This window comes from Pelophylax lessonae (genome assembly GCF_965119305.1).
Source record: "Pelophylax lessonae genome assembly, chromosome: 4".
Taxonomy (NCBI): domain Eukaryota; kingdom Metazoa; phylum Chordata; class Amphibia; order Anura; family Ranidae; genus Pelophylax; species Pelophylax lessonae.
Window position 1 is genome coordinate 664,402,155 of NC_138771.1, and position 72,089 is coordinate 664,474,243.

The window sequence follows — 72,089 nt, forward strand, 5'->3', positions numbered from 1 at the left end:
GGGCCCCTGGAACTGGACTGTGCCACAGTGCCTAATTGGAGGTATTGGTGTTAAAGGTCTTTAGTTATATATCCGGATATATATATAGATACATATATATATACACTGTTCTTCTCAGATATATGTACATTCTTTCTGTTATTGCTTTGGCTGTATGTAACGCCATCACTTTATCATATATAAAGTTACACTTGTATCTGCATTTTTCAATATTCAATAAACAATTTTAAAGTTTAAAAAAAAAAGAAGTTACACTAAACACATGCTTGTATGTCTGCATATATTTACTCTTAGAAATCTATGCTGGGTGTACTAGTACTATTGCTGTCAGTTATTTTGGGTAAGTTACTAGTTATCAGTGCCGGGGAAGGTCATCTGGTGCCCAGGGCGAAGATGGCAAACTGTGCCCCCGACCCCCGGGGTATGAAGAAAAAGTCAGTGTAATTTCAAAACCAATATTTCCCATAGAGGCCAATGTTAAAAACAAGGAGCAGTGCCATGTCAAGCTGACCAAGATTTCCTATAGATGCCAATGTTAGACAGGGAGAAATGCCATGCCAAGCTGTCCAAGATTTCCCATAGACGCCAATGTTAGACAGGGAGCAGTGCTATGTCAAGCTGACTGAGATTTCCCATAGACGCCAATGTTAAAAACCGGTAGCAGTGCTATGTCAAGTTGACTAAGATTTCCTATAGACGCCAATGTTAAAAACCGGGAGTAATGCCATGCCAAGCCGACCAAGCTGTGTCCGTACTCTTGAGCAGTGCCGTTCCTAGCAAGCAAGAGGGTCATCGAGGCGGGCGGGGAGAGAGAAGGTGGGCAGAGAATTCGGAGAACTGAAGGCAGCCTGACAGGAATCTTCACAATGCCGGACGTTGATCCGGTACTGACTTCATCCCCAGGAGCCTCTCATGGGGCCCCCCACTGGTCCCGGGCACTCAGTCAGATGGGTCAGTCCGCCCCTGGTATGAACTAACACACCAGGCGGGCGGGTGAGCGGCCGCAAATGGCTGCCTGTAACGAAGTGAGCCCTTCACTTCCCTGTCAGTGGAGATACCTGCCTGACAGGGAAGTGAAGGTCTCACTTCGTTACAGCTATTAGCGGCCGCTCACCTGTGGTGTGTTAGTAGTCACACTCACAAACACTTCACCTGTGCTGCGCTGCGCCCCCCTTCCTCTACTAAATGGTGCCGCCCAGGTCACCCGCCCCTTCCGCCCCCTTGTATCGGCTCTGCTAATTATTGTCCTAGAAAGGGATCACCTCTACATAAGCTGGAGCCCTGTTCTAGGTGGAGGCACTGCCAATTATTTATTCATACTCCACTCTCCCTTTAGCGAAGGCTCTGGCTCATTTGGTTACCTGCAGGTTAGCGCCATAGCCGGTGTGGAGAGAGCAACTTCATATGACCCCCCTATAACAGGGCTACACTAAAATTGAGATTTAGGGGGAATCTCTCCAGTTGGACATCAATAACTAAAACTGATGGATTATAATAACCTACCCTAACCATATTGAAAAAAACATAAGAACTGTGTTTTTTACTCTAATATCTATCTTAAATCGCTTTGCTAAATGCATATTGTTCCTGTTTGTAGCCTAAATACTGAAATTTTCACTTACATCTTTAATGTTGTAAGTTTTGGAAAAGCCAGTAAACATTTGGCTGTGCCAGTAGATTTTGGGTGTTGTGTCAGTGGATTTCAATCTGGCGGGTTGGAAACACTGAACTGAAGTATTGAAGTGCTCAAAGGCCTTGTTACCTTTGGCAAGGTAACCCCCCATGTTAGGAGCATGTGGAATGGTATGTCTCAAGAAGGAGGGCGACATACTAGTTTGCATGCAGATCACCCTAGATAACACCCACATGCAATGCTGATCCTCCATGGTTGAAAGGACTGAAATCCAATGAATGAATTGTGGTAGATCAGGGACAGTCAGGCTAGGGAAGAAAGCTCTAGATGACACAGGACCTCCTCCATCCAGGAAATGAAGCAGAATCTATCTAACTCTTTGTAGCTTCTAATGCACATTGTGAGAAACTCAGTGTGTGGTGAAATATAGGAGCCTATACAACTGTGCAAGACTAAAGACAAGGCTGGAGTTCAGCTTGAAAACTGCAGATTGGACACTTTAATATCCTACCATTCTAGAAAAAAACAACAAGTCCCAGCATAACCTGTTGGATTATTTAATACGGTGATAGATTCTATATGGCCAAAGTATGATGGAGAAGGAGAAAAGGAAAATAGAGATATCAGGTGTTCTTTGGTGTTCCTCAGTCCATATCACAAGATTTTCTTCTCACAAACGTACTGCATTCTGTCAGAACAGTGAAAATCATTCCAGTCCCCTTCGGGCCTTAATCCAGCACAGTCTTCCCCTCCTCCGTAACCATGACCTGTATAATCATCAGGCTGACCCGTCCCCCAGAACCTGAAGGACAGAAGAGACAATAGTGATTAGACCAAGACAGGAACTGAGCAGAACCGGGACCTCAGAAAGGCTATAAAACAAGATCTTCAAAGTATCAGCCCAACAATCGTGATGGACTGCAAGAGAGCTAACCACATGCTACAATGTGATTGTACAATCAACTGAGGTTAGATCAGTGGTGACCAACCCCATACATAAATAGCCCCTATTAGCGATGTGATGAGTTCTTCCTCCCACCTCTTTTTTGATTGAATATGTGAGGAGTTCTCTCCTCCAGGTCATTCCCCATGTGATGAGTTCTTCCCCTTCACTGCTTTACCCAACTGACTATGTGAGGAGTTCTTTCCCTCATCTCTTTCTCTAATTGGCTATGTGAGGAGTAGGGATGAACCAATGGTTTGGCCTGGGCCTAGGCTGTGAGGGTATTTGAAAGAATGCCCAAACTTTTGCACGTTTGGCCCTCTGATCGGGGGGAGGTGAGCATCATCTATAGAAGTGGTATTTCTACTGCTTCTATATATAACAGCTTCCTTCTATCAATGGCTCCTAAAGAAGTAGAAATTGCTTGCACCCGCTGCATCCCTAGCAACCACCTCTGTCACATGGCTCACATGGGTGGGAATCTCTTGCTACATAAGCAAAGGGATGGGGATAGCAGCAACTTTCAATGGCCGTATTTGGGCAACGACTTTGACCAAATATGGCCATGGCCAGATTCGGTCAAGGATTTCAATACTTTCCCATCCCCTTCTCTTATATAGCTAATGACAGCTTGATGAGCTTTCATTCGGCAAGCTGTATCAAAAATGGCCATGTGCACCGGGTCAACCACGTTTTTAATTCTGACAAACCGGGAGGAGTAGGGTATCATGATTGATGATTGATTTACAATGAGGAACTCTTTTGGGTGTCTTTATTTCTGGGTTACACAGTTACTATGTACTGTACTTCTTACTTTCATTTTAATCATTTCTGGGTGAAAAGGTATTTTAAATCTTTGGGTGGAGTGAATTAATGCCTCATTAATGTACTTCAGCTCAAGGATCCATCAGTGTGCCACCTTTTTAGATCATTTTGCCAGATCACAGTGTTGGGGATATGTGGGGAGAATTTTGATATTTGGGGTTTTGGTGTCTTACTTTGGAGTTATGTCATAAGGCGTTCCATCCACCCATCTCCAGGTTCCATCCGCATCCGTTAGACCGATCCACACGTATTTGCCTTTTCCAATCCTAAGCAGAAAATTCTTAGGAAAGACAGAAGTCATTAGAAGTTCAATTATTGTACACATTTGGCTGATTAGATAACATGACAGTTGGGCTACCAGTATATTTTTGGGTTAGATAGGAAACTGGGGCACCGGGGGCAAATCCATAAAAAAACGGTGTGAACATACCACACCCCAACACAAATATATATATATATCCCCCCCACAGACATGGTATGACCCTTCTCCAGGATCAAGATACCCTGAGCTCAGCATTAGAAAAGGACAACAAGCTGAAGGTTGAAAAAAGGAGAAAGGAAATTTATTGTAGAAAAACAACATTTTTTCAACCTTGAGCTTGTTGTCCTTTTCTTCACAGTGTGTGGTGATCCAAATAACATTATAACATTTAGAACTGAGGATTATGTCTAGAAACCAATTTATTCTAAAAAAAAAAAAGGAAAAATGTTTACACTGAGAATTTTGTAAAGTGAAATTGCCATACACAGGGGGTGCCACTGCTGACCTCTTACTAAATATACTAGATTGATTGCTGCTACATTAGCCCACTGGTATCCTTAGATGAATCCTTATCCCGGGGTGGTGAATCAAAACACCAAAGGCAGAGATTCAGCATGAGAGCCTGAAAACTCACAATTTTATAGGGAGATGTCAAAAATAGCTAACACTAATGGCTCGTTTCCACTGAGCTTTCTGGTACAGTTCTGTTCGGTACGGTACGCTATTTATGCCGTTTCCATTGTGGATGGTACCCTAATTCCGAACCGTACCGTACCACTTTTTTGGTACCCTTTCGTTGGGGTACCAAGCACATTAGGCCCGTACCAACAGGGTGGGGCTACACTCTGCAGAACTTTGATTGGTTGACAGAGAATCGTCTATCACAGCTTTCCTGCTACACCACGCCTATCATGAAAGGGTATTATTGGCAGTGGAAACGCAATGTGTACTGTACCGTACTGAACCGAACCGTACCATACCGTACCGTACGCTCTAATGTGTGCTATTCTACCAGTAGTGTAGGTAAAACCATTTGTCTGGCTCTAGGATAAGAAACCTGAGTCCCTGAATCTGGGTCTAGGTTACTGGCTGGATGACTTATTCTAGCAGCTTTCTGGTGCCCCCTTCTGTTTTCTGGTACATTGAAGAATGTTCTAGACCTAGTGGGCAGAGGTTAGGAGGGGCTGCTATGAATATTTATGGGACCTCAGCCAATCCCCAGAAGTGAAATTCCCATAAATAGACATGGGCCATGCCAGCAAATGAGTCAGGTGGAAGATGGAGAAGCATTGCTGAGGAGAGGCTGACGTCAGGCCTTGTGAAAGCCCTGCCATGGAGGGGTTCTACCTCGGCCTGGAGCTCGGGAAATCTGGCCTGGAAGCATCCCACCATAGGAGGCAACTGGGTGGATTAATGCTGGAAGAGGCAGCGGGAGATAGCAAGCAGAGACACTGAGTAATATCCGCACAGTGCAGGGATAACACAAGGGCGGGAGACTGTCAAAATTGCTCTCTGAAGACAGCATTGTGCCAAGTCTTCATCCTTGCCCTGTGGAATCTCCATGGAAATGTGCCAGCCAGGAAGGACTGGGGGAGTGTGGGCCAGTCAGGAAGGACTGGGGAAGCAAGCAGCCCAGTGGGCTGGTATCTTCTGCAGCAGTAGAACTAGGCTCAGGATCTACAGGAAGGCAGAAAGAGATGCTGTTCACTTCACAGTGCGCTACTTTTAATACTGTAAAGTTTGGGGGATTGTGGCTCCACAGGACTGAGTCCAAAAACCGTTAAAAACTGGTTCAGCCGGAAGCCATATTTTTGTTTTGCTTGCTGAATAAAAGCCTGTTTGTTTAAAGTTTAACCATTTTTGCACTCAGTCGTGTGGAGCCACAGTCCCCCAAACATTACAACTGGTGTTTTGGATGCGGGCAGAGTGCACTTGCAGCCGTAGAAGCCATTTAAAACTAAAAACTGACATTTAAAGAGACAGTATACCTATGGCATGTCTTGGGTGAAATCAGCTCAGACACTGCGAACAGCAGAAAAAGGCATGGAGGAGGTCATCAAAGCATTGGTGCAAGCCACCGTGACCCAGCAGCAAGCCTCAGCAGAGGCAAACCGTCGCCATGAGGAAGCGATGGCTCAGCAGCAGCAGGCCCTGGCACAGGCTGTAGCTGCACAACAGAAAAGCACAGGGTTGCTAGCCGCCCAGTTTACTGCCCAGCAGGAGTTTACTCAAGCACAAGTGGCTGCCTTGCAGGAGGCAGGACAGCATCTGGCTCAGGGACGAGAGCAGGCGGTCGTCGCCGCTGGTAACCAGGTATCCATGACAGCCAGCCATTTTTAAAAAAAAACTGACACCCAGCGATGATGTAGAGGCTTTTCTCACCACCTTTGAGAGGATAGTGGAGAGAGAGGGGTGGCCCCATGACCAATGGGCTGGCATTATCTCCCCTTTCCTCCCCGGTGGCCCGTAAAATACCTACTTTGACCTCCCATCGGAGCACATCAGCGACTATAAGCATCTGAAGGCAGAGATCCTGGCCCGTCTGGGAATGACCACAGCTGTCTGGGCTCAGAGGGTGCACCGCTGGAGGTACAAACCTAACCAACCACCCAGGTCCCAAATGCATGAACTGGTACAGCTTGTCAAAAAAATGGTTGCAACCAGAAAAGTTGACAGGCCCACAAATGGTGGAACGGGTGGTGATGGACTGGTATCTGCAGTCCTTGCCAGATGATCTACAGTGCTGGGTAAGCCATGGAGACCCTGCAACCGCTGACCAGCTGGTAGAGTGGGTCGAAAGGTACACCGTGGTGGAGGACCTGCCTGCTCGGGCCTGCCAAGCATCAGGAACCCATCCCAAGGGAAGCCAGGCCAGCCACAGCACCTAGGAGAGAAGCTCTGCCAGACGTTGGAACCCACAAACCTGCATCATTTTCTGCAGAACCACGAAAGTTGGTTCCTGTCCCAAGGATGGGGGACATACAGTGTTGGCGATGTCGGTCTTGGGGGCATACCCGGGCCCACTGCCCACTTCAGGAGGAGTTGATGGATTGCGGGACCAGTCGGAGAAGCTCCTTCTATGTGCAAAAAGCATGTGCCACTCATCTTGATCTGGCGGCAGGACGGTTTGAGTGTGAAGTGTGGGTGAACCACCTTCCTGCCAAGGTTCTACTGGACTCCGGTAGCATGATGACCCTGGTATATGCCAGGATGATTGGGAGACTCAGTCCAGTAAGTAAGACCCTACGGGTAGTGTATATCCATGGGGACACCAGGGAGTACCCCCTGGTGCCGGTAACTGTTGCCTATGGCTGTACCTCAGTGACACAAGTTGGGAAGGTAAGAAATCTGATATATGACATCATAGTGGGGCGGAACTGTACACTGTTTTTTGAACTGTGGAACCAGGTACAGTGTGAACTGCCTGGACAGCTAAGAGGACTGGGGACACGGGGCCTCAAAGGGACAGATTCTGGGGGTTCCGGGCCTGAAACCCCCACAACAGACCCCCCTAATGTGGAAATACTTGTCATTGATAATGACATTGCAGAGAATGGTGATAATGTTACGGTTAACCTCTGAGGGGGAGGAGTCTCCCCATTACAGGTTATGCTGGGGGAGGATGTCGAGGAACTCTCCCCGTTGCAGTTTCAGGTTGAGGAGGTTGAAGGGGAAACATCCTCAAGGCCAGTGCACCCAGACCTGAATGTATCCAGGGGTACGCTCGGCACCGCTCAGTTACGGAATTCTACCTTGGTCAATGCTCGAGAGCAGGTTTCTGTTATTGATGGGGTCCGACAACTACCAGGTGCAGACCAGAGGTTTCCTCATTTTGCGATGAAGGGGAACTTGGTTTATCGAGTGGCTGAAAGACAAGGGGAAACTGTAGAGCAGTTGCTGGTTCCCCAGCCATATAGGTGGATGCTCCTCGATCTAGCCCACAACGACGCACTGGGAGGACAGGATAACTGACAGGTTTTACTGGCCAGGGGTGAAGGCCGAGGTTAAAAGATATTGTGTATCTTGTCCCACTTGCCAGTTAACTGCCCCAGTGTCCCTCTACAGAAATCCCCTGGTACTCCTACCATTCATTGAGGTGTCATTTGAGCAGATTGCTATGGATCTCGTAGGGCCCATGGTGAAGTCAGCAAGGGGGCACCAATGTATATTAGTCATCTTAGATTACGCAACTAGGTATCCAGAAGCAGTCTCTTTAACTGGTTGCCGACCGCCGCACGACGATATACGTCGGCAGTCAGCCCCGGCCAGGCAAAGTGACGTACCGGTACGTCACTAGCCTGTCACTTGCTTGGGAGCCAATAGCGGGCAATCGCTCGCCCGCGGAGGCGCGCTCCCGCCCTGGCTCGTTCCCCAGCAAGTCCGTGCGTGTGACCGGCGAACCCGTTGTCCGCCGTTCACTCGCCGATCGTCGGTGCAGAGGGAGAAAGGCAGGCGGCTGATGTAAACAAGCCGCCTGTCATTCTCCCCGGTGTAGAAACAGTGATCATACGGTTCTACTATGTAGGACCGTTGATCATTGTTCCTACACTTCAAGCCACAGCCAATCACAGTAGAAAGCACGCCCCTAGGGACACACACCACCCCTCCCTCTCAAATAAAGTTAACCCCTTCACTACCAGTGTCATTTTGCAGTAACAGTGCATATGTATAGCACTGATTACTGCAGTAATGTCACTGGTAACCCCAAAAGTGTCAAAAATGTCAGTCAAGGGTCCGATCTGTCCACCGCAATGTCGCAGTCCCGCAAAAAAAAAAAAAAAAATCGCAGATCGCCGCCATTAAGCGTTAAAAAAAACACCAAAAATGACAGAAATCTTTCCCTTAGTTAGTAAACGCAATAACTTTTGTGCAAACCAATCAAAATACGCTTTTTGCAATTTTTTTTTTACCAAACATATGTAGCAGAAAACAAATTGGCCAAAAATGTAAAAAAATTTTGATTTTTACATTTTTTTGGGGGAATTTCATATAAAAAAATGTGAAAAATATTGTTGTTTTTGCAAATTTACGCTCTTTTTTTGTTTATAGCGCAAAAAGTAAAAATCGCACAGGTGATCAAATACCACCAAAAGAAAGCTCTGTTTGTGGGAAAAAAAAAGGACGTCAAATTTGTTTAGGTACAGCGTCGCACGACCGCACAATTGTCCGTTTAAGTCACACAGGAAAAAAACGCAAAAAACCCCCTGGTCAGGAAGGGGGTAAAATCTTCCGGGGCTTAAGTGGTTAAGGAAAACTTCCTCTAAGGCCATTTCCCGGGAATTGTTTCAGATGTTTTCACAAACTGGGTTTCCTAAAGATATACTGATGGACCAGGGCACCTCTTTCATGTCAAAGGTGATGGTGGACTTGTGCAAACTTTTTCAGATTAGGCAGTTGCGGACATCCGTCTATCACCCGCAGACCGATGGCCTAGTTTAGAGGTTTAATAAAACTCTAAAGTCCATGTTATAAAGAGTGGTCCAGAAAGACGGGAGGGATTGGGATATGTTACTCCTTGCCCTGTTGTTTGCCATCCGGGAGGTTCCACAAGTGTCCACGGGCTTCTCACCATTTGAGCTAGTGCATGGGTGAAGGCCTCAGGGGTTGCTCGATCTAGTAAAGGAAACATGGGAAAGTGAGTCCTCACCGCACAAAACCAGGGTAGAGCATAGCTCCCAAATGCTAAGGTGATGCCATTAGCGAGGGAGCATCTGCAGAAGGTTCAGGATGCCCAAAAAAGGGTGTACACCCGGTCGACTAAAGTCAGACATTTTCAAATAGGAGACTGGGTGGCTGTTCTAATACACATGGTGGAGAGCAAGTTCTTTGCCAAGTGGCAGGGTCCGTTTGAGGAAGTAGAAAAGGTGGATGAGGTGAACTACAAGGAACACCAGCCCGGGAAAAGAAATCTCTATCATATACATTTGTTAAAACCCCAGAGAGCAGAGTACAGGTAACCGCGGTTGTAAGTGTACAGTCAGGGGACCCTGCAGGGATTGACCTGGTACAGGTTGCTGCTACCCTGTTTAGGCCCCAAACCCAACAAGCCAAAGAGTTTCTGCAAAGAAATAGGGACATGTTTTCAGGGTTGCCTGGTCTCACCAACGTCATTGAGCATGACACTGTAACCAAGCCCAATGTAAAAATCCACTTAAAGCCCTATATTATCCCAGAAGCTCATAGGGTGGCAATGTCAGAAGAGGTGAAAAGAATGCTTGAGCTTGAGGTCTTAGAAGATTTGCAGAGCCAGTGGTCAAGTCCAATCGTGTTGGTACCTAAACCCAATGGCACTTTTTGCTTCTGTAATGACTTTAGAAAGCTTAATAGTGTCCAAGTTTGATGCCTATCCCATGCGCCGGGTAGGCGAGCTAATTGAGAGGTTGGGTCCAATAGTGAAGTGGTACTATCACTACTTCCTGGCTTTTAAGAACTGCTTCCTGGAGGTTCTTAACCTGTATGTCATGGAAGCCTATAGTCAGAGGTGGAGACCCCTTCCCACCTGATTATCACTTCAGGGTCTCTGAATTTCCAGGTCCCAAATATCTCTCTATTAAACACAGAGAGAACTGTGAATCAGTCCTCTCTCTGATTCAGGCTATTCCCGGGAAGTTCTCACCCATCCTGGGTGACCCCCTGAGTACTGCCACACTTCCCTTAAAGGGACCACAACCCAAATATTGGTGCTATATAACACCTGTCCAGGACCCAACCTTGGCATCCTGTACAATACTTACCTACAAATGTCAGGAATGTTGAATGCATGGTTGTGCCTGAATATCTGCATATGCACATAGTGCTCCAGTACACAGAATCAAAACTGTTCATGCAATTAGTGTGAATTAGCATGCATGTAGGTGGAGTGCAATGTGGGGTAAAGCTCTGCTGTTTTCACCTGTGGGTCAGGATCTCATCCCTCAATGGCACATAAGGCAGCTGGTACAAGCAGAACAGGAGGAAACTCTATGTCTTCCAGGTTAGAGTCCACATCCTGTCCTGGGTGATCCACCTGGAAACGGGAAAGGATGTCTGCATTCCCATTGAGCTTCCGTGGCCAGTAATGTATCTTTAAACTGTATCAGTCGGATTGCTCATCTCTGCTCCGAGGCCCCCAATTCTCAAGGTAGGCCAGCAGGTTGCTAACCGTAAAGACTTTGATGTCGGCCCCAGCGATGGTACTCTGCAAATTTCTCAGTGATAGCCCAGATCAGGGCAAGCAGCTCAAGTTTAAAAGAACTGTAGTTGTGGGTCATAGGCTTCTACTAGCATAGGAAATCACCCTCTCTTGGCCATCCTGCACTTATGCCAGGACAGCCCCCAGACCCTGGAGGCTCCCATCTGTTTATACCCAGAATGTCTGTGTGTAGTCAGCATAGGCCAGCAATGGGGCTGCAGTCAGTCTTTTCTTCAACGTTTCAAAAGCTTGCTGCTGTGGTTCATACCATTGGGCTTGAATGGACAACAAGGACCCGCCCTTCCACTGGTTGCTGTGCTCACACAACTACTAAGTAAGTGGGGCGACTAATGCACACATTTTGTGATGAACTGCCAGTAATATTGCACCGGACCCAGGAATGAATGTAGTTTTGTGATGGCTTTGAGGGGGCAATCCTAAATGGCCTGTACTTTGCCCTCGTCCAGCAAAAAAAACTCCCACTTCTACCACATGCCCCAAGTACTGGATCTTTTGCCTCATCAGGCGGCTAGGCCTAAGGTTGTTGTAAAGGCTGTAAAGGTAGAGGCGGCTCTGTGTCTTATGAACTCATAGAGCTGGGCACGGGAGTGAGCACACACCAGTGCCCCCATTGCAAGCTGCTTGCTCGGGGGGCACTAGTCAAGGAGGAGGAGCCAGGAGCGCCAGTGGGGGACCTGAGAAGAAGAGGATCGGGACTCCTCTGTGAAAAACCATAGCAGAGAGCAGGTAAGTATGTTTGTTTGTTTTTTTTTTAAATCCAAACCTTTAATGTCACTTTAGGTTTTAGGCCATTTTGCACCAAACAGGAGAACACTCGATCTTGAAGAATATACATCTTGGAAAATATAATATCGTCAAGGTATGCAAGCATAGTCTCGTAACAGAAATCCCAAAAACATCTCTCTATCAGACGTTAGAAGGTACTGGGGGCATTGCTAAGGCTAAAGGACATATGATTGAACTCAAATAGGCTCAAGGATATAATAAAGACTGTCTTCTCCTGGTCTTGGTTTTGTACTTGAACTTGCCAGTAGCCACTGGCCAGGTCCAGGGTAGAGAAGAACTTGGCTTGTCCACGGGCCATTGGGAATTCCTCCACCTGATGAAACAGGTAAGCATATCTGTGGGTGCAGGCATGGTTGCCATAGTCCACACAGAGCCGTAGACTGCCGTCTTTCTTATACACCAGTACAACAGGATCGACCCATGAGCTGCAGCTTTCCTGGATCACCCCACCTTGTAGCATATTGCAAAGTAACTCCTTAACTTCTTGGCACAGCACTGGGGGAATTCGGCGGTACCACTCCTGGATGGGTGGTGTGTCCTCTGTATGAATAGGGTGGTCAATGACTTCAGTGAATCTGTAGTCTTCAGGGCTGGTGGTGAACACAAATAAGTGTTTTTCCAATAACTAATAAAGCAGTCTCTGTTGGGGTTAAGACAAGTCTTTAAAGAAAAAGGCCAGGTGTCCTAGGGGGACTTGTATCAGGGCTCATCCCAAGAAGCCATAGCTGATTGTAAGGGGGTGCATACCGCCCCAACCCCTGGTTGGTACTCGGAGATGCAGGGGAGAGGTACAGTGTATATGTCGGCCTGGGCAGCAATATTAGTGTTGATTCCAGGTTGGTAAGCTGTACCAATACCCTTCGATGGTGAACCTTAGATAGGGTAAGGCCCATCAGCCATTCTCCTGGTGTTAGGGGATACTTGTTGGGTTCTACAATCACTGTAGCTCCTTGTAGCTTCAGTGATGGTAGAATCCCTTGTGGTGGTGCTTTGGGTTGGCACAGACCACCCCCATTTATTCAGGTTGCCTCTCAGTAGCTCTGTGTTATGAATATATGATACACACAAGGTGTACTAAGCTGCGCTCACCTTTAAACGTGCAAATATGTGGTATATTAAAATTATCTTGTAAAGTGCATAGTAACAAATCAACAACTGTATAAATGGTCAACTGTATAAATAAATAAATGCATAAAAAAATATAAAAAAATATATGCATAAAAAAATAATTAAAAATATATATAATTAAAGTGCATCAATGGAGTGAGACAAAAAAGTTCAAAGTGATAAGTCCCAATATGCGGATGTATCAATAAAGATATATCTCCAAGGAAAAAAACTCTTCACATGGTAAACCTTGAACCCTTCACCATCTAGGCACCACTGTGTGAGTGTGCTTACCAGAAAGCACAGACCCCTTAATTATAGGGGGTCAATGCAAGCAGGATCAGTCAACACGACCAGAATCCGGGTATATAAGACCAAGCCCTCTGAAGTGGTCCCCTTCACAGCCTCCTGTACACCACAGAACTCCACACTCCTCCTCCTTATGCTCCTCAGCAGTATGAAAACAAAGGAATGACCAGGATAGTGAAGTACGTATAGACAGTTTAATGTAAAATAAGGTGGACACACTTACATCAGGGTCATAAAAACAGGCATATAGAACTTGAGATCCAAGATTGGACACAGGATGGTAACCGCTTCCGCGTTCACTGGTCCTCTCCAGACAGTCTCAAAAATGGCAGTGATAGCAGGGTGATCGTATCCCAATATTCCCGACCGGTTTCGTCGGCTCGTATGGCCGTCGTTTTCAAGGGTCATGACCCTTGAAAACGACGGCCATACGAGCCGACGAAACCGGTCGGGAATATTGGGATACGATCACCCTGCTATCACTGCCATTTTTGAGACTGTCTGGAGAGGACCAGTGAACGCGGAAGCGGTTACCATCCTGTGTCCAATCTTGGATCTCAAGTTCTATATGCCTGTTTTTATGACCCTGATGTAAGTGTGTCAACCTTATTTTACATTAAACTGTCTATACGTACTTCACTATCCTGGTCATTCCTTTGTTTTCATACTGCTGAGGAGCATAAGGAGGAGGAGTGTGGAGTTCTGTGGTGTACAGGAGGCTGTGAAGGGGACCACTTCAGAGGGCTTGGTCTTATATACCCGGATTCTGGTCGTGTTGACTGATCCTGCTTGCATTGACCCCCTATAATTAAGGGGTCTGTGCTTTCTGGTAAGCACACTCACACAGTGGTGCCTAGATGGTGAAGGGTTCAAGGTTTACCATGTGAAGAGTTTTTTTCCTTGGAGATATATCTTTATTGATACATCCGCATATTGGGACTTATCACTTTGAACTTTTTTGTCTCACTCCATTGATGCACTTTAATTATATATATTTTTAATTATTTTTTTATGCATATATTTTTTTATATTTTTTTATGCATTTATTTATTTATACAGTTGACCATTTATACAGTTGTTGATTTGTTACTATGCACTTTACAAGATAATTTTAATATACCACATATTTGCACGTTTAAAGGTGAGCGCAGCTTAGTACACCTTGTGTGTATCATATATTCATTACACGTTTTTTACGATTGAGTTGCAGCTCCCTAGATTATTGGTTTACACCATTACACTGTGCACATTTTACACTATTATTGATTCCTAACAAATAATCCACTTACTCACTAGCACATATACATTACTTATTTATACAGCACGTTTGCACTTTATCCAACAAGCGCAGGTACTTTTGGCGCTTAACGTCATTCGTTTACCAGCTCTGTGTTATGCCTTGAAAGCCTGAAGTACTCTAAGCCATACCTCCCAAAGGCAGCAGCCAAAGGCATGCTGGCCCCAATGCTCATATTTGTTTAACAGGTGGGGCAGATTCAAATCCTTCAGGATGTTCATGCCCATCACCACAACTGCCATAATCTGACCCGCCCCATCACCTGGTCCTCAATTTGAATCTTCACCCAAGTGATGTCTTCGGCTGAGATAGAAAGGTTTTTTGCCCGCTCAGAGGGACAGCCAACAGCGGTCAAGCTGTTCCCTGAATCAGTGATAATTTGAATCAGTGATGTCTCCACAGCCACCAACACCCCTCTTCTCTAGGTGCCTCCAAGGATTCTGCATGGCCACCGTATAGTGGGTGAGACTTTCATCTTCCTGCCGCTTCCTTAAAAAAAATCTTCACCGCAGCGGTAGCTTCTCCCCAAGCAGGGTGTGACATGATTTCCCCAAGCAGGGTGTGACATGATCTGTTCTAGGCAGTTCTAGACTTAGGCAGCGGGAGAGAGCAAGGAGAGACAGTGAGTAGATCAGCACAGTTCAGGGACAGACAAGTTGAGAGTTTGTCTTCTGTAGCATATCTTTCTTGAAGACAGCGTTGTGCCAAGCCTTCATCCAACCTTGCCCTGGGGAATCTCCATGTGTAGTTGTCTGTCAGGCAGGACTGGGGCAAAGAGCCAGTCAGGAGGACTGGGAAGGAAAACAGCCAGGCACAGCTGATGGCAGCCAGGTGGGCTAGCATTCTGCAAGCAAGTGGAACTGTGATCAGTGGCCACAGGAAGGAAGAAGGAGGTGTGTTTTGCTGTTCACTCCATTTGTGCTACTGCGTCAAAGAGCTGCAAGTCCCTGCCTGTAATGGGCCTTAGCTGAACTAGCCAAAACTGTTAGTTCCATCATGAGTGTATCAACAGGAGCTGTAGATAAAGCAATCAAGTGTGTGCTGGAGGACGTGAGGGGAGGAATCTGTAAATAGGGAGGAAGTTGTCCCTGAAGTTCAATTTGTGTCATGATGGGCATCCCATAATTCTCTGCCCCATCCAAGTTGTCATACCCTAATAAAAACAAAAACAAAAAAAAAAAACAAGCCAAGGACTGTTTTTTGTGTTGAGTGAAGAAAATGCTATGTGACTGTGCTACACTTATCTTCATAAAAAATTATTACGATAATGTGTAAGATTATACCAGTTAGACACCATAAACACCTATGTTACAAGGACCAGAAGGTGAATAAGACAAACTTAACTTGGAAAAGAGATGAATGCATAAGATCTACATCGCATTTGGTATCTAACAAATTGTAATATCATGTCGCTAAATGATATGTTGGTTGTTGGATTGTGAAACCTTGTAGGATGGTCATTAGATGTATCTCTGATAGTTGGCAATAAGGGACCTTTTGATTAAGTTGAGCCTTTCTGCAACCCCCATCGGGTTGACTAGAAAACACGTCTGCCCCCGCAGCTCTGGGTTCCCGTCTTACCCTAGAATCCTAGAAGGAGTGTGAAGAGTCATTTATGAGGGCCAGTGGCTCTGATATGTCTTATTGGACTCACTATGCAAGATTCTGCAGAGTAAGAACTTGTGGACTTTACTCAAGTATATTTTTTTTACTTTAAAACCTTTTATTGTTTCTTATTTCTGTTTTTGTAATATATTTTCTATAAATAATTTCTGCACTTTTTTTTTCTTTTCATTAAAAAAAATGTTTAAAAATCATTAGGCTAAAATGGGGCTGAATGTTCTAACCAGAAATTAAATAACTTTGTCTCTGTGAAGAATCTACAGCAGTGTAAACTCTGTTACATTCCTGTCTAGATGAGGCAGCAAGTGATGCACACATTTGTTACTTTAAAAAAAAAAGTGGTGGTTACCGTGTGTGTGTAAAGGGTTAAATATTCAGTCATAATCACTCCTAGTCTGCCAGTGCCTAAATTGTCCTGTAAACTGGAAAATCTCTTCACAGGGTGAGGCTGAGAGCATATTAATCAAATACTGCTGGCAGTGGAAGTTTCACAATAGGACGTGCCTATCTGTTCCCCATACATACCATCTCTCCCACGCCATTAATGACCATCAGGTGGGCCTGCCTGTCCTCACAGTCTTTCTTGGAGGCGTTCCATGTTTGTGCTATTGAAGACAAGTAGTAACAGCTGAGTCCATAGTGTGTCCATCGCTCACTGCACAATGGATTCGAAGAGTCTGAGGGAGCAAGAAAGAGGATTATGAGGGTCACCCTGGATTGTCATGGTTACAGCCGGACAGTTCAGCCAAGATGGTAAAATTATAATAAAAGGAAATCCCAGATAAATGGCATCACATCCCTGAGTCAGACCCTGGATAGGACTTGGAAACCCGAATCAATGAGATCTCCTTGACATAATTCCTGGCTCTGTTCCTGCACACCCAGGAGTTTTGTGTCTCCACCCAACTTTGTGTGTCACAGCTTTCTTACAATCTCCATGATACACAATAAAATCCAGAGAAATGCTGGGAGACCATAAACATGGCCATAGACTTAGGAACTCAGAACATGAATAGTGGGACTCCTCTACAATGATAATTACAGGTCTACAGACCAAGAATCTCAGCACAGGGATAGTGGAATTGTCTCATAATGCACACAGCAGGTTTACAGATCTGGCAATTAACCTCCCTAGCGGTATTCCCAAGTGTGGCTCGGGGTTAAATTTCAGTGCCAAAAGCGGTAACAAGGAGCCACACTTGGGGTACTGCCAAGAAGGTCGCTGGATCCAGTAAGAGAGGGTACTCACTTTGTCCCCGGAATCCAGCGATGTATCCCGCAGTGTGCGGCGGCCGGATCTTCCTCCCAATGCTCTGTGCCCCGGCTTCCGTCTCCTGCGATGTGACGTTCGCAGGGGGGGTGGAACCGGCGGCAAATTCAAATAGTAAAACACACCAAACACACTGATACATTACAAAATAAAATAAATTCACATTAGTTTGCCCCCCAGGGCCCTTTCCTGCAGTTTTACTGTACTTTATATATATATATATATATATATATATATATATATATATATATATATATATATATATATATATATATATATATATACGTATATATAAATATATATATATATATATATATATATATATATATATACATACATACATACTTTAACTTATTTATAGTTATTTATTATATTATAATTTATGATTTTGTGTTTCATACTTAATCATACCCGAGATGTTATAAAGAAGAACGCACAGTAAAAAAAAAAAAAAACTCATATGTAAATAGTTGGTTTAGGCTGCTCATTCTTAAGAATTACATGAAAAATAATGGTACCACTTTCAGCACCTAAAATCAGAAAGAATCATACCGCCAGGGAGGTTAACTGCAGTAGTGGTGGGAACTCCTCCTAATGGGCAAAACAGTTGCTCAGACCCAGGAACTCAGAAAATAGAAGGTGGAAAACCTTATAATGGGCAGAACTGGCAGGGATGGTGTGAACTTTTGTTTGGCCACAACACGTGTGTAGATCCAGGATCTCAGTACATTTATATAGGACCCCTCCTAATGGGAACAGCTGATGTGCACACCCAGGAACCCATAATGAGTACAGCTGGAGTTTAGAGCTGGGAACTAAGTGGAGGTTTGGTTGGAGCATCAAGTTTTCAGACCAAGGAACATAGTGCAGGGATGGTGGGAGCCCCACATAAAGGGCACAGGAGATATTGCAAGTGAAGATCTCAGTGAAGAGATCTCAATGGGTGGTTAAAGAAATGTCAGCGAGTTTGATTCTCAAGAATGTGTTTTTGAACGGCCAGTTTGTGGTGATGGTGGATTTTTCCTCACATTTGGAGGTGATGGATTAAACCTATCCATGAGACCATCAACCGTCATTCCAGAATCCTAGGGAATCCTAAAGTGGTTGTAAAGCCTTAAGGTTTTTCACCTTAATGCATTCTATGCATTAAGGTGAAAAACCTTCTGTGCTGTAGCATCACCCCAGACCCCCTCTTTCTTACCTGAGCCCGATCCGATCCAGTGATGTTCATGAGTGCAGAGTCTCCAGCCATTGTTTTTTCCTCATTGGACAAATTGATAGCAGCAGGAGCCATTGGTTCCCACTGCTGTCAATCAAATCTTGTGACACGGGAGCAGGAGGGCGAGGCCGAGTCCCGCTGTCTGTGTCAGTAGACACAGCAGCGGAACTTAAGAGCAAGCCTGCACGGGTGCCTCCAGTGAAAGTGGCTTTCTGTGGGGGCACCCAAAGAAGAGGAGGAGCCTGGAGTGCCAGTGGGGGACCCCAGAAGAAGAGGATGCTCTGTGCAAAAGCACTGCACTGAGAAGGTAAGTATAGACATGTTTGTTATTTTATTACAAAAAAACACCTTCACAACCACTTTAAGCCTTTGTGATAGGGTGGCCATCTTTTGCTTCCAGGTGGTGGAACTTTATATTATGAAATGTTGGATGTTGTTGGTGAATTGGATAAGAAGATCAAGCACAATACTTTTTTTGAGATTTTGTCACACATATTGTTTTGACTTTGACACACAAAGATGATACATATTCTGCCTAATGTTGTGGAAAGGCCTTCAACCAGTCAACCCCAGGCAAGCTTTTTTCAGTAGATTGGACCTTCCTTTGACCAAACATAGAGGCAATTTTCTGGAAAGTCCTTTAACCAGCCAACACCAGGTGAGCTTTCATCTATGGATTGGACCTTACTTTAAACAAACATAGAGGCAATGTTATGGAAGGTCCTTTAACCGGGCAGCAGCAGTTGAGCTTTCATCAATGGATTGGACCTTATTTTGACAAAGTATGGAGGCAATGTTCCTTAAGGTCCTTCAAACAGCTAACCTCAGGTGAACTTTCTTCAGTGGAATAGACGTAGCTTTGACCAAACAAAGAGGTAATGTTATGGAAGGCCCTTCAACCAGCCAACCCCAGGTGAACTTTGATCAGTGCAAAATAATAACTAAACCCACTTCCCTAACACTATAACATACAGCATATAAAAAAATAGTAATGGAAAATGTGTACAGCCCCGCACGTGCAGCACGTTATGTGATTGGCCAAAGCATGCACCCCGACCTCATGGTTTGGCCAATCAAATTATCTCTGCCATGATTGGATTAAAGGCAGGCTGCCTTTAGCCAATCATGGATCAGGGGCCAAGCACACGCCCCACACTACATAAAGGCTGCCCGTGCAGCCGCAGCGTGTAGTGTTATGGTGTGGGCAAGGAGACAGGGAGAGGAACACTTTAGAGCAGGGCGAGAGTAGCTTTTTTTGGAGTTTGTCAGAGTGCAGTGAGATATTGCTAGCAGTGTAGGGAGGGACAGGAACGTGTTTGAGGCAGGGAGGGAATTGTTTCTTTGCAGTTTGTCAGACAATGCAGTGCCAGTCATTTATTCCTAGCAGGGAGGGAGAGAGATTTAATAGAACACGCTGAGACATATAGCGGAGGAGAGTAAAAAGAACCCCAAGAAATTCTTTAAGTATATAAACAGTAAGAAAGCGAGGCCAGAACACATTGGCCCCATAAAAGATGACAAAGGAAATATGGTCACTGAGGACAGAGAAAAGGCAGAAGTGTTAAATAATTTCTTCTCGGGGGGGGCTACACGAACCTAGCTTGTAAGGCCGAACTAAACAACACACCTCAGGAAATACCGCCATGGCTAACAGAAGATAAACTAGAGAAACTTAACATAAATAAATCACCGGGACCGGATGGCTTGCACCCGAGGGTTCTTAAAGAGCTCAGCCAGGTGATTGCCAGACCATTATTCTTGATCTTTAAGGATAGTTTACAGACGGGTATGGTGCCAGCTGATTGGAAAAAAGCCAACGTGGTACCAATATTTAAAAAGGGGCCGAGATGTATCCCGGGTAACTATAGGCCGGTCAGCCTAACATCTGTAGTCTGCAAGATTTTGGAGGGGATGTTAAGGGACCACATACAAGACTTTAGTAATGAAAACTGTATTATTAGTAGTAATCAGCATGGATTCATGAAAAATCGTTCTTGCCAAACCAATCTATTAACCTTCTACGATGAAGTGAGCTGCCACCTAGATAAAGGGAAGCCTGTGGATGTGGTGTATCTGGACTCTGCAAAGGCCTTTGACACCGTTCCCCACAAACGCTTACTGTACAAACTAAGGAAGGTAGGTATGGACCATAAGGTGAGTACCTGGATAGAGAACTGGCTCCAGGGGAGAGTACAGAGGCTGGTGATTAATGGGGAGTACTCGGATTGGGCGGGTGTGGAAAGTGGGGTCCCCCAGGGTTCTGTCCTGGGACCAATCCTGTTTAACCACTTCCATACCGAGTCATGTAATATGACGTCGGCAAAGTGGTTGTAAGGATCCGGGCCGCCGTCATATGACATCGCCCGGATCTCCCCTCTACTGCGCGCCCCCGGGGGCGCGCAGCGCGGCTATCGGGGGTGAGGCTCGTCCCTCGGACATAGCCCATCCCTGATCAAGGTAAACAGCCAATAGAAATTGGCTGTTTACCATGTGATCGGCTGTGTCAATCACAGCCGATCACATGAGCGGCTCCAGCACGAGCAGCTCGTTCTCTCTGCAATGCGCGCCCCCGGGAGCGCGCAGAGCAGCGATCGGGGACGAGGCTCGTCCCTCGGACATAGCCCATCCCTGATCAAGGTAAACAGCCAATAGAAATTGGCTGTTTACCATGTGATCGGCTGTGTCAATCACAGCCGATCACATGAGCGGCTCCAGCACGAGCCGCTCGTTCTCTCTGCAATGCGCGCCCCCGGGAGCACGCAGAGCAGCGATCGGGGACGAGGCTCATCCCTCGGACAGAGTCGATCCCCGATCTAGGTAAAGAGCCAATGAAATTGGCTCTTTACCACGTGACCGGCTGTGTCCAATCACAGCCAGTCACAAATGTCAACAGAGAACACGGTAACTAGCTGTCACCGTGTTCTCCTCCTCACACACTGATCCTGTGTGAGGAGGAGATTGCGGTAACAGCTAGTTACCGATTACAGTGCACGCTAAACACACTGATTGCCCCCCCCCCCCCCAATAAAGAGCACCTGTCACTAGCCCATCAAAGTACCCGAGCACCTGTCACTAGCCCATCAAAGTACCCGAGTACCTGTCACCAGCCCATCAGGCCATCAGGTACTCAGATGACAGGTACTCAGGTACTCTGATGGGCTGGTGACAGGTATTCGGGTACTCTGATGACAGGTACTCGGGTACTCTGATGACAGGTACTCGGTTACTCTGATGACGGGTACGCAGGTACTCTGATGACGGGTACGCAGGTACTCTGATGACGGGTACTCGGATACTCTGATGACGGGTACTCGGGTACTCTGATGACGGGTACTCGGGTACTCTGATGACAGGTACTCGGGTACTCTGATGACGGGTACTCGGGTACTCTGATGACGGGTACTCGGGTACTCTGATGACAGGTACTCGGGTACTCTGATGACAGGTACTCGGGTACTCTGATGACAGGTACTTTGAGTACCTGTCAACGGAGTACCCGTCATCAGAGTACCTGAGTACCTGTCACCTACCCATCAGCGTACCCGAGTACCTTCCACCTGCTCATCAGAGTACCTGACGCCTGAAGTACCCGAGTACTTGCCGCCTGCTCATCAGTACCCATCACTACTCATCAGTACCTATCACGTATCAGTACTGATCATCAGTACCCATCAGTACAGTATCACCTATCAGTATCAGTACTACTCATCAGTACCTATCACTTGCCTGTCACCTGCCCATCAGAGTACCCGAGTACCTGTCACCTGCCTATCGGAGTACTCGAGTACCTGCCACCTGCTCATCAGTACCAGAGTACCTGTCACCTGCCCAACAAAGTACCCGAGTACCTGTCACCCTTCATACAGCCACCATGTCCAAGTCCAAAAAGGTTTATATACGTCCTCCGTTTAAACCTAAATACCGGTGTTATGGCAGCAGATAGCTGCCATAACCCTGGTATTTTTTTAAACGGTGGACGGTTGGCTTTTCGATAAGGGTGGTCCCAGCGGCAGATTCGCCGTGGGATCACCCTTCCGGGATGGCGGAAGAGGCGCCCCCCACCCCCCCCCCGCCGTGTTCCGGTCCTTTTCCCCGCTTACCGGACCCGCCGGCAGCGGGGAAAACGATCCGGTCCCAGATCCTCACAGACAGGATGTCGAGTGAGGGCAAGCTTGCCCTCACTTGACTCTATGGTCTAGTGGTCTCTATGGACTCTATGGTCTTGGAGGACCGGAGCTACGGAAAATGTTGTTGCCTAGCAACCGGTTTAAGGGTCCTTTTTTTTTTTTTTCATTTTATATAATAATTTTTTTTTTTTTTCTATCTTTTAGTGTACTTGTGAGATCTGAGGACTTTTTGACCCCAGATCTCACAAAAAAGAGGTCCTGTCGTGCCTATTTCTATGTTTACATTCCTTTTAATAGAAATAAAAATGATCATTTTTTTTTTTTTTTTAAACGGTGTAAAAATAAAAAATAATAAATAAAATAAATAGTAAAAAAAAAAAAGAAAAAATTAAAGTGCCCTGTCCCCGTGAGCTCGCGCGCAGAAGCGAACGCATACAGAAACCCCGCCCACATATGTAAACGGTGTTGAAACCACACATGTGAGGTATCGCCGCGATCGTTAGAGCAAGGGGAATAATTTGAGCCCTAGACCTCCTCTGTAACTCAAAGATGGCAACCTGTAGAAATTTTTAAATTGTCGCCTATGGGGATTTTTAAGTACCAAAGTTTGTCGCCATTCCGTGAGCGTGCGCAATTTTGAAACATGACATGTTAGGTATCTATTTACTCGGCGTAACATTATCTTTCACATTATGGAAAAAAATTGGGCTAACTTTACTGGTTTCTTATTTTTTAATTAAAAAAAGTGAATTTTTTCCAAAAAAATTGCGTTTGGAAGACCGCTGCGCAAATACGGTGTGATAAAAAAATATAGGATGGAAAAAGACTTGGGGGTACTGGTAGACAACAGGCTTGGCAGTGGCATGCAATACCAAGCCGCTGCAAGCAAAGCCAACAGAATACTGGGATGTATAACAAAGGGGATTCACTCCAGAAATAAAGAGATTATTCTCCCGCTCTACAAGACTCTGGTCCGGCCACATCTGGAGTATGCTGTCCAGTTCTGGGCTCCGGTCCTCAGGAAGGATGTGCTGGAACTGGAGAAAGTCCAGAGAAGGGCAACAAAAATAATTAGGGGAATGGAGGACATCAGCTATGAGGAAAGACTACAAGCACTGAACCTATTCTCTCTGGAGAAGAGAAGCTTGAGAGGGGATATGATATCAATGTACAAATACTGTACTGGCGACCCTAGCATAAGGAACAAACTATTCAGAGAAAGGAGTTACAATAAGACACGTGGCCACTCACTAAAACTAGAGGAAAGGCGGTTTAACCTTAAAATGCGTAAGGGGTTCTTCACTGTAAGAGCAGTAAGGATGTGGAATTCTCTTCCACAAGCAGTCGTATCAGCAGGGAGCATCGATAGTTTCAAAAAACTATTAGATGGGCACCTTAAAGACCACAACATACAGGGGTATACAATGTACGGTTAAATGCAAACACACACACACATCATAGGTTGAACTGGATGGACTGATGTCTTTTTTCAACCTCACTAACTATGTAACTATGTAAGATTTCTCATTTATAGGGCTATCGATTACATTACATCAGTGAGAGTATTGTTAATCGGTCACCTGCGTACACCTTTAAGCACCACAGCTCATCTATAGGGCTATGGATTACATCACATCAGTGAGAGTATTGTTAATCGGTCACTTGCGTACATCTATAACCACCACAGCTCATCTATAGGACTATCGATTACATCATATCAGTGAGATTATTGTTAATCGGTCACTTGTGTACATTTATAACCACCACAGCTCATCTATAGGGCTATCGATTACATCATATCAGAGAGAGTATTGTTAATCGGTCACTTGCTTACATCTATAAGCACCACAGCTCATCTATAGGGCTATCGCTTACATCATATCAGTGAGAGTATTGCTAATCGGTCACTTGCGTACATCTATAAGCACCACAGCTCATCTATAGGGCTATTGATTACATCATATCAGTAGGAATATTGTTAATCGATCACTTGCGTACATCTATAAGCACCACAGATCATCTATCGGGCTATCAATTACATCACATCAGTGAGAGTATTGTTATTCAGTGACTTGCATACATCTATAAGCAGCACAGCTCATCTATAGGGCTATTGATTACATCATATCAGGTCATTGAGTATCTATTGGTCAGTTGCGTATACCCTATATTGATCTGTATCAGCATCATGTCCGATAGGCCGACAAGGAGAAGCTGATGATCACAGGCCACGAAAAGAGGGCAAGCAGCCTTTGTGTCCATTGTGAAAACTGGTGGTCACAGTCGATATATAGTGCATCCTCTGCAGGCAGGGCACGGCCGTCCTTTTTTTCCAGTGCTGCCCGTACTATTTAGCCACAACATGTTTAAGAGTTGGTGGAGTGGGTCAATAAGCCATCCTCATCCTCCTCGACCTCTGACACCCACGCTCACAATAGTTTGCCTTCCACCGCAGCTGCCAAAGCGGCCCGTTCCACAGGCTCCTTCTCCACAGCTACACCTTCTGTCGCCCCACTATCATGCACGGAGGAGTCATCTGAACTATTCGATCATAGTGTCAGTGACATGCTGCTGGGGGATGCGCAGCAATTTGAAAGCTGTGATGTTGGTTCGAAGGATGATGAAGGGAATAACAAGAACCTAGAGAGAGGGGGTAACAACGACGGACAAGAAACCAGCAGTCATGTTGCCGCAGCTAAAGCATATTGCCAAGTTTGTTCCAGTGACGAGGAGGGAGGGGATAGTGATGTCACTGACTGCACTTGGGTGCCTCACAGGATAGAGGAGGAGGTGGAGGAGGAAAGGGAGGATGAGGATAAGGAGGAATCACAACTCCAATGAGGCAGGATGTGCTCCAGGGGCCGCCAAAGCAGTAGCCAACCTACTGCGTCATAGCACAGAGCTCCACAGGTGCAGGGTGCTGCAAACTCCCTGCGGACTCACAAAAGTTCATTAGAGGGAGCTTTTTTCAGTGCATGTGCAGTAGACCGCAGCGTTGCTGTTTGCAACATTTGTGTAAAGCGGATCAAGCGTGGCCAGAACACCAGCTGCTTGGGCACCACATGCTCGACAAGGCATATAATGACCTGCCATGCAGTCCGTGTGCAACAGCACCCGAAAAAGGCACCAGATCAAAACAAGCATACATCACCTTGCTCCTCATCTGTGATCTCTGACCCTACTATACCTCATGCCTTCTCAAATACCAGCATTGGGATGGATGATGGTATAGCAATGAGTGGCACAGATACTTGCACCAAATCTGCTAGCAGTACACCACCGCTTGATTTGAGCAGCAGGCAAATTTCACTACTCCAGTATTTGAACCGTAGAAAGAAATACTGTCCCAGCCATCCACATGCTCAGCGTCTTAATGTTAGCTTGGCCAAATTGCTAACATTACAGTTGCTGCCTTTTCATCTGGTAGACTCTGCTCCCTTTCGCAAATTTGTGGAATGTGCTGCACCACAGTGGCTGGTCCCAAAAAGGCTCTTTTCGCGTAAAGCCATTCCGGCTCTCTACCGTCATGTGGAAGGTAGTGTTTTGGCCTCGTTGAACAAAGCGGTCAGCAGGAAGGTGCACATTACTGCTGACTCTTGGTCCAGCAGGCATGGACAGGGATGTTACATTTCTTTCACGGTGCACTGGGTAACTCTGCTGGCAGCTGGGAAGAATGCAGGACAGGGTTAGGTGTTGCAGCTTGTTTTGCAACCGCGAATCCAAAAAGCTGGTGCTGGTTCTGCCACATCTGGCTACTCCACCACCTCCTCCTCCTCCTACTCCATGTCCTCTTCTGCTCAATTGTCCTCTGAAGCAGCAAGGCTCCCTAAGCGTTCAAGGGACTATGCAAGCAGTCATGCTAAAAGATATCATGCTGTGCTTCAGTTGGTCTGTCTAGGGGATAGGAGTCACACTGGTGCAGATATTCTGTCAGCTCTGCAGGGGCAGGCTCAGAGATGGCTCAGAGATGGTTGGCGCCATGACAGCTTGAGCCAGGAATGGTTGTATGCGACAATGGCGCCAGCCTTTCTCTACGCCCCTCCAACAGGGACACTTGACACATGTCCCATGCTTGGCACATGTTCTGAATCTGGTGGTGCAGTGTTTTTCATTGAGTCCCTGTGTGAGTATGGCACAAGGACCGGGTCAGGGGAGCTTGGCTTTTTTTTTTGCCACAACAGTGGCTTTTGATTAAGGATCCATGCATCATCCTGTCACCATTTGAGGAGGCTGAACCAGGATGATGCATGCATCAGTGACACTATCCCGCTAGTCTACCTGCTGGAGCACACTTTGCGTGGAATCATGGACAGGGAACTTGAGGCAGAATAGCGAAAGGAACAGGAGGACTTCCTTTCCTCACAAAGCCCCCTTTATGCAGATATCATTCCTGCAGGGCCACAAAACACACAGGAGGAAGAGGATGATGAGGACTTTGGCAGAATGGATGTAGAGGATAGCATACAGCAGTCTTCAAGGGATAGTTTTGATTCCCCAGAAACCCTAGGAGTTGTACGTAGTTGTGGAGAGGTTGCTCCTGCTGACAATGCCATCCTTAGTTACCCAGAGAACTCAGAAGCTCATGCTTCCTCCAACTTACATTGCATGGGCTCCCTGATTCTGCAAAGCCTGCGAAAGGACCGGAGGATTCCTGCTATCAAGGAGAGGGATAATTACTGGTTGGCAACCCTTCTTGATCCGTGTTGCAAGGGTAAAGTTGCAGAGCTCATCCTGCCTTCGCAGAGGGAGCAAAGGATGAAACATTTTGAGGAGGCCTTGAAAAAAATTTGTGTACCACCTTTCCAGACACTGGGAGGTCAACATTCTCTGGACATGTTTCTGAGGCATTGTTCAGCCAAAGGAGGAGCAGTGGAGAAGGCGGCCAGATGACTGATGCCTTTTAAACAGTTCATTTGTCCTCAGCAGCACCCAGGGCTGTTAGGTTTAAGCAACCATCGACAGTGTCTCCATCATATGGTGCATGATTATCTAGGGGCAAGAGCAGACTTGGAGACCTTTCCAGCTGAGCATCCACTGGGTTACTGGGTCTTGAGGATGGACCACTCGCCAGAACTTGCTCAATATGCAATAGAGCTACTGGCCTGTCCTGCTTTCAGCGTGCTTTCCAAACAGATGTTCAATGCTGCTAGATGTATTGTGGTGGACAAAAGAGTGCGTCTGTCCATAGACTCTGTTGACCAGCTGACTTTTATCAAAATGAACCAGTCCTGGATCAACAAGAGCTATCAAGCCCCTGATGTTGATGTAACTGATTGAATTTGCTAGGGGTCTGCCATCGCTTGAAGACTGCATATGCTGCCCATCCTATTCCTCTACCTTGATTCTGCTAGCTTCCAACAATGTTTTTGGTTTAGGTCACTACCAACCCCCAAGGCCTAATTTTTCTGCACTTGTATGACAGGTGCATACAATTGAAATGTCGTATGTCATTTTTAACAGCAGGCCCTGTCTCTGAGCCCTGCTAACTGTGAGGGGTTATGGTGTTCAGGCACCACCAACACCAAAGGCCCAATATTTTTGCACTTGTATGACAAGTACATGCAATTTCAAATTTGTATGGAATTTTATACCAGCAGGTCCAGTTCCTGCACCCAGCAACAGTATCTGCGAGGGCTTGGTTATAGTGTTCAAGCACCACCTACAGCAAATACCCAATTTTTGGCACCTGTATAGCCCATGCAATTTCAAATTTGTATGGAATGCTTACCAGCAGGTCCCGTTCCTGCACCCAGCAAGAGTAACTGCGTGGGCTTGGTTACGGAGTTCAGGCATCACCAACAGCAAAGGCCCAATTTTTGGCACCTGTATAGCACATGCAATTTCAAATTTGTATGGAATTCTTACCAGCAGATCCTGTTCCTGCACCCAGCAAGAGTATTGTGTTTGTGACGTCAGTTTGTGACGTCAGATCCCTATAAAAGAGCTGGCAAACTCAAAACAGCTCATAGCGCGGGAAGTGTCCGGAGGAGCAGGAGCTTCTTTTTTTTTTTTTTTCAGGTGGGCGACTGATCATCGGGGTCATTATTTTCTTATTTTTAATTTTTAATAAAGGACTTATCCAAAACTGGCTTTTGTCTTAAATTATTTTTTTTTGTACACTTTTTTCATGAATGAGTAGGGGTACGATGTACCCGATATCCATTCACATAGGGGGGACCGGGATTTGGGGGCCTCTTTGTTAAATGGGGCTTCCAGATTCCAATAAGCCTCCACCCGCAAACCCCACAACCACAGTCCAGGGAAGTCGGGAAGAGACCCCTGTCCCCAACAAAATGGGAGCAAGGTGCTTTAGGGTGGGGGGGCTGAGCCCCCCCCCCCCCTGCCCCAAAGCACCCAGCCCCCCATGTTAAGGGCATGTGGCCTGGTATGGTTCAGGAGGGGGGGGGGGCGCTCGCTCGACCCCTCCCCCATCCTGGCCAGCCAGGATGTGTGCCCGGACAAGGGTCTGGTATGGATATTAGGGGGAACCCCACACCGTTTTTTTCAGCAATACCGACATGAACTGATATAAACTGAAGTGCCTATGTATATATATATATATATATATATATATATATATATATATATATATGTATATATATATATATATATAACTTTGTGGTATACACTGCACTACCTGATCTCAGAAAACTGTAAAAAGCAATAATCTCTCTCCCCGCCAGCAATCTATTATTAATAATAGAATTCCACTGATAAATCACCTGCTGGCCAGGGGATTTGAACTCACTACCTTGCAATTGCAAGCCTGGTATTCTACCACCTACGCCACCATCAAGTAGGCTTAGACTGTAAACACTCTCCCTGCCTAACTAACTAACTAACTAACTAACTTCTATCTCACCCTACACCACACAGTGTATAAGAGAGAAGTTAGGGAGAGTGTGTTCACCCTTGATGGTGGCGTAGGTGGTAGAATACTGGGCCTGCAATTAAAATGGTTGTTGGTTTGAATCCCCTGGCCAGCAAAGTGATTTATTGGAATCAGAGGTCAGAGTCCATGATAATGCGGGAACTTACGTTCAACTCAAATCCCTACTCTGCAGCAATGCTGGCAGCACTCGTATGTCTATTTCCCAAAGACAACCTCTGGATATGTTGCTGAGCATGTGCAATCAACTTGTTTGGTCGACTATGGCAAGGCCTGTTCTGAGTGGAACCTGCCCTGTTAAACCGATGTATGGTCTTGGCCACCGTGCTGCAGCTCAGTTTCAGGGTCTTGGCAATCTTCTTATAGCCTAGGCCATCTTTATGTAGAGCAACAATTCTTTTTTTCCAGATCCTCAGAGAGTTCTTTGCCATGAGGTGCCGTGTTGAACTTCCAGTGACCAGTATGAGAGAGTGAGAGTGATAACACCAAATTTAACACACCTGCTCCCCATTCACACCTAAGACCTTGTAACACTAACAAGTCAAATGACATCGGGGAGGGAAAATGGCTAGTTTGACCCAATTTGGACATTTTCATTAAGGGATGTACTCACTTTTGTTGCCAGCGGTTTAGACATTAATGGCTGTATGTTGAGTTATTTTGAGGGGACAGCAAATGTACACTGTTATACAAGCTGTACACTCACTACTTTACATTGTAGCAAAGTGTCATTTCTTCAGTGTTGTCACATGAAAAGATATATTAAAATATTAGCAAAAATATGAGAGGTGTACTCAATTTTGTGAGCTACTGTATATTTTCTTTGGTGCAAGCACTGTTTTTTGGTTACAAGAGCTTTCATCAGTGAATTGGACCAGCTTTGACAAAGATTTGAGGCAATGTCCTGGAAAGGCATTCAACCAGCCAACCCCAAGTGAGCTTTCATCAGTGGATTAGACCTAGGTTTAACCAAAGCTTGGAGGCAATGTCCTGAAAGGTTCTTCAGCCAGTCAAACCCTGATGAGCTTTCATCAGGGGATTGGGCCTAGCTTTGACCAAAGATAGAGTAAATGTTTTGGAAAGGCCCTCAATCGGCCAACCCCAAGCGAGCCTTCATCAGTGGATTGGACCTTACTTTGACCAAAGAAGGAGGCAATGTTCTAGAAGATCCATTAACCAACCATCATTAGGCAAGCTTTCTTTGGTGGATTTGGCCTAGCTTTGAGCAAACATAGAGACAATGTTCTTGAAGGTCCTTTAACCAGCCTACCCAAGGTAAGCTTTCATCCGTGGAGTGGATTTAGCTTTGACTAAACAAGGAGGCAATGTTCTGGAAGGTCCTTCAACCAGTTAACCTAGATGAGCTTTCATCAGTAGATTGGACCTAGCTTTCACCACACATAGAGTAAATGTTCTGGAAGCGCCCTCACTCAGCCTACCCAGGTAAGCTTTGATTACTGAATCGGACCTAGCTTTGACTAAATAAGGAGGCAATGTTCTGGAAGGTCCTTTTTCCATCCTCCCCTTGAGGGTGGGAGATTTGGAGCCCAGGCCTGGAAGACTATTTTCCTCTGTATGCAGACTGTGTGATCCTCCTTTATGTGGACACCCAAAAGACCTAAAACTGCTGCTGGGTACTGTAGATATCTTGGATGTGATGTCAGCAGCCCCAGCAGACTCAGAGTTGTCACTCAAGTAGTACTCTATAGTATTCTCCTTTGCTCCTCTCACAGCAGCTTTATAAAAGGTTATAAAGGAGGTGGGGATGTATGATGGAGCTGTGCCAACACAGACAATAATTAGACACTCCCAGAAGAGGAGAGGGCTATGATGTGCAAGGAGGGAGAGGGCTGTGCCGGTGACTTCACTAGTCAACTTTTCCAGTAGGTTCAAAGTCACATTTGAATATGAAGAAAAATATTTATGGAAACAAAAAAAAACTCTGCAAGGAAGTATTTCAAATTCTTGATTTCTCTTTGCTTTTATCTGCATTTTTTAAATTGCTAACAGGGTATTTTTAAGAACCCAGGAAAGTAACTATAACTCCCACTTAGAGGAGGCTCAGCTTCTCTTTACAATGGAGTTACAGCATTGGGATGTAATTGTAGCAAGGTGAGGATCATCCCACACAACCCCCCTGAAACCGAGTTCCACGTATCATTTTGAGGTGAAATATTTTAGGAAATGTTTTCTGGTCCCTTCGTGTGTTATGATATAAATTATTAGTGTTTTATCTTTCTCTGGAATTACATAGATGTGGCCCACAGTAGATGTATTGTAGGCCCTTGGAGAATTTTTGGATGAAATAATTTAGGATAAACTTACTTTTCGTTTTCTGGATCTCTTCTGTCACCCTCCCCAAAAATTCCAAAATCCTTTGAATGTCGCTGGAAAATGAACCTGAAATACACAGAATGTCAGGTAAGAGCTGGCTTCCTTTATACCAGAGGTCTCACAAATACAGCCAACTGCAATATTTTATACGGCCCGCAGCTAGGGGTTAGCAGTCCCACACATGCCTACAGTCTTCATTTCTCCCCAACATCCACCCTTCCTAGTCTCCAGCGCAGGTTCCCTCAGCTTAGCTGTCTGTGTACCATCATTGGTTGCAAGGGCTGCTGGTGTTCTAACAAACCAATCACATGCTTGCCACAGCATTTACAGGAGGACAATAGTTCCTCTATCCAGACCTGCTACAGCCAGACTTCCGGGCTCTCCAGTCTCCCAGGCATGCTGTAAGTGTGTGTGACATAAGGATAGACTCTGATGTAAGGGGAAACTCTGTTGGGGACCATGATGTCAATGAGGACTTTAATGTAGGCAAGATTCTGCTGGGGACTCTGGTGTAAGAGGAGACTCTAATGGGACTCTAATGTTAAAAAGACTATAAAGGGGACGCTGGCGGGGATTCTAATGTAAGGGAAGACTCTTCTTTAAGTGAGATTCTGATGGGCACCCTGATGTAAGGAGGGCCTCTTTTGTAGGTGGGACTCAATGAGGACTCTAATGTAAGGGGAGACTCTAAAGGTATCTATATGTAATGGGGGACTCTGATGGGACCCTGGTGTAAAGAAGGATTACAGGGGGGACCCTGATGTAAGGATAGACTCTAAAGCAAGAGTGGACATTGATAAGGACCCTGATGTAGGTGAGATTCTTATGGAAGTGAGACTCTGGCGGGAAGCCTGATGAAAGGGGGACACTGATGGGGACTCTGGTGTAAGGGAAGAGTCCTGCAAAAATTTGGCCTCTTTTGTTGTGTTAACTGTGCTACACACATTGACAACAGATACTGGCCAATTATTTGTAGAACTGGTGTGATAAACCTTTGGCCCCCCAATACCACAGATTGAAGCGGGGTGTTATCTACACAGACACATGGTCTAGCAAACAGGGGCAGGGAATATACAGGCCGACACTTACGGTTCTGTGTACTGTGAACACCTACCGTACCTCTAGCCATCAAAAACAAATTTTTTTGCTGTCAGTTCAAACCATGTGAGCTAATTTTTGGAGCCCATACAGGCCAACACTTACGGTTCTGTATACTGGGAATGCCTACCGTACCTTCAGCCAGAGAATACAAAGTTCTTAGCTGTCAGGTAAACCCATGTGGGCTAATTTTTGGGGCCTGGAATGGCCAACACTTACTTTTGTATCCAGTGAATGCCTCATTTTTCAGACTGGAAATGAAAAATAATGGGTCTGTAAAGGTTCCGCCAAATTGTGGAATGGATGCGGGCCCATTTTACAGATGTGTGAATGGACCCTATATGTATTAGACAATGTATTTACTGGCTGCTGTCAGTTCTGGCTGATTTATGAAAAAATATATATATATTTTGCTGTAAAAAAAAAAAAAAAAATTTAGGGCAACTTTTTTGATTGCAATACTTCTGTTATGACATTGTCCATGTGCTGAAACTATTTGTGCACAGCTAGTACGTCTTTTGTGGCTGCAAATATGACCTAAAGGTTTTTAAAGTTCGCCTCCCATTAAAGTCAATGGGGTCCGCCACAAACTCGCGGTTTCCGGACTTTTGAGAACATTTGCGGCAGACGTTCGCGAACCGCCCCGGCCGATGTTCGTCCATCACTAGTAAGGAAGACTCTTATGAGACCCTAATATAATGAGGTACTCTGATGGGGACCATAATGCAAGCAAGGACTGTGATAAGAACCCCTTGTAAAGGAGGCTCTGACGTGAAGGAGACTATAATGGGGATTCTGATGTGAGAGGAAACTCTAATGTGGACTTTGATGAGGACTCTGATGGGGCCTCTGATGCAAGGAGGGCTGGTGAAGAGTCAGCCGGGTGGGCTGGTAAAGAGTCAGCCGGGTGGGCTGGTAAAGAGTAGGGATGATCGAACTTTTGAAAAGTTTGGTTTGACCAGAACACCCGAATTTCCTGAAAGTTCGGTTCGGATTTCAGAACCCCATTGAAATCAATGGGACCCGAACTTCTGGAATCAAAAAACACCATTTTGAAGTCCTAAAACCCAATAAATGCCCCTACAAATTGCCTAGGGTTCTGGGTCATGCCCTAGGGACTATTAATCACACAAAAAAAGATCTTAAAAATTGTCATTTTTGATAGAGAGCCAATTATTGAAAAAATTATTGAAAAAAAAAAATGAGATTTCTTTGGATTTATTGTCTGGTGGGTCTAAAAAGTGTACCTGTGAAGTTTCAGCTCTGTAGCATGTCCAGAACCAGAAAAAAAGATTGTTTGTCTTAGAATTAATAAAGAACAGGGATATGGCTCCGCTATTTTCACACCTTGCCGGTTTTGTAGCAAGAGTTTTTTTTGGGCTTTTTTTGGGGGTCTTTGGAGGCAGGCATAACATCAGAACTTCTGTGTAGGGGTATATATACACACACACATGTATGTATATATACACATACACATATATAGGTGTGAAAGTAGCAGAACACTATGGTTGCGCTAATGAAATAATTAACACCCATATGGCTTCTCTGCTATAACACCTATATGTGTGTATGTGTATAAATATATATAAGCGTGTGTGTATATATATCCCTATACAGAAGTTCAGATGTTTTGCCTGCCTCCAAAGACCCCAAAAAAATGCTCAACAAAAAACGCCAGCTACAAAAACACCCTGGTGTGTTTTTGCAGCAGGCGTTCTTTTTTTGGGCATTTTTTGGGGTCTTTGGAGGCAGGCAAAACATCTGAACTTCTGTATAGGGGTATATACACACACACACTTATATGTATTTATACACATACACACATATAGGTGTGATAGGAGCGGAGACATATACCTGTTAATTATTTCATTAGCGCATGCATACTGTTCTGCTACTTTCACACCTATATACGTCTATGTGTATATATACATACATGTGTGTGTGTGTGTGTGTATATATACCTCTACACAGAAGTTCAGATGTCATGCCTGACTCCAAATATGTCCTCAAAAAAGCCCTATAAACGCCTGCAGGAAAAAGCTGGGAGACAGGCGAGAAGCCATATCGCTGTTCTATAAGTGACCTAATATAAACGATCTTTTCTCTATAGCGGTCACCCTGACATGGAAGGGTTTTGTCACCCTGCCATAGCAGTCAGAGTCAGTTAACCCTACACTACACTACGGTCCCCTTCCACTTAACACTTACCCTACAGAAACTAATTATTATTATTAAATCTAACTATAGTGGAAAATAGTACCCTAACTACACTAGATATCCCTTTCCTCACACTAATAATTGCTAAATGACACTTTGAAGCAGAAGTAACAGAACTGCTTCCACTCTCTTCCACGTCCCTGTATTACAATGCTAGGAATTTGGCGGGGCTATCTTATATACTGGGGGGCGTATTCACTAATGATTGGCCTCTGGACCCCCTAGTCACTCCAATCACATTCCTAGAATTCTCCTGCCCCCTCAATTGGCTTTTAATGATGGTTCTGGTCCAATCACGGGCTTTTAAAGCCCATTTCCTGTCCCATTGAATTTTGGTCGGTTCTGGTTGCAGAATTCCGAACTTTTTCAGCAAAAAGTTCGGAATTCGGCCGAACCTCGAACAGTCAATGTTTGGGTCGAACCGATGGTCGACCCGAACCGTTTGATCATCCCTAGTAAAGAGTCAGCTGGGTGGGCTGGTGCAGAGAGGCAGCCAGGAGGGCAGGTAAAGTGGCAGTTGCAGCCAGGTGGGCTGGCACTGCCTGAAGAATTGGTGCTGGGATCAGTGGCCACAGGAGAAGCTGAAAGAAAGGTTACACACTGATTCACTCAATGTGTGCTACTCTAAGGGACTGTGAGTTCCTGCCTGTAATGGGCTGCTGCTGATCTGACAAGGAGCCTGTCAGTTCCATCAGGGTGAATCAGTAGAAGTGTGTGCAGGAGGAAAGCTGAAGAAAGGTTTGTATATAGCTGTAAATAGAAAGTTGTTCCTGAAGTTTTGTTGAAGTTAAGTTGGCCTCCCATAAAACTCCTTATCCCCATCCAAGTTGTTAACCCTCTAATAAATAACAAAAAGAAAGCTACGGACTGTTCTCTGACTACTGTGTGCCTATGAAGATTCACTGTGCCTGGCTGTGCTGTTCACCTGCAGCTCCTACGTGGGGTGTGCTTTTTTGGGTTTTACTTATTCACTTATTTACTTATTCTGAATAGTGGATCAAGCTCAAAGCAAATCATATTTATCTTAATTGTATTCATTTCTTCACAAAACTGACTTATTTTGGCCAAGAAATATTTGTAAATTATACAATGTAACCCTCACATAGAAAAGTTTGGAGACCTCTGCTTTATACACACATATACTCATGGTATATGAGGTCCTCCTTCACTATCTATCTATCTATCTATCTATCTATCTATCTATCTATCTATCTATCTATCTATCTATCTATCTATCTATCTATCTATCTATCTATCTATCTATCTATCTATCTATCTATCTATCTATCTATCTATCTATCTATCTATCTATCTATCTATCTATCTATCTATCTATCCTAATATACATGGAGCAGTACATAATTGCCAATGACTTCATCTGTGAAACTATGGTTTATGTTGGAACCTGGGAAAGAGAAAAAACAATATCAATTAGTATCAGGTTTATCATTATAAACCCCTCTGTACTCTACATGCATTCATTCATGACACGCCCACTACCCTGCCCACCCCTTTTGGGGTCAACTGAATTCTGCTAAAGCTTAAGATCCACCAGTATGAACTCTGATCCAAGGCATTTAGTCATGTGACCATAGTGGGATTCTGGAGAAGCTGTACAATGTTTCAGGACTGTCACCATTTATGATCCCCATGGAAATGGTGGACCAGGCAGTGGAAATCAAGCCCAACTCTAGTAGAATACCAAAGATAAAATAACATAAAAGCATCACTGGATATGTCCCTTGAAGTAATTATAGTCTGACAGTTTTCCAGATTGAATGATGTCCAGTGTCGCTTAACCCACTTCCTGTGAATTCATGGTGTCAAAGACCTATACCCTGGAGGTACGCCATCCATGGGTTCACAGGAGCATGCTGCTAAGAGCAACACCTTGTCATTATAATGTCTGCTCTCTGCAGCATTCAAGGTCCACCCACTGCTGAGGACTGAAGAGGAACCATGTGGTCAGGGCCACCCTACTGCTGAAGACTGAAGAGAAACCATGAGATCAGAACCCACCCCCTGCTGAGGACAGAAGAGGAACCATGAGGTCAGGACCTACCCTCTGCTGAGAAATGAGACAGAAGAAAACCCATGAGGTCAGGACTAGGGATGATCGAACTTTTGAAAAGTTCGGTTCGACCAGAACACCCGAACTTCCCGAAAGTTCGGTTTGGATTTCAGAACCCCATTGAAATCAATGGGACCCGAACTTCTGGAATAAAAAAACACAATTTTTAAGCCCTAAAACCCAATAAATGCCCCTAAAAAGTGCCTAGGGTTCTGGGTCATGCCCCAGGGACTATTAATCACACAAAAAAAAGTTCTTAAAAATTGTCGTTTTTGATAGAGAGCCAATTATTGAAAAAATAAAAAAAAAAAAAGAGATTTCTTTGGATTTAGTGTCTGGGGGGTCTAAAAGGTGTACCTGTGAAGTTTCAGCTCTGTAGCATGTCCAGAACCAGAATTACAGCATACCAAACCTTCAAAAATGACTTTTTTGCTTAACAGCACCTTTCTTTTGCTCCTAATCAACGGCACAGCCAATGTGTATGATGGGGACATAATGCAGTGCACTGGGAACAAGATTAGATTTTTTTTGGAAAAAGGTGCTGTCTCTTTAAATGTGCATATAATTAACGGGTGTATTTCCACAATGGGGCTATTATTACCAAATGTTTTCAAGAAGTCCAAAGATGTATGTAGTTGCACTTTATTTCATGTAAAATGGTGTTTGGTGCACTTTAACTTGAATTCTCACAAGAAACAGACATATATGCACGGATACATTGAGGGTTAGGGGTAGGGGCCACAATGTAGTGCAGAGTGAACAAGATTAGAGATGTTTTGGATGAATACTGTTGTCTCTTGACTTTGAATAGAAGTAAAGGATGCTTAAAAATTGGGCATTTGGTGGTGCGGACGATGCCTTGACACCATATCCCTATGAAAGTGCTGGTAATGAAGGCAATAATTGCCTTTGTAAGGAAAAAAATTACAATGATATGCATCTGTGTGACAGGTGCGCAAAAATTGTTGTTTGGGTGTTGGCGGAGCCATACCACTGTAAGCCCAAAGAGCTGGTGTTGAAGAAGGCGTAAAAATTATGAAGGTGTGCACATGTGGAACAGGTGCGCAAACATGGTAGTTTTTGTTTTAGCATAGCCTCCCCACCTTAACCCCAAAGAGCTGGTGTTGAAGGAGGCCCAAAAATTGTAAAGGTGTGCACCTGTGGAACAGGTGCGCAAACATTGTAGTTTTTGTTTTAGCATAGCCTCCCCACCTTAACCCCAAAGAGCTGGTGTTGAAGGAGGCCCAAAAATTGTAAAGGTGTGCCCCTGTGGAACAGGTGCGCAAACATTGTAGTTTTTGTTTTAGCATAGCCTCCCCACCTTAACCCCAAAGAGCTGGTGTTGAAGGAGGCCCAAAAATTGTAAAGGTGTGCACCTGTGGAACAGGTGCGCAAACATTGTAGTTTTTGTTTTAGCATAGCCTCCCCACCTTAACCCCAAAGAGCTGGTGTTGAAGGAGGCCCAAAAATTGTAAAGGCGTGCCCCTGTGGAACAGGTGCGCAAACATTGTAGTTTTTGTTTTAGCATAGCCTCCCCACCTTAACCCCAAAGAGCTGGTGTTGAAGGAGGCCCAAAAATTGTAAAGGTGTGCACCTGTGGAACAGGTGCGCAAACATTGTAGTTTTTGTTTTAGCATAGCCTCCCCACCTTAACCCCAAAGAGCTGGTGTTGAAGGAGGCCCAAAAATTGTAAAGGTGTGCCCCTGTGGAACAGGTGCGCAAACATTGTAGTTTTTGTTTTAGCATAGCCTCCCCACCTTAACCCCAAAGAGCTGGTGTTGAAGGAGGCCCAAAAATTGTAAAGGCGTGCCCCTGTGGAACAGGTGCGCAAACATTGTAGTTTTTGTTTTAGCATAGCCTCCCCACCTTAACCCCAAAGAGCTGGTGTTGAAGGAGGCCCAAAAATTGTAAAGGTGTGCACCTGTGGAACAGGTGCGCAAACATTGTAGTTTTTGTTTTAGCATAGCCTCCCCACCTTAACCCCAAAGAGCTGGTGTTGAAGGAGGCCCAAAAATTGTAAAGGTGTGCACCTGTGGAACAGGTGCGCAAACATTGTAGTTTTTGTTATAACCAAAATGAGGTTCTGTGAACGTAAAGAGAATGAGAGGAGGGTTTGAGGGTGGCACCATGGTCCAGGCTTAAACTGAGGCTCAACTGCCACATCACAACGATAGCCTAGTCTACAAGGTCTGCATCAGGTGCATCAAAGCTTGATATCCACGACTGATTCATCTTAATGAATGTCAAACGGTCGACTGAGTCGGTGGAGAGTCTCGTTCGATGGTCTGTGACGAATCCTCCTGCTGCGCTGAATGCCCGTTCCGATAGGACACTGGAAGCAGGGCAGGCCAACAACTCCATGGCATACTGGGCCAGTTCTGGCCAGTGGTCTAATCTTAAGACCCAGTATGCCAGTGGATCTGATTCGTCACATGAAAAGCCCTCTGTGTCACTTTGTGCCCTCACGTAATCGTCCACCATGTGATGCAGACGGTGTCGATGCGATGTGGCAGCTGAGAGGCCTGGGCGGTGAGGACTAAAAAAAGACCGAAAGGCATCCGTCAACCGCACGCCTTCTCCAACGCTCCTCTCGTGACCACCAGTAGAATCCATGGTAGGTTGTCCCCGCCCCTGCACCCTACGGGAGTCGGGGAACATGTTCACCAGATTCCTCTTGAGACTGTCCTCAAGGGATTTGATCCTGTGGACTCTCTGGGTGGATGGGAAAAGCTCCGAGACTTTACACTTGTACCGGGGGTCAAGTAGGTTGGCCAACCAATAGTGGTTAGTCTCTTTAATGGCCTTGATTCTGGGGTGCTTTCGCAGGCTCTGAAGCATGATGTTTCCCATGCGTCGCAAATTAGCGAAGGCCTGAGAAGCTGAATCCTCGGGGTCACTTATAACGACATTATCTTCAACGGGCTCCTCCTCCTCCCAGCCACGTACTACTCCAAAGTGTCCCGAGGGAGTCAAACTAGGCCTTGCAGATTGCCGCATGTCTTCCTCCTCCTCCTCCTCAAACCCTGCAAAAGTTCCCGCAGAATCGTCCTCCTCCTCCTCTTCCACCCCTGGATCCTGCTCGGGCCTCTGGGAGCTAGGCATAATGGGGTCAGGATAAAGGGGGCCTTGAGAGGCAAGGAAGTCCTCCTCTTCCTCCTGCTGCTCTGCCTCCAGTGCCCTGTCCATAATGCCACGCAGAGTGTGCTCCAACAAAAACAGTACCGGTAGGGTGTCACTGATGCATGCGCTGTCCCGGCTGACCATCCTTGTGGCCTCCTCAAATGGAGAGAGGACAGCGCATGCATCCTTAATCAAAAGCCACTGCCGTGGTGAAAAGAAGCCCAGGCGCGCAGAGCCAGTGCTGGTGCCGTACTCGCATAGGTATTCATTGAGGGCCCTCTGCTGCGTGTACAGGCGCTGCAGCATAGCCAAGGTGGAGTTCCAGCGGGTGGGCATGTCACAGATGAGGCGGTGTACCGGCAGGTGAAACTCGCGCTGCACTTCGGCCAAACGTGCAGTGGCACTGTACAACCGCCTGAAGTGACTGCACACCCTTCTTGCCATCCTTAGCACATCCTGCATTCCCGGGTACGAGTTCAAAAACCGCTGTACCACGATATTCATGACATGCGCCAGGCATGGCACATGGGTTAACTTTCCCTGACGAAGGGCGGCCAGGAGGTTTGACCCATTATCAGTAACCACCATCCCTGGCTGCAGCTGGCGTGGTGTCAACCACCTCTGGGCCTGTGCCTGCAGAGCCCCAAGAATCTGAGGGGCAGTGTGCTGCCTGTCCCCTAGACACACAAGCTGCAGCACTGCGTGACACCTTTTGGCCTGAGACATAGAATAGCCCTTTGAACGTTTACGTGGTACCTCATCATATTCAAAGGACCATTCTGCAGAGGAGGGCATGGAGGAGGTAGAGGAGGAGGAGCAGGAGGGGGTAGAAGTGATCGATCTACCCGGATCAGCGACACCACCAGCTGTTTGCAGACGTGGGGGCAACACTGGCTGCAGCACAGAGCCCTGGCTACAATCCCTTCCGCTGGCAAGCAGTGTCACCCAGTGAGCAGTGACAGAAATGTACCGTCCCTGCCCATGTTTGCTTGACCAAGTGTCAGCCGTCAAGTGTATCTTACGGCTGACTGACTTGGCCAGGGACGACACTACATTGCCTTCCACATGTTGGTATAGGGATGGCAGGGCCTTACGGGAAAAGTAATGCCGACTTGGCACCTGCCACTGTGGAACTGCACATTTTGCGAAGTCACGGAAGGGAGCAGACTCTACCAGGTTAAATGGTAATAGTTGCAGAGCCAGTAGTTTAGCCAAACTACTGTTTAGACGCTGGGCATGTGGGTGGCGGGGAGTATACATTTTTTTTCGTTCCAGCATGTGTGGAATCGAAATTTGGCGTCTAGATGTTACAGCTGGTGGTGTGCTGGAGGTAGATGCGACACTGCCTGCTATATCATCATCCCTGCCAGTGGAGGCTGCCAACAGGTGACGAGTGACTATAGCAGGGCCAGGAACAGACTGATGTGCAGGTGGAGCAGATGGAGCATGAGGAGGAGCGCGAGGAGAACTAGGAGGCCGACTGACCGATCTTTGGCCCTTTTGTGGGTTCTTTAAATGCTCCTGCCAACGGGCCGAGTGGTGGGTTGTCAAATGCCTGTTTAGGCAGCTTGTACCCAGGTGGTTGACATTTTTGCCACGTTTTATACCCTTCTTACAAATCTTGCAGATCGCAACTGTTTTATCTGCATGGGATGTCTCAAAAAAGGCCCAGCAAGATGAGGTGTGTATAGTGGCCCGGGAGACAACAGGTGCGGCCTTAGATGGAGTAGGCCGTCTGCTCTCCCCTCTTGTTTGCTCTGCCTCCTCCTCAACCTCAGACCCAACATCTGATTCCATCAAAGACTGAGCATCAGGCCTGGCCTGGGAGACAACAGGTGCGGCCTTAGATGGAGCGGGCCGTCTGCTCTCCCCTCTTGCTTGCTCTGCCTCCTCCTCAACCTCAGACCCAACATCTGACTCCATCAAAGACTGAGCATCAGGCCTGGCCCGGGAGACAACAGGTGCGGCCTTAGATGGAGCGGGCCATCTGCTCTCCCCTCTTGTTTGCTCTGCCTCCTCCTCAACCTCAGACCCAACATCTAACTCCATCAAAGACTGAGCATCAGGCCTGGCCCGGGAGACAACAGGTGCGGCCTTAGATGGAGCGGCCCTTCTGCTCTCCCCTCTTGTTTGCTCTGCCTCCTCCTCAAACTCAGACCCAACATCAGACTCCATAAAGGACTGAGCATCAGGCTGGAGTAGATGGCCGACACTGTGGTCAAACAGCTCAGCTGACTCCTCTGCCATGTCTGAAGTTGGGTCTAAGGGAGGACATGAGGTGGACATGGACTCATCTGTATTTGTTCTGACAACTGCAGAAGACTGACCACTTTTCTCTGCCTGGGTCACAGTAGTTGCAGATGATGCCGATGATGAGGGTTTGGTCATATAGTCCACCACCTCCTGTACATACTGTGGACGTATAGCTTGGCAACTGCCGGAGAACAATCCAAATGGTGGCCTGGCTGAGGACTGACCACCACGTCCACCCGGCCTCTAGACACCCTAGAAGCTGTGCCCCTTTCCGTAGCAGGGCCACGTATGCCTTTTCTTGGTCTACCAGGCATATTTCTCACTGATGCGTTGGCAACTGTGTGCGGTGAAAAACGCACACTGCTATGCGACCCACAGTTGTCGCTGGATACAGCACAGCAGATGTGTCACGCACAGTTGCAAAGGCTTTTGCACAGTGGACCTAACGCTTTGAACAACAGGCGTTAGGTTGTCACTGATGCGTTGGCAACTGTGTGCAGTGAAAAACGCACACTGCTATGCGACCCACAGTTGTCGCTGGATACAGCACAGCAGTTGCGTGTCACGCACAGTAGCAAAGCCTTTTGCACAGTGGACCTAACGCTTTGAACAACAGGCGTTAGGTTGTCACTGATGCGTTGGCAACTGTGTGCAGTGAAAAACGCACACTGCTATGCGACCCACAGTTGTCGCTGGATACAGCACAGCAGTTGCGTGTCACGCACAGTAGCAAAGCCTTTTGTACAGTGCACCTAACGCTTTGAACAACAGGCGTTAAGTTGTCACTGTATTTTGCTGCCTAGCAAGCACGTACACCTGCTGTGATAGAGCAGCACTGTGCCACGTGCTCACTAAACAGAACCCTCACACTTTCCCTACAGAAACTAAATTTTCAAATCTAACTAATGTAGTACAAAGTTCCCTAACTACACTAGATATCCCTTTCCACTAAATAGAAAGCTCCATACAGCAGAAGACTGACACTGTCCCTTAAGTTTTTTTTTTTTTTTTGTAACTCTAAGAACCAGCACAATCGCTGTATCTATCTACACTGGCTGTAAGCTAAATACAATTCTGCTATATGGAGCTTTAGAACCACTCGATATATAGGAAATGTAGTGTAGCAAGCAGGAGTCAGACAGAACTGCTTCAACTCTCTTCAACAGGCTCTGGATAACTGTGCTAGGGGTTAGGCGGGGCCATCTTATATAGTGTGGGGCGTATTCACTCCTGATTGGCCTCTGGTCCCCGTAGTCACTCCAATCACGTTCCTAGGAGACTCCTGCCCCCTCATTGGCTTTTGCAGACGTTTCTGGGCCAATCACGGGCTTTTAAAGCCCAGTTCCTGTCCCAGTGCATTTTGGGCGGTTCTGGTGGCCGAATACCGAACTTTTGCCGCAAAAAGTTCGGTATTCGGCCGAATATCGAACATCCAATGTTCGGGTCGAACCGATGGTCGACCCGAACCGTTCGATCATCCTTAGTCAGGACCCACCCACTAGTGAGGACCGAAGAGGAACAATCATGTCATAGACCCATCATATCACGATCCACCCACTGCTAAGAATAGAAGAGGTCCAATGAGGTCAGAATCCACCCACTGCTGAGGACAGTAAAGAACCCATGAGGTTAGGGCCCCACCACTGCGGATAGAAGACCCATCATGTAATGAACCCACCCACTGCTGAGGACAGAAGAGAATCCATCATGTCATGGACCTGTGATGTCAGGACCCACCTACTGCTGAGAAGAGAAGAGAACCCATGAGGTCAGGAACCCCCCCCTCCTGAGGACAGAAGAGAATTAATGAGGTCAGGAACCACCCACTAGTGAGGACAGAAGAGGACCCATTATGTCACAGACCCATCATATCAGGATCCACCCACTGCTAAGGACAGAAGAGGACCAATGAGGTCAGTACTGTGGGAGATTAGCTCGGTGGCGGGTATGGATGACCCCTTGGGGGGGGGTTTGTTACACAGGGAGATAGCCGAGAAGTGGTTGCAAACAACAGTTTGGTTTATTCTTGCAATTTACTTCACACAAGTGCAAGCCTCAAAAACATCAAAATAAAAATAAAACACAAAATAAATCCTTGCCACTGTGGGCGGCTACCTTCTCACATACAGGAACCTACCTACGGAGTCTGTCTCCAACCTACTGTTGGGCAAACTTTGCTGATCCTACAGCAGACACTCCATAGTCCATGTTTTTTCTTCACACAACAAATGTCCATTGAACATGTCCCTTTACTCTTCACATAGAACACATTCCTTTGCTTGTCTCTTCACATAGCAACCATTCCTTTGCTTGTCTCTTCACATAGCAAACAATGCATTTATTTCTTTCCACATAGAAATAGTCCAAGACCTCACCTTGAGTAGTCTTCAGTCTTAATTAATTTCCCCTTCACACAGGAAATGTCCATTGGTTTCTTTTCACATAGAAACGATCCAAGACCTCACCTCGAGTAGTCTTCACACTTGTTACCCTCCTCAGCGCACATCGCTTCAGGAGGTCTTCCCCATGCTCACACAGCTTTCAGGGGCACACATCTGACTGTCCTCCTCTCCCCATGCCCACACAGCGTCAGGAGGCAGCAATCAATAGACTTCCTTTGGACAAATTATAGAGGCCTTAACTTCCTCATTCCGAACAGCTGAAGGCCTTTCAACTTCCTTAAGCCGTTCTGGCTACCTTTGCAGCCGACACCCTATAGTAATTGGTGAATTTTCTAAACCAGGTGGAAATGTATCTCCTGTCTGTGACTACATCCACAGATTTACCTGACTTCCTGTCACAGTACCCACTATGTCAGGACCCACCCACTGCTGACAATAGAAGAGGACCCATCATATCATGGACACGTAACGTCAGGTCCCACCGTCTGCTGAGGACAGAATAGGACCCATGAGGTCAGGACCCACCCACTGTTCATGACAAAAGATAACCCATTATGTCAGGACCCACCCACTGCTGAGAACAGAAGATGACCCATGATGTCAGGACCCACCCACTGCTGAGGATAGAAGAGAACCCATCATGTTATGAACCTGTGATGTTAGGTCCCATCCTCTGCTGAGGACAGAAGAGGACCCATGATGTCAGGACCCACTCACTGCTGAGGACAGAAGAGGAACTGTAATATCACAGACCCATGATGTTAGGGCTCACGAACCACCCACTGCAACTACCCACTGTTGAAGACAGATGAGGACCGATCAAGTCATGGACCCATAATGTTGTTTTTTTGTCATAAAAATTCACCTAATTATTTTGATATCTGGATAAATCCTTACACAAAAGACAGAGGCTTTGTGATATTTACATCCTATTTGCACACTGTGGTGAAAAATGATTTGATGGGTAAGTGTTCCAGTGAGTGGAATACAATATTACTTACTGCTTGATTTCTGGACTTGTTCCAGGTTCTTCACAGCTTTCCGAATGCTCTGAAGGTCACTGGAAAGAGAATCTGTAAAGATAACAAAGGTGGCTCATCTCAGATTACTGTGGATCTACACTCCAATACACCCACAGAACATTAAACAAAAGAATACACCAGAAATGGGACTTCATAGGTGGCTGACAATATACAGGTAACAATATACACCACTAATAAAATGATACAAATGTATTAAAAAATATAAAAAATACAACACATTAGTGCCACACATACAGGGCTGTGGATGAGGGGTGCCACCAGTCCTCCCGTACAGGGCCCAGGCCAGCAGGGGGGCCAAGGCGAGCCGGGTAAATTGGATGTGGGCGGTTGGCACAGTGGGGGGGGGGGGCATTTACTGGAACCAATCCCCTGTATGACTCTATGACTCTCTCTGCAGCAGCTGAAGGCTGGCTTGTTCTCTCCCTCCTGCCAGTTTTCAGCTGCTGCAGAGAGAGCCATAATGGGGATTGGTTCCAGTAATTCATCACCGTCACACCAATCACCCTCCCTGTGCACCATACATTTCCCCCTGCTGCCCAGGCCCCCCTGTGTGCCTCCATCAGTGCTGCTGGCTTGCTTCCTCTCCTTCCCCCTGGCAGCTACAAGCACAAAATAGGATCCTTCAGGATGGAGAGTGGGGGAAAAGTCCCATAAATGTCACATTTACCAGCTCCTTCCTTTCCTGAATGAACACAATGAGTGATTGGCACCCATCACTTACTGTGTTCAATCATAATTGAAGCATAATAAACTGTGTTTATTTGTGGGTGGGGCTGTCAGGTTGACTTTTTGGGGCCATGTTGTTTCTAAGAGCAGCCCTGGTGCCATGCAGGGCCTGTTTACAGATCCACGATGTATTGAAATTAGAAATCACTTGTTTCACAGTATAACCTTGGCTTCCCCATTATACTCTGAGAAAATATACCTCCTTTGTTGTAGGCACATCAGATGACTTCAACCTTTATGCCGTGCCCTTGCCTTCCATGGTAACACATATACTACAAGACAGTTTACTGGCTGGTGGAAGGTTGCGATATGCAGCTATATAGTCTCTGTCCTACCTAAGGATCCCCCCCTATCTATTTTTGGACAAAAGAAAAGGGCTAATAGAACAGTATCGTTTTTTATGTTGAAGGGATATTCCCTAAGACCCCGCCAAGTGTTTCTCAGAGCGTGAGGAAGTGGAATAAATGGAACCCATGAAACGCATTGTGACATCATTATACACTCACCATTCCTCATCTGCGACATTTCCCCGCTGATACTTTTATCTGAAGAGGAAATAGAAAACCATGTCAGATAAGGTTCTTTGATGTTTGAGAACTTACATGAATAAATACAGTTTAAAAACGTAAAGAAATGGTCCTTAGATTGCACAGACATGATCTGGGTGTTGTCGATCACATTTATTCTTTTTTTGGAATTTTGAAGTTCACCTGTCATATATTCTTATGGTAGGTGCACCATTCTGAGTAATTTGTCAGTTTAACCCCTCCAGGTACAGTAAAACCTTGGATTGCAAACATAATTCATTCCAGACAATGCTTGTAATCCAAAGCACTCTTATATCAAAGCGAAGTACCCCATAAGAAATAATGGAAGCTCAAATGATTCGTTCCACAACCGTTTATTCATAAGTCCTTCGGTTTATAGTCCATATAAAAAGATTATAGCAGGAGTGCGCATGCACGGCTGCTCCAATATGGCAGCTTAGCCCGGAGCTCCGTGCCTCCCCGGTCTCATTCGGGCACCAGCACCGGCATCGGAGCGCACGAAGCCCCACATTCAGCATCGGCAGCTGCCCCTTCCTCCAGCGGTCCCCTTTCGGATGTCAGCGGGTCCCCGGAGCGAGGTCTCCCGCCGTCTGCTATTCTTATCCCCGGAGCGGGACCCAGCCAAGATGGCGACCTCGCCTTCTCTCCCCTCAGAGGACCGCGGCGCACAGGAGGTAGGAGACATGTCGGCCTGTGCTATGGACACCCCCTCGGCCTCCCCAGATCCCTGGTCATCCCCAGCGACCCCTGCATAGCTGCCACAGCCCCCATTAGTATCACCGGCCTCCACTGAATCCCTCATCAGCAGACACCTTGAGCAAGCCCCAGGGATCCCGGGGCTGCATTCACCAGAGGCCCTGGCTTTCCCTCACCAACTAGGCCTCACCTCCCCAGGACAGTTTCCAGACATTTCATTGTTAATGACTAGATTCTCGGAGATGCTAGCCTCTGGCCTGGCCCATAATGCCTCACAAATCACAGGATCCATTAAGGCTGAACTCCAGAACCTTGGCACCCGGATTAAAGCGATTGAGAGCACTATGGATCAAACGGTCGCAAGGGCCAATCAAAATACAGCATGCATCCAGACTATTCAAGATCAGCTAGACACAGCGCTTAGTAAGCTGGATGATCTGGAAAACAGAAGCAGACGCCTGAATTTTAGGGTCAGAGGGATCCTTGAAACCATCACGGACATTCCCACCACAATTAAAGCTTTTATTAAGGATCTCATTCCGGACATTTCTGACCATCGCCTGGAGCTTGACCGGGCTCACAGGGCCCTACAACTGCCCCGCAAAGATGGCCTTCCCAGAGACGTTATCGTCAAACCTCACTTTTATGGGGTTAAAGAGGAGCTCATGAAAAAGAATAGGGGTAGAGAGGACCTATCCATCCAAGGCCACAAGATTCAACTCTTCGCTGACCTCTCCCCCTTCACTATTCAACGCCGCAGAGCTCTAAAGCCGCTTACACTAGCTCTTTCTGCCCGGGCGCTGAAATATTGGTGGTCCTTCCCCTTCCGGCTGAATTTTCAATTCCAAAACAAGACGTACAGCTTCTCCAACTTCCAGGAGGGTGAAGGCATGCTCCTGCATCTGGGTATCATCACCAGGGTCCCTGCCCCGTCCACTTCCAGGAGAGAATCCCTGTCTCCTCGGTTTGGAACAAGCAGCAAACAAAGCGCCACCGTGATGTCCAGCCTCCCAGATATCTGCATTGATCCTCGGGAATCTTCTTTCTTCAGTCGTCGAAGTTCGTCTTTCTTCGTCTGATAGGGGTCCGAGGTGATCCCTGCCTCCATTTTTTGACCCCCCTTTTTGGGTCTGTTTCCGGACTGTTGTTTTGTCCTTTTTTTTTCAGCGAACTATCTCTTTTACTATTTTTGATCTAACTTACCTCATCTTTTTATTTTCACGTTGGTCAGGTTCTTTTTTGAATGCAGGGACTGTATTTACTGCTTAATCTGTTGTCGTAGAGCCTACAGCTCCCCTCCTTCCCCCAGTACTCCCCCCCCCCCCCTTATTTTTATTTTCTTTCCCTTTTTTTTTCTTTTTATTTCCCTCCCTCTTCCCCTGCCTACCTTCCCCTCCCCATGTTACCCTTTTCCCCCGTCCCCCCTAGACCTAACCTCCTAATAGTGCTTTTGGGGCAGCTCCCCATATTCTATACCTAGGGGTGATTTTCGTGCTTGAATTTTGCTATTTTTTGTTTTTTTACGAGGATGCCTGGCTGGTGCCCTATGGCCGGAGAGGCTTTAATGTGCCTCCTCCTGTTGGACGTTAGATGATTTCATCTGGCTTCCCTCAGGAATGTGCCCTGACTGGTTCAGGATGCATCCTTACACGTGATGAGGAGCTGCGGGTCCTTCCTGCGGCTTTCTCATCCCTTGGCAAGTCTTTGGACTTGCTACTTTCTTCTTCCTCTGTTGTCTTCTTTTTTCTCTTTTTCTCCCTTTACTGGTGTCTTTTTCTTCCCCTCAGGTTCCTGCGGTCCTTCTGGTTCCTTGTTGCTCCTGACAAGCCTGCTGACACTGTGAATAGTCTCCTCCGGGGATGTTCTCGGGATCCCGCCGGATCACCTACACCAGCGTGCCTCCTCCCCGTGCAACATGCAGCCTAATGTGAGTACGGTCTCTTCTCTACAGGTGGCATCACATAACAACCAGGGCTTAAATTCACTTGTTAAGCGTAGAAAGGCATTTCAACATTACCATTCTCAAGGATTGGGGGTCCTCCTGCTTCAGGAGACTCACTTCCCGGAATCCTACCAACCGACATATGTCCATCATAAATACCCCTTGTTTTATCTCGCCAATGCCCCTCCAAACAGAGAGGGGTGGCCATATTTTTTGCTAAATCCCTTCCCTTCTCGCACCTGCACACCGTAAGGGACCTCCAGGGTCGATTTATTCTGGTCAAGGGCCACATACAAGGAGTGTTATACACATTTATTTCTTACTATGCCCCTAACAAGGGTCAGGCGAAATTCCTCTCCGAGATGTTTCTCCTTCTCTCTACCAACTTCGAGGGCCGCGTTCTCATTAGGGGGATTCTAACTTAGCCCTCGACTGCTCCCTTGATAAATCCCAATCCTCCGGTGGTAAGCTTCGCCGACCTTCGAAGCAGAGCCTTCGGGTGGCTAGATCGCTCGATGCACTGGGTCTGATTGATATTTGGTGGGAGTTGAACCCATCTACCCAAGATTACACACATTTCTCGGCCCCTCATCATACGTTTGCGCGTATTGACCACATCTTCATCCCCACGACTGATATCCCTTCTGCCCAGAAGTCTAAAATTAGAGACGTCCCTTGGTGGGACCATTCCATGGTCACTCTTCAGCTCTCCTGCTCCCTATTCCCCACGGCCCCTCTCCATGGAGAATTAATGAATCTATTCTGAGCGATCCCACTTGATGCTCCATGACAGACACTGCGCTTCGCGAATACTTCACGCTTAATGATCTCCCTGACACGTCCCCTACTACCTTATGGGGGGCCCATAAGGCTGTCCTGCGAGGCTACCTCATCCAGCTGGGGGCGAAAATTAAAAAGGAAAGACTAGTTGATATCACCCACTTGGATGCGATTAAACTGTCACTTAACCTGGCCCTAACTTCCAGGGCCGAAAAGGCCCTGCGCTGGCAAGGGGCTCGCGCTTATGCTTTTAGAGATAAAATGGGTACGAAATTGGCATTGAAGCTCTCCCCAAAGTTTCGGGCGATTTCCATGCCCAAAATAAAATCCCCCTCTGGTGTCCTTTCGAGTAACCCTAACTCCATCATGGACTCCTTCCATTCCTTCTATTCCCGACTTTTTGTGGCCCCCACCCCCCATAAGGGGGACGATCCTGACTCGTTCCTAGACAACGTGCCTCTCCCCCGCCTCACGGCTATGCATAGATTCCTTTTGGAATCCCCTGTTGACGAACAGGAGGTGCTGGAAGTAATCAAGACTCTCCGACCCAATTCCACCCCAGGTCCTGACGGCTTTTCCAATTCTTATTATAAGACATTTGCGACGGTCCTATCTCCTTATCTGGTCAGGTTCTTCAATGCCCTCAGGGGCAGAGCTCGCCTGGATGAAGCCTCTAATAAAGCTTACATTTCGGTTATCCCCAAGCCGGGAAAGGATCCCTCCGATGTGGGCAATTTACAGACCGATATCTCTCATTAATAATGATCTCAAGATATTGACCAAAATTTATGCCAATCGCTTATCCAGCTTTATTGCCAAATACATTCATAAGGATCAGGTGGGGTTCATTCCGGGTAGGCAGGGACCTGACCAGATAAGGAGGGTGGTTGATGTTATCTCTCTGCTAAATTCGGGGTGGGACGGAGGCCCTTCCCAACCTGGATTTCTCCTGTCCTTGGACCTACAAAAGGCCTTTGATTCCCTTTCATGGCCGTTCCTCTTCTGTACCCTTGAACAATGGGGTTTCGGTCCCTCTTTCATCACTACACTACGAGCCCTTTACTCCCATCTGGCAGCTCAGGTCAGGATGCAGGTATACTACTCTGCAGACATCCAGATCCGGAGGGGAACGAGACAGGGATGCCCCCTCTCCCCGCTCCTTTTTGCTGTAGCCCTTGAATCTCTGGCTTCGGCAATCCGTCTTCACCCTTATATTCACGGCATACAATGCGGGTCCGTGGACGATATAATGCTCTTTGTTACATCCCCATTGATCTCTCTTCCCAATATTGTTTCCCTCTTGGACACCTTTGGGGCAGCTTCTAGCTTGCAAGTCAACATGACTAAGTCACTGGCCCTTAATATCACTCTCCCTGCGCCACTGGTGGAACGTCTGAAAGACCATTTCCCCTTCTCCTGGCAATCGGATTCTATTCCTTACCTTGGAGTCTCATTGACTCCCTCAATAGACAAACTCTATCCAACCAACTACCCGCCCCTGATAAAACGACTAAAACAGGATCTCTCTGACTGGTCTCGCTGTCACATTTCCTGGTTAGGCAGAATCAATGCAGTTAAGATGACTCTCTTGCCGCGTACTCTTTATTTTTTCCGGTCGCTCCCAATCCCGGTGCGGAAATCCCACATCCAAAATTTACAAGGACACATCTTTAAATTTATCTGGGGAACGAAGGGATATAGAATTAATAGACTTATGCTTCTACGCTCCCGGAAACAGGGGGGCTTAGGAGTTCCGGACTTTTGAAAATACTATCTGGCAGCGCAACTGACTCAGTTTTCCGTTATCTATTCCAGAGGGGGGAAGCCTGACTGGTATTTTATGGAATGCCAAGCAGTCCCTCGACACACCATTGACTACCTGCTTTGGAGACCTGCTCAAGCCCGCCCCCCAGTGCTGGCCCCTACCCTTTCACATTCTTTATCCATCTGTGATCGCATACACAAAACGCATAAAGTCACTTCGCCTTGGGCTCCCCTCACTCACCTATTCCATAATCCGGCCTTCCCTCCAGGTGAAGACATAGGGGCATTTAAATGGTGGACTGACAAAGGCATGTACAGAATTGGCCACTTTTTGGATAGCTCGGGTCCTATCACTTTTTCTCATTGTACCACAAAGTTGAAGATGCCGCCTGTAGAGAAATTCCGTCTAACCCAAATTTTGCACTTTATTAACTCTCTTAGGTCCAAATTCTCTGAACCCCTACGGGTAATGCCTTATGAACAGTGGTGTGCTCAAATTTCTGATGTCAAGGGGGGAATCTCCCTCATTTATGCTCTGCTGAACGATGCACAAACCAAATCTGCCTATATAATTAAATGGGAGCAGGACCTCAAATTAGATTGGGACCTCCCCGACTGGCACGCTAATGTTGGGCGCTCTTTTCGGGGTATTCACAATATTGGTCTCATGGAAGCTAATCTTTAAAGTTCTCTTGAGGTGGTACATGGTACCGGCCAGATTGGCCACCATCTTTCCCTCCACATCCCCAACCTGCTTCCGGGGATGTGACCTGGCTGGCACCATTCTCCACATCTTTTGGGAATGCCCCAAACTCAGGACGTTTTGGCAGCGCATTTACGGTATTGTTCGTCAGATTACTGGTCTCACGGTGCATCCATCCCCAGCTCAAGCCCTGTTGAGCCAACGCATTCCTGAGCTCCCTAAATACACCCAATCCCTCATTTTCTACATCTTCCTCGGTGCCAAGATGGCGATAGCCAGGCAGTGGAAGATGCCTTCGGTTCCACTCCATTTGGCTAAGTGTAAGATTTCGTGGATAATGGCACAGGAGAAGATGTATAGTATTCTGGATGACTCCAGAGAGAAGTTTGAAAGTATCTGGGAACCCTGGGCAGCATACATGAATGTTACTATTTGATGTTTTCCTTGCACTGGACTGAGTGTTAACCCTTTCCTTCTCCCCCCCCCCCATAAACCTCTTACCAGTATGTCTCACAGCGTCTTCAGGAGTTAGTCCGCAGGAACCTCCGTCCCCTCTTTGCATCCCCTTGATCTTTTCTTCTTTCCTCGCATTCTGTCTGCCCTCTTTCTTCTCTCTTTTTCTTTTTCCTATTCTCTGCCGTTTCAACTCTTGGTTTTACTGTACTTATAGCAAACTGTTGACGATCCTAATTGTTAAGGTCTCTAGGACGTGGTTTGGAGACTCTGTTTCCTATTTCCGTAGGGCTTTGATCGCAACTTTTACACATCTGAAGTTTGGGCCCCGTGCTTCATTCACCTAGGGTTGGTAGATGGCATACTTATAGGCTGTTCTCCTTTGAAGTTTTATTGTTTGGGTCACTATACGATTTTGCAGTTGACACGTGGTGCGCCTCCTCAGAGACAAGGTTTGCTCCCTTTAAGGGTGTCTTGGGTGAGGCTCCCTACTGTTTTGGGGGGCTATCCCCTGCACTTACTAGATGGTGATCACCTTTTGTTCTCTTATACTACGTAGGTTTGTCTACTTTTCTCATGACTCAACCCTAGATGTTATAATAGCATTGATGGCTGGGTACCCACCTGATACAGTTGACCTACATTTTTCAACCATTATTTGTTGTAAAATAGCCTTCATTATTGTACCACTTCCATTGTTATTTGTCTTTGTTATTCTCGAATAAAAATTTGTTGAAACAAAAAAAGATTATAGCAATGTGATAGGTTGTGTAACCATAAAATGTCCATCCACAAATGACAGTCAACAAGGGAATTAGAAATCCAGCAGGAGCTACCATTCTCTGCACCGCCAGCTCTCACCGCCATCAGTCTGCAATCATGACCGGGAAGACTACCTTACAGTAAAGCGATCTGAAAGCGAGGCTTGAAGCACTCGTGTTGCACAGTGTGGAAGGGATGACGTCAATGGCGGGGTGGAGGACGGTCTATGTGGACAACTTTACCCCGGATGCCTGCATACTTAGATGATCCTGTTTTAATCATCAACCATGTGAGTTGCTAAGTGTTGAAACTTCATTAAATGTAACCATATTGCTACACTTAGAGGCGCCTCTCTTCTCTTTTATACTCAGTTGTGACGTGACGCTACTCGTATATCAAGACATCGTTTGTTTATCAAGTTAAGATTTAAAAACATTTTTGCTTGTCTTGCTAAACGCTCTCATACCAAGTTACTCTCAATCTAAGGTTTTACTGTATTTACAGTATCTCACAAAGGTGAGTACACCCCTCACATTTTTGAAAATATTTTATTATATCTATTTATGTGACAACAGTGTAAATTTGCCGTCCCCTCAAAATAACTCAACACACAGCAATTAATGTCTAAACAGCTGGCAACAAAAGTGAGTACACCCCTAAGTGACAACGTCCAAATTGGGCCCAAAGTCTCAATATTTTGTGTGGTCACCATTATTTCCCAGCACTGCCTTAACCCTCCAGGACATGGGGTTCACCAGAGCTTCACAGGTTGCCACTGGATTCCTCTTCCACTCCTCCATGAAGTCATTATGGAGCTGGTGGATGTTAGAGACCTTGCGCTCCTCCACCCTCCATTTGAGGATGCCCCACAGATGCTCACCAGAGTTTAGGTCTGGAGACATGCTTGGCCAGTCCATCACCTTTACCCTCAGCTTCTTTAGCAAGGCAGTGGTCATCTTGAAGGTTTGTCTGGGGTTGTTATGTTGGAATACTGCCCTGTGGCCCAGTCTCTGAAGGGAGGGGATCATGCTCTGCAACAGTACATGTTGTCATTCATGGTTCCCTCAATGAACTGTAGCGCCCCAGTGCTGGCAGCACTCATGCAGCTCCAGACCATGACACTACCACCCCCATGCTTGACTGTAGGCAAGACAAACTTGTGTTTGTACTCCTCACTTGGTTGCCGCCACACACGCTTGTCACCAAATAAGTTTATCTTGGTCTCATCAGACCACAGGACATGGTTCCAGTAATCCATGTCCTTAGTCTGCTTGTCTTCAGCAAACTGTTTGCAGGCTTTCTTGTACATCATCTTTAGAAGAGGCTTTCTCTCTTGGAGGACAGCCATGCAGACCAATTTGATGCAGTGTGAGGCGTATGGTCTGAGCACTGACAGGCTGACCCCTTCAACCTCTGCAGCAACGCTTGCAGCACTTATACGTCTATTTCCCAAAGAAAACCTCTGGATATGATGCTGAGAATGTGCACTCATTTTCTTTGGCTGACCATGGTAAGGAACATGTCCTGCTAAACCGCTGTAGGGTCTTGGCCACCGTGCTGCAGCTCAGTTTCAGGGTCTTAGCAATCTTCTTATAGCCTAGGCCAGTGTTGGCAAACCTTGGCACCCCAGATGTTTTGAAACTACATTTCCCATGATGCTAAACTACACTGCAGATTGCATGAGCATCATGGGAAATGTAGTTCCAAAACATCTGGGGTGCCAAGGTTCACCATCACTGGCCTAGGCCATCTTTATATAGAGTAACAATTATTTTTTTCAGATCCTCAGAGAGTTCTTTGCCATAAGGTGACATGTTGAACTTCAAGTGACCAGTATGAGAGAGTGAGAGTGAGAGCGAGAACACCACATTTAACACACCTGCTCCCCATTCACACCTGAGACCTTGTAACCCTTAGGAGTCACATGACACCGGGGAGGGAAAATGGCTAATTGGGTCCAATCTGGACATAATACCTTACGGGTGTACTCACTTTTGTTGCCAGCTGTTTAGACATTCATGGCTGTGTGTTGAGTTATTTTGAGGGGACAGCAAATGTACACTGTTATACAAGCTGTACACTCACTACTTTACATTGTAGCAAAGTGTAATTTCTTCAGTGTTGTCACATGAAAAGATAGAATAAAATATTTACAAAAATGTGAGGGGTGTACTCACTTTTGTGAGATACCGTATTACCTCTCACATAGGGATGGGCCGAACAGGGGAAATGTTCTAACCCGAACGGCGAACCCTATTGAAGTCTATGGGAGCCAAATAGGAAAAATCAAAAGTTCCCATTTTGAAGGCGTATATACAAGTCCTTGGCCATAATAGGGGTATAGGGGGTCTTGGTACTGCCCTTGGGGACACATATCAAAAAAAAATTGTAAAAAATATAGTTTTTTCAGGAGCAGTGATTTTAATTATGTTTAAAGTGCAACAATAAAAATGAAAAATCTATGTCTTGGACTAACTAAGATGCCGGCTCAGAGATGACGCAGTAATTTAATTTCTGTTGCCTGTGCAGTTCTTGGATGTGTTCACAAATGTCTGCCACCAATTAGGCAAAGTCATGAACTGGAGCTCAAAGGCGAGACCTTTCTGAAATAATTATACTGCTGCTGTATATTACGATTAGTTAAGAATTTATTCATGGAGACTTGCACTTTAAATCTTCAGGTTCTTCCATATCGCTGTCAGGTCTGTACATTATACTGACCTGACAGCAGGGGGCAGGGCCACTGATAAGGCAGTACAGCTAACCCCTCTGTACTGGGCCTTTAAAAGGGGGGCCTGGGCACCTGTACTGGGCCTTTAAAAGGGGGGCCTGGGCACCTGAAGGTACACACCACTCTGAATGAACACAGTGAGTGATTGGTACTGATTGCTCACTGCAGGGGTACAGAAATTGCCCCCATGCCGCTATACACTTGAACAGGTCTTGTGTCACGAACCGGAGAGGAGACTGAATTGACGAGGTCGGCCTCTCTTATATCTCCCGCCCTGGCCCCACTGAGGATAAGACAGAGGGTGCCGAGGGACAGGGGGGACATGAGTGCCTGTGGGTGTTTATTGCAGAACCTGTAGCTGTATTTCTCACTCAACATTTTTTTTAACACTATTTATAAATTTACATTTTTTTATATTTGCCTTTTAAACATATTTTTTCCTGATAGTAATGAGCTGGAAATCTCAGGTTCTGAGTAAGGGGTAAGTTTGTGAACTTATTTAAAGTTAAGATGCCAAATCCAAACCCCAATATCCCAATAGAATAGTGATACTCACAGGAAATAAACAGGAAAGCCATGAGGATGAGCAAAGTAATAAGTACCAATATTAGGAGGACCCCCAGGATCAGCATCAGCCTTTGCTGTTTATTCTTGGCAGCCAGAATCTCTACAAACAGAGAGGATAGTGAGTAAGCCTGCATGTATCAGCCTGTATAATATTCCTCTAGAATGCTTTTCAAACATAAAGACATTTTATATTCATACAGGATCATCAGTGTGCTCATCCCCTGCATGCAAATCCGTAATCTTCTACTGTAACTGTATATATCTATATTTATATCACATCATATTATATCATATAATAATCTTTCACTAACTGTATACCATATGTACATATCACATCATGTTATTTCATTATCACGATATATACAAGGTTCTGGTTCATACGGCAGGGTGTGAGATTGGCTGGTCCTTGGTCACGAGTTAGTGAGAAGGGCAGGGATCTGATACCCGCCACCGTCACATCCTGTTCCCTCACAACTACTACGGACACCCTCTTACTCTATCCTATGCTCCCTTACTCACATCTTCAATATCTCCCTCTCCAGTGGCACCTTCCCCTCCCCTCTAAAACATGCACAGATCACTCCCATACTTAAAAAGCTCTCACTTGACCCCCACCAACCTGAACAACTTAAGACCCATCTCACTGCTCCCATTCACTTCTAAACTTCTGGAACGCTTAGTCTACAACCGTCTCAGCTCCTACCTCAGTGAAAATAACCTTCTTGATCCCTTACAGTCTGGCTTTCGCTCACAGCACTCCACAGAAACTGCCTTACTAAAACTGACAAACGATCTACTAACTGCTAAAACCAATGATCACTACTCCATACTTCTATTACTCGACCTTTCTGTGGCCTTTGATACTGTTGACCACCCGCTCCTTCTTAATAAACTCTGTTCCCTTGGCCTCCAAGATTCTGCTCTATCTTGGTTCTCCTCCTACCTATCACAGCGCTCCATCAGTGTTACCCACAACTCTACCGCCTCCTCCCCATTGCCCCTTTCTGTGGGGGTTCCCCAAGGCTCTGTTCTTGGACCCCTCCTCTTCTCTATCTACACCGCCTCCCTCGGTCACTTGATAACCGCCCACGGCTTCCAATACCATCTATATGCCGATGACACTTAAATCTATCTGTCTACTCCTCACCTCACTCCTTCAGTCTCCTCTCGCATTGCTAGCTTACTTACGGACATATCAACATGGATGTCACGCCACTTCCTCAAACTAAATCTCTCTAAAACAGAGCTGGTAATATTCCCTCCCGCCCGTGCCCCCCTCCATGACTTTTCTATCAAAGTTAGTTATGAAACCATCAATCCCTCCCCTCATGCCAGGGTACTAGGTGTAATCCTGGACTCTGACCTGTCCTTTCAGCCCCAAATCCAATCATTGTCAAAAACTTGTAGACTTCACCTCCACAACATCTCTAAAATTCGCCCCTTTTTAACAACTGAAACCACCAAGCTACTCATTCACTCCCTTGTTATTTCTCGCCTCGACTATTGCAACTCCCTTCTCTAGGTCTACCTCTCCATAGGCTATCCCCTCTTCAGTCTATCATGAATGCTGCTGCCAGGCTTATCCACCTTACCAACCGCTCAGCGTCTGCCTCCCCTCTCTGCCAATCCCTACACTGGCTCCCTAATGCCCAGCGAATTAAATTCAAAATACTAACCATAACATACAAACTCATTCAAAACTCTGCCCCGAGCTACATCACCAATCTTGTCTCCAAATATCACCCAAACCGTCCTCTCCGCTCCTCTCAAGACCTCTTACTCTCAAGCTCCCTTGTCTCCTCCTCCCATGCTCGTCTCCAGGATTTCTCCAGGGCCTCTCCCATCCTCTGGAATGCTCTACCTCAACCTGTACGGCTATCTCCTATTCTAGCTGCCTTTAGGCGATCCCTGAAAACTCATCTCTTTATGGAAGCCTATCACACCGCCAACTAATCTGCCATCAGCTCATTCTCTACTCTTACAACCTCTTGTAACACCTGCCCCACCCCATTAGATTGTAAGCTCTTCTGAGCAGGGCCCTCTTAATCCTCTTGTATTTTATTGTATTGTATATGTACTGTCTCCCTCTATTATTGTAAAGCGCTGCGTAAATTGCTGGCGCTATAGAACTCCATAATAATAATTATAATAATAATAATACCCTACTACTGTATGTCCACTACATGTCCTACTACTGTATGTCTATTACATGTCCTACTACTGTATGTCCACTACATGTTCTACTACTGTATGTCCACTACATGTCCTACTACTGTATGTCCACTACATGTCCTACTATTGTATGTCTATTACATGTCCTACTATTGTATGTCCACTACATGTCCTACTACTGTATGTCCACTACATGTCCTACTACTGTATGTCCACTACATGTCCTACTACTGTATGTCTACTACATATCCTACTACTGTATGTCTATTACATGTCCTACTACTGTATGTCCACTACATGTCCTACTAATGTATGTCCACTACATGTCCTACTACTGTATGTCTATTACATGTCCTACTACTGTATGTCTTCTACATGTCCTACTACTGTATGTCCATTACTAGGGATGATCAAACTTTTCAAAAGTTTGGTTCGGCCAGAACACCCGAACTTCCCGAAAGTTCGGCCCGGATTTCAGAACCCCATTGAAATCAATGGGACCCAAACTTCGGTAATCAAAAAACACCATTTTGAAGCCCTAAAACCCAATAAATGCCCCTAAAAAGTGCCTAGGGTTCTGGTTCATACCCCAGGGACTATTAAGCACACAAAAAAAGTTCTTAAAAATTGTCATTTTTGATAGAGAGCCAATTATTGAAACAATTAAAAAAAAAAAATAAAAACATTTCTTTGGATTTAGTATCTGGGGGGGTCTAAAAAGTGTACCTGTGAAGTTTCAGCTCTGTAGCATGTCCAGAACCATTAAAAAAAAGATATTTTGTATTAGGTCACTTATAGAACAGGTTAGTGGCTTCTCTCTTTTCACAACTTGCCTGTTTAGTAGCAAACGTTTTTTTGGCCATTTTTTGGGGTCTTTTGAGGCAGGCAAAACACCTGAACTTGTGTATACGGGTATATATACACACATACTTATATGTATATATACACCTATACATATATAGGTGTGATAGTAGCAGAAATATATGCTTGCGTTAATGAAATAATTAACACTAATATGGCTCCGCTCCTATAACACCTATATATGTGTAAGTGTAAAATACATATAAGTATGTGTGTATATATACCACTATACACAAGTTCAGATGTTTTGCCTGCCTCCAAAGAACCCAACAAAATGCCCAAAAAAACGCTAGCGCCAAAAAAAAAAAAAAAAAAAAAAACGCCCAGGTGTGTTGTTGCAGGCATTTTTTGGGTGTTTTTGGATGCAGGCAAAACATCTGAACTTGTGTATAGTGGTATATATACACACATACTTATATGTATTTTACACTTACACATATATAGGTGTTATAGGAGCGGAGCCATATTAGTGTTAATTATTTCATTAGCGCAAGCATATATTTCTGCTAATATCACACCTATATATGTCTAGGTGTATATATACATATAAGTATGTGTGTATATATACCACTATACACTAGTTCAGATGTTTTGCCTGCCTGCAAAAACCCCCAAAAAATGCCTGCAACAACACACCTGGGCGTTTTTTTTTTTTTTGGCGCTAGCGTTTTTTTGGGCATTTTTTTGGGTTCTTTGGAGGCAGGCAAAACATCTGAACTTCTGTATAGGGGTATATATATACACACATACTTATATGTATTTTACACATCCAAATATATAGCTGTGATAGGAGTATAACTATATTGGTGTTAATTATTTCATTAGCGCAAGTAGTGTTTTCTGCTCCTTTCACACCTATATGTGCAGGTGTATATATACATACATGGGTGTGTATATATACCCCCTATACACATGTTCAGATGTCATGCCTGACTCCAAACATGTGCTCAAAAAATCCTTATAAACGCCTGCAGCCAAAAAGCAAGCTGACCGGCGAGAAGCCATATTAGTGCAGCGAATGTTACTTGAGAGAAACTATCTTTTCTCTATAGCGGTCACCCTGACATGGAAGGGTTTGGTCACCCTGCCATAGCAGTCAGTGTCAGTTCACCCTACACTACACTACACTACGGTCACCCTGGCACTTAACACTTTCCCTACAGAAACTAAAGTAGAAAATAGCACCCTAACTACACTAGATATCCCTTTCCTCACGCTAATAAATGCTAAATGACACTTTGAAGCAGAAGTAACAGAACTGCTTCCACTCTCTTCCATGTCCCTGTATAACAATGCTAGGAATTTGGCGGGGGCTATCTTATATACTGGGGGGCGTATTCACTAATGATTGGCCTAGGGACCCCCTAGTCACTCCAATCACATTCCTAGCATTCTCCTGCCCCCTCAATTGGCTTTTGCTAATGGTTCTGGTCCAATCACTGGCTTTTAAAGCCCATTTCCTGAACCATTGCATTTTGGTTGGTTCTGGTTGCCGAATTCCGAACTTTTTCAGCAAAAAGTTCTAAATTCGGCCGAACCTCGAACAGTCAATGTTCGGGTCGAACCGATGGTCGACCCGGACCGTTCGATCATCCCTATCCACTACATGTCCTACTACTGTATGTCCACTACATGTCCTACTACTGTATGTCCACTACATGTCCTACTACTGTATGTCTACTACATGTCCTACTACTGTATGTCCACTACATGTCCTACTACTGTATGTCTATTACATGTCCTACTACTGTATGTCCACTACATGTCCTATTACTGTATGTCTTCTACATGTCCTACTACTGTATGTCCACTACATGTCCTACTACTGTATGTCTATTACATGTCCTACTACTGTATGTCCACTTCATGTCCTACTACTGTATGTCTTCTACATGTCCTACTACTGTATGTCCACTACATGTCCTACTACTGTATGTCTATTACATGTCCTACTACTGTATGTCCACTACTTGTCCTACTACTGTATGTCTATTACATGTCCTACTACTGTATGTCCACTACATGTCCTACAACTGTATGTCTTCTACATGTCCTACTACTGTATGTCCACTACATGTCCTACTACTGTATGTCCACTACATGTCCTACTACTGTATGTCTTCTACATGTCCTACTTCTGTATGTCTACTACATGTCCTACTACTGTATGTATATTACATGTCCTACTAATGTATGTCCACTACATGTCCTACTACTGTATGTCTACTACGTGTCCTACTACTGAATGTCTATTACATGTCCTACTACTGTATGTCCACTACATGTCCTACTACTGTATGTCTACTACATGTCCTACTACTGTATGTCCACTACATGTCCTACTACTGTATGTCTATTGCATGTCCTACTACTGTATGTCTTCTACATGTCCTACTACTGTATGTCCACTACATGTCCTACTACTGTATGTCTACTACATGTCCTACTACTGTATGTCCACTACATGTCCTACTACTGTATGTCTATTACATGTCCTACTACTGTATGTCTATTACATGTCCTACTACTGTATGTCCACTACATGTCCTATTACTGTATGTCTTCTACATGTCCTACTACTGTATGTCCACTACATGTCCTACTACTGTATGTCTATTACATGTCCTACTACTGTATGTCCACTACATGTCCTACTACTGTATGTCTTCTACATGTCCTACTACTGTATGTCCACTACATGTCCTACTACTGTATGTCTATTACATGTCCTACTACTGTATGTCTACTACATGTCCTACTACTGTATGTCCACTACATGTCCTACTACTGTATGTCTATTACATGTCCTACTACTGTATGTCCACTACATGTCCTACTACTGTATGTCTTCTACATGTCCTACTACTGTATGTCCACTACATGTCCTACTACTGTATGTCTTCTACATGTCCTACTACTGTATGTCTACTACATGTCCTACTACTGTATGTCTATTACATGTCCTACTAATGTATGTCCACTACATGTCCTACTACTGTATGTCTACTACGTGTCCTACTACTGTATGTCTATTACGTGTCCTACTACTGTATGTTCACTACATGTCCTACTACTGTATGTCTACTACACGTCCTACTACTGTATGTCTATTACATGTCCTACTACTGTATGTCCACTACATGTCCTACTACTGTATGTCTATTGCATGTCCTACTACTGTATGTCTTCTACATGTCCTACTACTGTATGTCCACTACATGTCCTACTACTGTATGTCTACTACATGTCCTACTACTGTATGTCCACTACATGTCCTACTACTGTATGTCTATTACATGTCCTACTACTGTATGTCCACTACATATCCTACTACTGTATGTCTATTACATGTCCTACTACTGTATGTCCACTACGTGTCCTACTACTGTATGTCCACTACATGTCCTACTACTGTATGTCTATTACATGTCCTACTACTGTATGTCTACTACATGTCCTACTACTGTATGTCCACTACATGTTCTACTACTGTATGTCTATTACATGTCCTACTACTGTATGTCTTCTACATGTCCTACTACTGTATGTCCACTACATGTCCTACTACGGTATGTCCACTACATGTCCTACTACTGTATGTCTTCTACATGTCCTACTACTGTATGTCTACTACATGTCCTACTACTGTATGTCTATTACATGTCCTACTAATGTATGTCCACTACATGTCCTACTACTGTATGTCTATTACATGTCCTACTACTGTATGTCCACTACATGTCCTACTACTGTATGTCTACTACATGTCCTACTACTGTATGTCTATTACATGTCCTACTACTGTATGTCCACTACATGTCCTACTACTGTATGTCTATTGCATGTCCTACTACTGTATGTCTTCTAAATGTCCTACTACTGTATGTCCACTACATGTCCTACTACTGTATGTCTACTAAATGTCCTACTACTGTATGTCTATTACATGTCCTACTACTGTATGTCTACTGCATGTCCTACTACTGTATGTCCACTACATGTCTTACTACTGTATGTCTACTACATGTCCTACTACTGTATGTCTATTACATGTCCTACTATTGTATGTCTATTACATGTCCTACTACTGTATGTCCACTACATGTCCTACTACTGTATTTCCACTACATGTCCTACTACTGTATGTCCACTACATGTCTTACTACTGTATGTCTACTACATGTCCTACTACTGTATGTCTATTACATGTCCTACTACTGTATGTCCACTACATGTCCTACTACTAAATGTCCTCTACATGTCCTACTACTGTATGTCTATTACATGTCCTACTACTGTATGTCCACTACATGTCCTACTACTGTATGTCCACTACATGTCCTACTACTGTATGTCTATTACATGTCCTACTACTGTATGTCCACTACATGTCCTACTACTGTATGTCCACTACATGTCCTACTACTGTATGTCTATTACATGTCCTACTGCTGTATGTCTACTGCATGTCCTACTACTGTATGCACACTACATGTCCTACTACTGTATGTCTATTACATGTCCTACTACTGTATGTCCTCTACATGTCCTACTACTGTATGTCTACTACATGTCCTACTACTGTATGTCCACTACATGTCCTACTACTGTATGTCTATTACATGTCCTACTACTGTATGCCCACTACATGTCCTACTACTGTATGTCTTCTACATGTCCTACTACTGTATGTCCACTACATGTCCTACTACTGTATGTCTACTTCATGTCCTACTACTGTATGTCCACTACATGTCCTACTACTGTATGTCTATTACATGTCCTACTACTGTATGTCCACTACATGTCCTACTACTGTATGTCCACTACATGTCCTACAACTGCATGTCTATTACATGTCCTACTACTGTATGTCCACTACATGTCCTACTACTGTATGTCTATTACATGTCCTACTACTGTATGTCCACTACATGTCCTACTACTGTATGTCTATTACATGTCCTACTACTGTATGCCTAATACATGTCCTACTACTGTATGTCCACTACATGTTCTACTACTGTATGTCTATTACATGTCCTACTACTGTATGTCCACTACATGTCCTTCTACTGTATGTCTACTACATGTCCTACTACTGTATGTCCACTACATGTCCTACTACTGTATGTCCACTACATGTCTTACTACTGTATGTCCTCTACATGTCCTACTACTGTATGTCTATTACATGTCCTACAAATGTATGCCTAATACATGTCCTACTACTGTATGTCCACTACATGTTCTACTACTGTATGTCTATTACATGTCCTACTACTGTATGTCCACTACATGTCCTTCTACTGTATGTCTACTACATGTCCTACTACTGTATGTCCACTACATGTCCTTCTACTGTATGTCCAGTACATGTCCTTCTACTGTATGTCCACTACATGTCCTACTACTGTATGTCTATTACATGTCCTACTAATGTATGTCCTCTACATGTCCTACTACTGTATGTCCTCTACATGTCCTACTACTGTATGTCTACTACATGCCGTACTACTGTATGTCCACTACATGTCCTACTACTGTATGTCTATTACATGTCCTACTACTGTATGTCTATTACATGTCCTACTACTGTATGCCCACTACATGTCCTACTACTGTATGTCTTCTACATGTCCAACTACTGTATGTCCACTACATGTCCTACTACTGTATGTCTACTTCATGTCCTACTACTGTATGTCCACTACATGTCCTACTACTGTATGTCTACTTCATGTCCTACTACTGTATGTCCACTACATGTCCTACTACTGTATGTCTATTACATGTCCTACTACTGTATGTCCACTACATGTCCTACTACTGTATGTCCACTACATGTCCTACAACTGCATGTCTATTACATGTCCTACTACTGTATGTCCACTACATGTCCTACTACTGTATGTCCTCTACATGTCCTACTACTGTATGTCCACTACATGTCCTACTACTGTATGTCCTCTACATGTCCTACTACTGTATGTCCTCTACATGTCCTACTACTGTATGTCCACTACATGTCCTACTTCTGTATGTCCAAAAAATATTGTCTTACGATGTCAAAAAACAATGTTCCACAATTTTCAAAAACAATGTCCCGTGATGTCCAAAAAAATAATGTCCCATGTCGTCAAAAAGTAATGTCCCACAAAGTCCACAAACAGTCCCACGATGTCCAAAAATAATGTCCCTTGATGTCCAAAAAATAATGTCCCACAATGTCCAAAAACAATATGCACCAAGATGTCCAAAAGAAAGCCCCACAGTAAATGTCCCACAATGATGCTTTTCCAATGATCCTCTTACCGGGAATAACAGTAAAGCTTCAATGACACCATAGTGGTTCTTGGAAGTTGGTGACCCCCAGTGTCCTAGCAACCAATGATGCATCCCCATTCAACTGAATGGAAACAGTGGCACTGAGGATGCTTGCTGATATCACTGAGCAAATATGGCCACATGGTGATATTTGGTCAATGACATCAGCTAACACCACAGACCACAGACACAGACCTGATTGGGAAGCTGTCATTCATTAGTGGCAGTTGTAATACTGCTGCTAATGAATGACTTCCTTGTGAATCAGGAGGTTCACTGCAATAGGTGGGTGAATAAGTCATTTAGGTGACCTCTAACTGAAACGCAAGCAGCTAGAATTCGAAGGAAAACCTTCATTGCTGCAAACCTCATCTCTAATTGTGAGTGTCAGGATTATGGTCTCTGACAAGCCTGTCATTTATAGGTGGTAGCAGCTTGGATATTAGTTTATGCGTGCATTGTGGGAACTTTGGGGTTTCCATTGGGCTGGTCAATTCCCAAGGAGGAGCAACGGACGGCAATGCTTCATGCATAGTTTTGCACCTCCCTCAACTAAGTATCCTTCAGGACCTAGGTTCTGTATATATAAATATAGTGACAGTACAACACCCTATCACAGTGTAAGAAAGACATTTTCTCGCCCAGGCAGGTGGTTAGATCATATGGAGGAAACCTGGTTTTCAGTTGCCTCAGAGATTGGTAAAACCCTCTCTGAGTCCTGTAGCTGAAGACTTTGTAGAGACTTTTGAGGGGTGAACTCTCCAATCCTCGCTCCATGTTTTTTGAGCAATTCCTTTTAGTTTGGGGGTGACTGTGGCCTTTCCTAAAGAGTCCAAATGGCTGTATGGGAGCAGCCAGAAATACATGTGTGTCCAGTTTTAGAGGGTACTGTCTGGAGGGACAGATAAGGGTCTATGTTTGAGGCCAAAGCAACAGCGCTGCAAAAAAAATCCAGGAAGCTGCTAATAAGAGTTTGTTTGCCGCACAATGCTGAATAACCCTCGGCCAGGGTTCTCCATGTGTTTTTAATAATAGTGGGTAGGAAGAGGCCTTATAAGAAGATTTTGGGAGTGGACTGAATCCTTATGATCTCTACACTTATATATACAGATATATGTAGTTATATATCACCATATATTTAATAGTTGAATGTAAAATGTATACTAAATTAGATCAACCAATGAGAAGCTGGCTTTTATTACCTCAATACAGATATAGTAAAATGTGATTTCTAATTAATAGATCCAGTATAGCAGTATTAGTAGATATGTGTCCTATAAATGAAGACTCGGGTTCTCAGCTGTCTATAATTGATGAAGAGGATCCCCCTCATTATAATATCTTACCTTCAGCTGTTGGTGCATTATTCATATTTTGTAAATCAAAATCACGCATATTGGCATACGTATTTTCCTCATAAGATTGCCCTGCAGAGGAACACAGACCTTAATATACACTGCTCCAAAAAATGAAAGGAACAATTTAAAAACACATCAGATCTCAATGGGGAAAATATCATGCTGAATATATCCATACTGATATGGACTGGGTAATGTGTTAGGAACTATACTGATATGGACTGGGTAATGTGTTAGGATCTATACTGGTATGGGCTGGTTAATGTGTGAGGATCTATACTGGTATGGGATGGGTAATGTGTTAGGATCTATACTGCTATGGACTGGGTAATGTGGTAGGATCTATACTGTTATGGACTGGGTAATGTGTGAGGATCTATACTGGTATGGGATGGGTAATGTGTTAGGATCTATACTGGTATGGACTGGGTGATGTGGTAGGATGTATACTGTTATGGACTGGGTAATGTGTGAGGATCTATACTGGTATGGGCTTGGTAATGTGGTAGGATCTATACTGGTATGGGATGGGTAATGTGTTAGGATCTATACTGGTATGGACTGGGTAATGTGTGAGGATCTATACTGGTATGGACTGGGTAATATGTTAGGATCTATACTGGAATGGACTGGGTTGTGTGGTAGGATCTATACTGGTATGGACTGGGTAATGTGTTAGGATCTATACTGGTATGGACTGGGTAATGTGTGAGGATCTATACTGGTATGGACTGGGTAATATGTTAGGATCTATACTGGAATGGACTGGGTTGTGTGGTAGGATCTATACTGGTATGGGCTGGGTAATGTGTTAGGATCTATACTGGTATGGACTGGGTAATGTGTGAGGATCTATACTGGTATGGACTGGGTAATGTGTTAGGATTTATACTGGTATGGACTGGGTAATGTGTGAGGATCTATACTGGTATGGACTGGGTAATGTGTTAGGATCTATACTGGTATGGACTGGGTAATGTGTTAGGATCTATACTGTTATGGACTGGGTAATGTGTTAGGATCTATACTGGTATGGACTGGGTAATGTGGTAGGATCTATACTGGTATGGACTGGGTAATGTGTTAGGATCTATACTGTTATGGACTGGGTAATGTGTGAGGATCTATACTGTTATGGACTGAGTAATGTGTTAGGATCTATACTGGTATGGACTGGGTAATGTGGTAGGATCTATACTGTTATGGACTGGGTAATGTGGTAGGATCTATACTGTTATGGACTGGGTAATGTGTGAGGATCTATACTGGTATGGACTTGGTAATGTGGTAGGATCTATACTGGTATGGGATGGGTAATGTGTTAGGATCTATACTGGTATGGACTGGGTAATGTGTGAGGATCTATACTGGTATGGACTGGGTAATGTGTTAGGATCTATACTGGTATGGACTGCGTAATTTATTAGGATCTATACTGGTATGGACTGGGTAATGTGTTAGGATCTATACTGGTATGGACTGGGTAATGTGTTAGGATCTATACTGATATGGACTGGGTAATGCATTACGATCTATACTGGTATGGACTGGGTAATGTGGTAGGATCTATACTGTTATGGACTGGGTAATGTGGTAGGATCTATACTGTTATGGACTGGGTAATGTGTGAGGATCTATACTGGTATGGACTTGGTAATGTGGTAGGATCTATACTGGTATGGACTTGGTAATGTGGTAGGATCTATACTGGTATGGGATGGGTAATGTGTTAGGATCTATACTGGTATGGACTGGGTAATGTGTGAGGATCTATACTGGTATGGACTGGGTAATGTGTTAGGATCTATACTGGTATGGACTGCGTAATGTATTAGGATCTATACTGGTATGGACTGGGTAATGTGTTAGGATCTATACTGAAATGGACTGGGTAATGTGTTAGGATCTATACTGGTATGGACTGGGTAATGTGTTAGGATCTATACTGGTATGGAATGGGTAATGTGTTAGGAACGAAAGGATGCCACATTGTTTGATGGAAATGAAAATTATCAACCTACAGAGGGCTGAATTCAAAGACACCCCGAAAATCAAAGTGAAAAAATGATGCAGCAGGCTAGTCCATTTTGCTAAAATTTCATTGCAGCAACTCAGAATGGTCCTCAGTAGTTTGTATGGCCACCAAGTGCTTGTATGCATGCCTGCCAACATCGGGGCATGGTTCTAATGAGACAACGGCTGGTACCCTGGGGTGTTTCTTCCCAGATCTGGACCAGGGCATCACTGAACTCCTGAACAGACTGAGGTGCAACCTGACAGGGTCGGATGGACCGAAACATAATGTCCTAGAGGGGCTCTATTGGATTTAGGTCAGGCAAGTGTGGGGACCATTCAGTGGTATCAATTATTTCATTCTGCAGGAATGGGCTGCATACTTTTGCCACATGAGGCCGGGCATTGTCATGCACCAAGAGAAACCCAGGACCCACTGCACCAGCGTAGGGGCTGACAATGGGTCCAAGGATTTCATCCCGATACCTAATGGCAGTCAAGGTGCCATTGTTTAGCCTGAAGAGGTCTGTGCGTCCCTCCATGCATATGCCACCCCAAACCATCACTGACCCATCGCCAAACTGGTCATTCTGAAGAATGTTACAGGCAGCATAATGTTCTTGAGCAAAAAAAAAAAAAAACACTAAAACTGGGATATCGCAGGGGAATAATAGCCTCCCTTTCTCACCCCTACACAAAGGGTGGGGGTGTGGGATTCCCAAAATTTAGTTGCCAGTAAAAAAAAGAATAGCAAATGGAGCTATGCAAAAGTAGGGAAGAAACCCAGGTGATATTAGGCTTAAAAAAATTAATTACTTTATTGAAAGAAGTATAAAAAATTGACACATGTGTCGGCAATTAGTCACAACAAGGACATACAAACAATTAATAAAATACCCCAGGTGGTGTACCAGGTTAATGAAAGATAGCGGGCTAGTTACCTGACACTAATAAACATGTGAACAACCATACTTAGCTGATAAGGCTGGACATAAGGTGAAAAAAGTGCAGCGTGGATCTATACTAAATTTGGCTACTAGATGGCGTCACCATCATCTGAAAGAAAACTCACAAGTGAATTCACATAACCAGTAGCCGATCCGATCAGCAGAGTCAGGTAAATACAAGGATCGGTATATGTCAAATTAGCGGTCTTAGAACATTGTGGGGGTGCTGAAATCCAATAAACAGCTTGGGTAATGAAGTGGGATGGGGAAGGCAGTCCAGAAATTGGAAATGTAGAGATCAATGCAGATCATCCAGGTTAGTGATCCATCCCAAAGGGGAACAGCTGATCTATATGTGGAACACTAATAAATGCAGTCCACTAAGTCCCACAAAAGGAAAGCTGGATTATTCCCACCAAGAAGTATAGGTATAAGCACCATTCAAAATATGAGGCTTATCCTGCAAGCAAACAACGTGGGCAAGATAATGCAGTTCAAATGGAAATATAGCAGATGAAGGACCGTCCCGTTTGGAGATCCATCCCATAGTCAAACGTGTTATATGCTATCACGATCAGGTGCTGCTGCAATTCCTCCACACTGTTGCTTCTAACTAGGCAGGTATAACTTCCACATGGATAAGGTGCGTAGTACAGTTCATTTAATGTTCTTACCGATGGTGAGTGAGGGAGAGGGAGAGGGAGAAGGAAGTAGAGATG

General features: G+C 45.2%; 1 protein-coding gene across 1 annotated transcript; it reads right to left on the reverse strand.

Moving 5' to 3' along the window:
* Window positions 1–2,287: 2,287 nt before the first annotated feature.
* On the reverse strand, window positions 2,288–47,271 carry LOC309553075 (C-type lectin domain family 10 member A-like; the record flags this gene model as incomplete). Its single annotated transcript, XM_082253974.1, has 6 exons — window positions 2,288–2,435; window positions 3,575–3,681; window positions 16,503–16,654; window positions 31,808–31,882; window positions 45,979–46,050; window positions 47,253–47,271. The coding sequence occupies 6 exons, from the start codon at window positions 47,269–47,271 to the stop codon at window positions 2,288–2,290; spliced, it is 573 nt and encodes a 190-aa protein (XP_082110100.1).
* Between the last annotated feature and the right edge of the window lie 24,818 nt (window positions 47,272–72,089).